The sequence below is a fragment of the Carex rostrata genome, chromosome 26, assembly GCF_964058835.1.
Source record: "Carex rostrata chromosome 26, lpCarRost1.2, whole genome shotgun sequence".
NCBI classification, from domain to species: Eukaryota; Viridiplantae; Streptophyta; class Magnoliopsida; order Poales; family Cyperaceae; genus Carex; species Carex rostrata.
The window spans coordinates 6,835,468-6,907,556 of NC_135943.1; the positions used below are offsets into that span (position 1 = coordinate 6,835,468).

Genomic DNA, 72,089 nt, shown 5'->3' on the forward strand with positions numbered 1-72,089 from the left:
AATATGATCTCTATATAAAAATGTACTTGCAAATTAAATTTTATATATTTTTATAATTTTTACATTTTTAGATAGATAAAAAAATCAATGTTTTTGATTGATCCATATAATTTTCAGAGTGAGTCTATGGTATTATGCATATTACGATTTGTTACCGTGCTACGGCTCTATATTCGAGTTTTCAAATCCTAACGGTCGATCCGAACCGTTCATCTTGTTCTCCATATTAATATGTGTTTGGAGACCAAATTTTACATTTTTTTGAAATTTTTTTACTATTTTTTAGATTTATTGAAAATAACTGTTTTTGGATGGTCCAGAATTTTCAGATTAAGTGATTTTCTAAATATCTAAAAAAATAGTAAAATAATTTCAAAAAATGTAAATTTTTTTTTAAACTCATTTTTTTATATAAATATGAGATGAGCTACAGTGAGTTGCGAAGTAAAATGCGTTTCTACTTCACGCCGTATTTTTTTTTAAAGTTAAAACGACTGATCTGAACCGTTAGATATTTAATCCATATTAAAATGTGCTTGGAGGCCAAATTTTACATTTTTTGGAATTTTTTTACTATTTATTAAGCATTTTTGAAAATTGTTGTTTTGCTGTGAACAGTAAAAACTTTCAAAATTGCTTAATAAATAGTAAACAAATTCAAAAAAATGTAAAATTTGGTCTCCAAGCACATTTCAATATGGAGAACAAGATGAACTGTTCGGATCGACGTTTTGAACTTTAAAATTGCAAAATATGATCGTGAAGTAAAATAGTCGCTTTACTTCACAACTCACCGTAGCCCATCTCTATAAATATATACATATACATATATATTATATATTATTATATATAATATACATATATATACATATAATATATATACATATAATATATATACATATAATATATATACATATAATATATATACATGTAGAGTAAGGACTTGACATTTATTCAAAAATTTCCAAGCTCTGACAACTTGTTGATCTTCTTCTCTTTATTTATGGTAGTAAAACAGTAGTTTAGAGCGATTTTTTTTAAAATAGTATTCCTTTAAATTATTTCAATTGAACAAGCCTTGTTTGAGTGGATTTTCGAAAACTAGCCTCCACCGATCCTAGGAATCGGTGGAGTAAAAAAATTCAATCTACGCTGGTCCTAGAGACCGGTGGAGCTAATTTTACACCAGCAGATAGTCTCGCCACATAAAATTTCTCATCTATACCTCCACCGGTCCCTAGGACCGGTGGAGCCTTGATTTCAAATTTTAAATCCCAAGTTATCTAGAGCAACATCCCATCTTCGAATACAAAAACATATGGAGACACCCAACAGATTTCAGCTTTTTTGTTTCCACATTACATCTAGACTATCTCTTGTTTACTTGACGACATGGCAACACAATAATTTAATTGGACAAATAATTAGCTTCCACATAAACAGAAGTGAATAGTGGTAGAAATAGACCCGTTATGTAGAGCATTTTAACGAACTGGCACCAACATTTGGAATTTGAAAGCAGCCTATATACAATGAATTAAATAAATTTTGAATAAAGAAAATAATTGGAACCACTCAAATATACCTTCCACGGCTCTTCACTGTTTTTAATTTTAAATCCTAAACCTACACCGGTCCTGTGGACCGGTGGAGACGTTTTTTAAAGCTACACCGATCCTGTGGATCGGTGGAGGTCTCGGTGTGGCCTTTGGTGCAGCATATCTGTGGCGGGGTAAATGTTGGCTCCACTGATTCTAGGGACCGGTGTAGGTTGGATTTTTTTGGTTCCACCGATTCTAGGGATCGGTGGAGGCTAGTTTTCGAAAATCAAATCAGAGAAGGCTTGTTCCATTGAAATAATTTAAAGGAATTCTATTTTTTTTTAAAAAATCGTTTAGAGCTATTAAAATATGTTCAAATCTCAAATTAGATCTCTGTCCATGCGCAAAGCACCCTAGACTGACCTCTGGTATAGTATCAAGTCCAAACTCCGCAGCCAAGCACTAGGCAAATGCCACTGGTACAGTGCAATGCACTAAAAACATCAAATTTGACCTCTGCTAGTAAATTAGCAAGTTTAGACTGATACAGGAACCAAATTACATATGTGTATATGTGTATATGTATATGTATATGTGTATATGTGTGTATGTGTATATGTGTATATGTGTATATGTTTATATGTGTATATGTGTATATGTATATATGTGTATATGTGTCTATGTATATATGTAGATATGTATATGATATGTGTTATATTTAGACTTGTGATATCCAACCGACAAATAAAATCAAAGTTCAAAAAAAAAAAATCAAAGTTTTAAAGAGTTACGACATCACTTCATAAATATATAGGACGGTCTTATTTTTTGGCATACACTCTAAACAAAAAAACTTTTTCTTCACAAAATTATTTAAATCAAATACTATGATCTCTTAAAAAAAAAAAAAAAAAAAAAGCGGACCGCCCGTGGGGGGGGGGGGGGGGGGGGGGGCGGTCTGCTAGAGGACTGACCCGCCCCTGCAGGGGGCGGTCCGCTTGGTTTTTGACCTGAAATGAATCTTATTTCTCAAAAAAAAAAACGAATCTTAAAGGGAATCCATCTAAATAGGTTTGAACTGAACAAACTGAAATAAAACTTTGATTCAGTTCAGTTCGGTTGCAATACTAAATTGGTTCAATTCTATTTTTGAAACCAAATTATAAATTTGGTTTATCTAATTCGGTTCGGTTTCAACTGGACTGAACCGATGAACACTCCTACTATATGGAGGATACGGATGACAGACCCATTTTTAATTTTTCAAATTTTCAAGTTTTGTCATATCCTCTCTGATTATCAAAATCATCCATTTTAAAAAAAATCGAATGTTTACATATCATCATACTATGCAAACTAGACATAATAACTCCACAGTAGTAAAACTTTTTTTTTTTTTTTGAAGAGCAAATCTTCGAGCCAGCTAACGATCCAACTTCGCCTACGGACTTTCAACTAAAAAAAATGATCCAACCGCTCTCCACTCCTATCCATTCAGTTTTGTTTTTTTCACTCTATGTAGATCTTATTTGCAACACATTATCTTCTTTCTCTCTCAGTATTATCACTTTGAGTGGAGAGGGGAATGAGAGAGAGGAGAGACCAAAACCAAGTGGAGCCAACAGTGTAGTATTATCGGAGCTTAGAACATAGAGTTTCATCTCGATTGTAATGTGACGGTGAGTAAATTTGGTTGCCATCAAAGTGCAGTGGCGATCGAAGAAGCGGATTCAATCGTCGAGCGAGAGGGAAGAGATTGGAGCCGAAAGTACTGTATCGTTGAAACTTGAAACTAGAGTTTCTATCTCGATTGGAGTGCAAAATTGAGTAGATCAAATCGTTGTTGGAGTGTAGCGGCAGTTGAATAAACAGATCTTAAATATTAAATTCTAAAATTAAATGTCAATATAAATATTTACTTTTATGTTATACATGGACTTAGAATCTAGCCACTAACCATTAAAAAAAATAACGGTATTATAATTTATTGAACATTTTTATACTGGATGCTACATGATTAACTAATCACAAAAAAATCATAGTATAGTATGATTTTAATTCTTTTAAAATGTAGATATGCTCAGTTTTAATTAAGATTTAAGTTAAACCAGATTTTAAAATGTTTGTCTCGTCTTTTCTAGTAAGAAAAATAAATCTAATTTTGAATAGATGTCAACACCACATTAATAATCTTTTGAATTTTTTTATAATAAAATAATTACAAAAAATATAAAACAAACTATACAACAGTGAATAACGATTGATGATAACATGTACATGCATTCATTACGCATCAATTGATTCTAAGAGAAATCGATTCCATACCGGATTATAATATGCCATAAAATTTATATGTAGGTTGCAAATTGATTATTGATTATAGAGTAGAATTAGCGTGTTCTTAAGCTCACTAAGGTGTTTGGTGAGCTCAACTCCAAAATCTATTAAATTAGCTTCAAACAATAGATCTAAATCGTTGAAACTGATTTACTTCACGAGTGATGAATTTACATGTAAAGTTTTTAAAATTTCAAATTAATTTTGTATAAAGAAGTGGTCAAAAAGTGTTAAAAAATGAATGCACTAAAATTAATTTATAAGCCTTCTAATTTTGACCGCTTGATTTATACTAAAATAATTCAAAATTTTGAAATTTTTGCATGTAAATTCATCACTTGTAAAATAGATGGATTTCAATGACTTAAATTTGTCGTTTGAAACCGATATAATATATTTTGGAGTTAAGCTCATCAAACACCTTGGTGAGCTTAAGAACACTCTAGTTTTAAGTCGTTTGAGAATATTTTTTTGATTTTATTTGAAATATTGCTAATTCAAAAAGTGCAAATCTGCTATTTTTATGTCTTTCGACGAAAAAATTGTGTTATTAAGGTAACTAACTATTTGAAATAGTCACCAATTTAACTTTTGATTGAAATACTTAAACAACAAAAAAAATAGCGGCTATTTTGATCTCCTCACATATTCAAATACGGAATAGGATACCAAATAACTCATTAACCTGAGGTTACGCACTACTATCCCTCACAAATTTTATTTATAAACCATAATTAAAAAAATTATGAAACTAGCATGATTAATTTTTTTTTACGAAAATCATAAGAACTGAAATGTCATTTCGGTCTGAAATTTTTTTTTTCAGGGCCAAAATGACAATTCGGTCCAAAAAAAAGAGACCGAAATGATATCTCAGTTCTTATAATTTTTGTAAAAAATAAAGAAATCAAGTTAGTTTGATAAAATCTATTTTTTTTATTTATAGTTTCTAAACACAACTAAAAATTAGTGAGTTATCGTAATAATACTAACCCAACACTATTTCGGAGAGAGAAACTTATTTGAATTGCATTCAAATAAAAGTAACAACACTAATTTCCCGATTAGTGTTATTCTCATGCATCCAAACATCCGAAATTTTTATTTTTACCATCTTAAAAAAAGTTACATCAAATAATCAATATTTAATCAAAATTTTATTTTTAACACGATTGTAATTTGAAATTACTGACACATTTCATACCAGATTATGATACACCATAAAATTTATAGGTAGGTTGCAAATTGATTATTGATTATAATATGCCATAAAATTTATACCAGATGGGGTTTGACAATATTTTTTAAATTTTATTCGAAAAATTGCTAATTCAAAAAGTGCAAATCTGCTATTTTTTTGTCTTTCGATGAAAAATTGTGTTATTAAGGTTAGCATGCTAACTAACTATTAATTTGAAATAGTCACTAATTCAACTTTGATTGAAATATATAGTTAAACAACAAAATTAGGGGCTATTTTGAACATCTACTCACAATATTAAAATACGGAATAGGATACCAAAAATATTCAAATATTATTTTATTATTTTATTTTTTATATGCTGTAGCTTCTACCATGCCTTTTTTTTTTTTTTTTTAAAAAAACACCTGAGTTTACTCGACACCATCCCTCACACATCTAAACACACCTACAAATTATTGAGTCAGCGTAATAATACTAACTCAACACTATTTCGGAGAGATAAACTTATTTGAATTGCATTCAAATAAAAATAGGAAACACTAATTTTCCGATTACTGCTATTCTCATGCATCCAAACATCCGAAATTTTTATTTTTATTACTTTAAAAAAAAGTTACACCAAATAATCACGATTTAATTAGAATTTCATTTTTGACACGATTGTAATTTGAAATTATGGACAAAAATTTGTTGTCTGCTATTTCAAGTTGAGGACACATTTCATTTTTTTTTTTACCCATAACTTTGATTTTCAGTGCTGATTGATCAACAAAATCATTAGATTGGGGCCCACATTTAATCAAAGCAACGGCTTTGATCAAGGGAAAAAAAATGAAATGTGTTCTCAACTTCAATTGTGGACATCCAATTTCAAATTGCGATCGTGTTAAAAATATAATTCTAATCAAATCGTAATTATTTGGTTTAACTTTTTTTTAAAGATAGTAAAAGTAAAAATTTCGGTCCAAACATAATATTTTCTACCCACTTTAAACGATTTTTAGGGCCTGTTCGGCGGAGGCTTGGGAATAGGAATAGGAATAGAAACGGGAAATTTTGAACTGAAAAATTACTGTTCCCGTGGGAAAAAAAAAATTCAGTCTGAGTGAATTTGTTTTTTCCCATGTGAACAGTAAATGCCGAACAGGCCCTTATGCTGGACATTTTCATGGAACTGAAACAAAATAATAAAAAAATAAAAAACTCAATTGCTTTTTCAGCAATTCTCCAATACACTAAAAAGTTTTAGATCGCTATTTATTTATTAATTATTATTAATTTGATCAGACCGTTATGATGAAATTTTTTTGGATAAGGATATTATTATAATTATATTATTTTTGGCGAGAATCAAGGTTAACTAAATAGGAGATATATTTTTGTCAATCTATTTATAAAATTTATTACGAAAATTATGCAACAATATATATTCAGTTTTCAATATCGTGTTTGATTTGTTTTTTTTGACAGTGTGGGCTCTCCTATAAATTAAATGGGCACTTGCGGTCTGAAGTCAGCTTCTTGGGTTGGGTTTGATCCACTACCTTAAAAAACCGTGCGTGATTCTTTTTTTCTAAATAAAATAAAGGTTATAATGGGATACCATCCATATTTTCTAGCCATTGTAATTACCAAAAAGTTATTAATTTAAACACAACACATCCCTAAAAAATACATTAACAAATATAACCAACTTTTATAATTACATTACACCAAAAAAGTATAAACTCATTACAATCATTTTTACTAACTAGAAAAATGAAAATACAACAAAAAAGAAGAAGAAGAAAACCTGAGAGTAGCGAGTATGATACAGAAATGTTGTTCTAAACGTACGATTTTTTCATAGTTGATCATTTGTTTTTTTGCTTTTTCGAACTATTCTAGTTATATATAAAAGGTATTCTGTGGTATAAATGCTACCAAGCATTATTATAAATCTTTCTTTTATGGGAACGACAAATATATACCTACAAAGAAAACATTAATTAGAGAACCAGCAGAGGTGTTAATCTCTCTCGCACAACCAATAAGATCCACCACCGCACCTCTTAAATTAATCATTGTTCTAAAGCCAACAAGCCAGCCAAAAAAAAAAGAGCCCCTCATGTAGTTTGATGTCTAATCACTGATGGGCTTTAATTTGTTATGCTTATTTTATCCAAATAATTTATATATGCATGTATACTTCTTAAAAATAACATAGATATCAAACTGTATATATAATTATTGTAAGACAACTGAAAATACAACAGCAGAACACACGCACGCACGCACGCGCACGCGCACGTGCGCGCGCACACACACACACATTGTCGGTGGGTTGTCTGCCCTATTGTCGGGGTGTGACAGAACCTTACATTTATAACAAAACAAAAGGAGCAATGTTTTTATTCCCTGCCGATAGCCAAGCCGAGATGGAGAACTATCCACGGAATATGTTGAAAATAAAACATATCCACAATGAAATTAAACCACTCTCTCCCATTCTCCCATGCTATCAGAACCCAAATTACAGAGGCAAATCCCACACCTACACCCAGTCCAATAGAAACAGAGAGCTCAATTATATCACTAGATGACTTTGAAGGCAAACCTTTATTGGACCCATCATTTGAAGGAGTTGTTGCACATTGCATTGATAAATGACTACCACACAATTTTGGGTTACCCAAATAAGATGCATTTGTAAAGGTTGATAATTGAGGGACTTGTGGTATTTCTCGAACCAAATTGTTGAACGAGAGATTTAGTGCAGAAAGAAAATGGAGAGAGGTGAGTTCCTGAGGAATGGGACCAGAAAGCTTGTTGCAAGAGAAATCCAGTGATTGAAGTTGCTGTAACTTAGCAAATTCAAGTGGAATTGAACTGGTCAGGGCATTATGTGAAAGGTTAAGCACATCAAGTGACTTGAGTTGCCCGATCTCTTCGGGTATTTCCCCTGAAAAGTTATTTTTTGATAGTTCAAGGGAACTGAATATGCTGAGTGTTTCCTTCATCCCCATTTCATATCCTTTCCATATGACTGTAATAGAGTTCTGATAATAGAATCCTGAATCCCCAAACTTAAATGTAGTAGAATTTGAACTACTCACCATAGCCTTCAGGTTTTGAAAACCAATTTTGGAGATAATGCCTCTGAAATGATTTGATGAAAGATCAAGAAGCTGTATTGTGGGGAAAAAAGAATTATTTGTTTTAGTTTTGGCATCTCTAATCGGAATTGTACCATATAACTGATTTGATCTTAAGACAAGTACTCTTAAATTTTCGATATTTCCTAGCCAAATGGGAAATCTATCCACTATTTGATTATTTCCGAGATCTAAGATCTCTAGAGTGTTACAGTTAACTAGTGACTGGGGTAAACTTCCATTTATTCTATTTCCACTCAAGTTTATTGTTCTCAGTTTGCATCCTTGACTAATATTTAGTGTCAGTGACCCACTTAATTTGTTACCTCTCAGGTTAAGCACTTCACGAAATTCAGCATCTTCTAGAAGGCAAGGTGGAATTCTACCAGATAAATTATTATATGAAAGATCAAGCACTGCTGGCATTGAAGAATCATATTCTAGCGATATTTGATTACAAATGGAAAGGGGGATTTCTCCCTGGAGGCCATTATTAGAGAGAGAAAGATAACTGTAGCTGGAAACAAAATATGCTGGCAATGAAAAATTAGTGGTTGAATGAGAAATCTACATAGACAATTCCTTGTGGTAAGAGAGGTACAGGTCCCGAAATCCTGTTGGAATGGATATCAAGATATTGCAATCTCAAGAGAGAGGTCAAATCTGCATCCCCCTCGAATTTAGTCAAGAAATTATGAGATAAATTTAGAAAATTAATACTTGTTTGACTACGTAACCAATTAGGTATAACATCATCGATTTGATTATTTGAGAGGTCTAGCTGGGCAATTTGTTTTTGATAACTCAAAAAAGAAGGGAACTTCTTTAAATTGCATGATGCCAACGATATATAAGAAATTTGGGGAAATGAAGCATAGAACAAACTGTTATGGTTTTTCCCTTCTATAATTGACAAATTGTTGTTTGAGAGACCCAAATCATAAAGCTTTTGATTGTGTTGAATGATATCTAAATTCAATGTACCATTGAAGTAATCAAGGTTCTGAAACTCGGAATCGGAATCGGATTTTTGACCGCCGAGTCAGAATCGGATGAATCGGCCGGAATCGGAAGAATCGGATCGGTAACTCGGGTTTTTTTGGCAGAACCCTTGTTTTGTAGCCAAAAAATAGGAAAAAATTGATAAAAATAATTTGTAAAAAAACTATGTTAATTAAGTGTTATATTCCAAAATTTTAAAACATTATTTAATTATTAAGTTGATTATTTCGTCTAATTAATTTTTTTATTAGATTAATGGACAATTAGATTTATCTGAGTAACATAAAATGAATCTAAAATTTAGAAATGTAAACGAATCAAATTCGTACATTAAAAATTGGAGGTTAAAAACATAAGATAAAATATAGCACCATAAATAAAGTGTAAATATTCGGTAAATCTAAAATTCGTTACAATCGTGAAACTAAGAAAGGAAATAAATAAAATCATGTAAATAAATAAATAATTGAATTCTAACTAAGAGTAATTAAATTAGGAATTATAAATTGATTTGGTAATTATATGTGTATATATATATATATACTACTTTAAATTTAATTACTCGGATCTAAAAATCAAATTATAAACACGTAATAATACCTGTACGACATTATAAATTGTTACAAATCTTCGATTCGAAATTTGGACGAAAACAGATTTTTAATAAATAAAATGAATACATATTAAGTTCTGGATTGCTTGGACCATTGGATTTAATCCCAACACGAATCTTGAACTCATCCTACACTTTGATTTTTGAATTGATGAAAGGAAGGGATTTAAACCCATTTGAATAAAAATTTCGGGTCCGGCACCGAATTCTCATCCTCTGAGATATCTCATATTTTGCGTGACTTGTTGAAAAATCAAAACCGTTCAAATAAGTTCTGCACAAATCTCGAAGCTCAAATAATACTGGCCCCATGCGCTATCCTTCTCTTTTTCCCTTCTCTCCCGTTCGCGCAAGAAACAGGAAGCGACTCCATGAAACTTCTCTCCAGCGATCTCAGCGATCTCCATGAAACTTCTCCTCAGCCGGTCTTCAGCCTTCTCCTCCAGGGACTCATCTCCTCCTACGGCAGAGCATAATCCAGGTTAGTTGGAAATCGGAATTTTTTGAAATGAAATCAGCTCAAATCGGCTCAACTCGGCTTGAATCGGTGTAACTCGGCCGGAAAATCGGAAAATCGGCCGATTCCGGCACTGTTCATCCGAGTTTTGCCGAAAAACTCGCACGGGCACGAGAATCGGGTAAAACTCGGCTCGGACGCCGCCGATTCCGAGTCGACTCGGCCGAGTCAACTCGGAATCGGCCGATTTTCGGAACCATGGAAGTAATTTGATTCAAGATGTAACATTTGGAGCTCGGGGGACTTGAACATAAAAGTTGGCAATTGTCCTTGAAGATTGTTGTCGTCAAGGTAAATATATCCCAAGGATGATGATCCATTTGAGAAGTCGGGTATAAATCCTGACAAATGGTTATTTGATAGATCAAGGTCTTCCAAAGAAGGGTGAGAAAACAAAGACATGGGTATCATACCAGCAAATCTATTTGACCCTAAATACAATGTTTCCAGTCTTCTAAGGTTTATTATTGAACGCGGAACATCTCCATAGAAGCTACAGTTTTCAAGAGCCAGTACCGATAAATATTGGAGATTTCCAATTGATTCTGGTAGTTGCCCAGGCAACATTGGGTTGTCTGATAATCGAAGATCTGTTAGATTTGTAAGGTGGAATATTTCATCGGGGATATTACCTCTTAATCCACAATATTCCATATATAGCTCCTGAAGGGTTGTGCCTATTTGTAAAACTGCCTTGCCCCACTCAGATTCGTTGAGTGAAATGTCAACCTCAATCAAATCGAGAACTTGGAGCTTGGTGAGGTTGCTGAGTAAGGTTATTAGGCCTGTACCATGAAGATATAAGTCATTGCTACCAAATTCAAGTTCGATAAGGTTTGTGAGAGCAGAAATGCTGATCGGAACTTGACCAACAAAGCCAGAATATGATAAGTCGAGATGGGTTACATTACCAAGTCGCTCAAACCCAATTTGTGGAAGGGTAATATTATAAAAGTAATTCCCAGAAAGATCGAGCTTCTGAAGAGAGGTGAGGTTGAACAAAGCCGGGTTGATTTCACCCGAGATGGATCTGTCATAAAGGTCGACTGTAGTCACCATACCAGTTTGCTTGTCGCATGTGATACCATCCCATTTGCAACAGTCGGTACTTGCATTCCATGAATGGAGTTGAGTGGTGTTGAAACCTTGTTTGAGTTGAATCAAGGCATCGCGTTGGTCAGGAAGGCAGTGGGCTTGTGCTAGAGTGGTGGTTTTGATGGAGAAGGAGAAGAGAACAAGTGATATGGAAAGGATTGCAAGAAGTGTCATTGCAGGAGAGAGAGAGAGAAAGCTAGATAATTTATGGCGGTACTTGATTAAAATAAAGTTGAGTATATCCATATATATAAGACCATGCGTAAGAGTTTTTTTTTTCTTTTTTAATAACAACTAAAAAAGCACCATGAATAATAATTAAAAAAAATAAGTGCAAAACTAATTAAACAAATGGTCGACTTTACTTAAACTGAAAAAATTAGAGAATATGGAGAGAATAGACAATATATATAGTCTTTGGTTTTGGAATATTAACCCATAAGCAAGTATCAAAATATAGACCATGACCATGCATAGACATAAACAAAAAGGGAAAATAAAATAACAAGTACCAGAAAAATTGAAGCAGATAAGACCAGGAGAGCCTAATTAAGGCATTTACTGTAACGTGGAAGAAGAGGCATGCTTGATGGGATAGAAATTAACTCAATTCCCATTCTGCATTTAATATTGAGAAACTAATGGCCTCAAAATTAATTTAGAGTAGCTGTGAGGGGCCTTTTTGTTAGAAAATGAAAGATAAGAATTGTTATGTAGAAATGACCTTATATATATATCAGCTCTGCCTATATTATACATGCCTGTTTACACAAAAATTATGCTATAGAGTTTGATAATAATCATATTATCCATTTTAAGAAAGCTCAAATAACCTATTCAGTTAATTAGATTTAAAAAATAAACCAAAAATCTACAAATAGAGATTCTTTACCTCTAGGAAAGCTCAAAATTTTAATTTTGTAATCACTTTACATGCACCTCACGGTTCACGACTAATTAAATTAATATATATGGCATTGTGCTAAATGTAATAAAAATATCCAAACATTTCATTCAGTCCGACACTATTTATATTCTAACTAGCTTTCAAAACATCATTAAGTAACGATGAACAAATTTCCTGAGATATGGCGCTCTTGTGCAACCAATGCTGTGTATAAAATTATTACCAATATATAGAAGTCAACACTACTAATGGGTTGTCTTGCATCATGCAACAAATATAGAGATTTGCATGAAAACACCACATGACTCCGATCCATTGGATAAACATGTTGGATCAGTACTAAGGGACGAATTTAATTAGCTCCATTTTTCGTTCTTTTAAATAATGGAAGTTGGGTAATCAAAAAAATTGATCACAACCAGCATAGAGATCGCATTCTTTTTAATCTAAATAATCATATAACTTCTAATAAAAAGAATATTGCTAAATTGCAGATTAACTAATTATTTATTAAAGAAATGTGAGTTAAAACTTGTTAGAACAATTATGCACAATACTATTGTCTTGTTTAAATATAAAATAGTATTCAAATTATAACAACAAGTTTATTTAATAGAATAGGAACTATAGTGCCTTGTAATTAATAGCCATAGGGAATAGTGCATTTCAACGGCTATTTTTTGTTTTTGTTTTCTTAATCTCTTCTTTCTCTGTCTTACAATAATTAACCTCTCTCTTAGTTGCATAAAGTGATAAATCTTGTTGATTAAATTTGAGTAAAACAATATAAAACTGTGAAGGAAGGTTTTCGTTAGAGCTACTCGTTTCAATGTTCACAAAGGATTCTGAACGTTTATTCCAAATTAAAAATGAAAACTGAAGCAGTTACGATGAAGAAAATAGAGAGGTAAGAGGATAATGTCTCATATACCTATCAAAGCTTTCATTATTTCATGTCAGTTACTCTCATTGTTGTTTGAAAAAAAAAAGAGTTATTGATGAATTCACTTTCCTGAATTTAAATTTAAGTTTATTTTCATATTTTCTGCATATAAAAGAAAACTAAAATATGCTCACCGGCAGAATATTTGAATATATTGAATAAGTAATGGGTCCACAATCTATTGTGAAAGAGAAATGAAATGGAAATGTAGTATGACATTACAATTGGGAAAAAAAATATGTGGACAAAACTGAGGATAGACTAATCAACAAGATGCAATTAAAGTGATGTTTATGTTGCCTTTTTATATGAGGCTGTTAGTTTCAAAGAAGACTTCTCCAGTCACCAGTCAAGTATTGAGAGACTAAGACATTCAATGTCACTTAATGTACCGTGTGGAAGAAGGGCATGGTTTGATCAGATGGAATGTGCTTGATCGGCTGGAACTTAACTCAATGAGTAAAAAGTTGGTCTTTAAGAGGGCAAATATTTTGTCATATGCGTAAATATATCTCACATAAACATGGTTTTTAAAATTTTACATTTGTCTAGCCTAGCTTCTTAAGATTGTACAACCTACTGGAAAGGGAATAGATGTTTTAGAAATGACATAGAAAAAAAAATAGAAATGCATTATAACAGGAAGGCATGGATCGATGACGTGGATTTTTCTTTTTATTTCTTTAATCACACACGGATTATATAGCAAAACCATGTAAAATTGTTCAAGCATCTCACACGCGTCCGTCCAAATATGCGCTCCAAAACATCCGAAATTTGCCTCCAACATTCATACATAGTTTTTAATAAAAATCATGTACAATTTGACCATATTTTTGGAAAAAAAATTTGGAATTTTTATTTTTGCTTTGAACATGGATTTAGTGGAAATTTTGAGCAAACGTGTATAATATGCAGTGTATGATTTGGGTTTCTATACTAGTGTTTTTAAATGTGAGCAGTGATGGAGTTACTGTCCTAGAGTAGATATTGCTCTATCATATAATTCATAAGATGGTTTATTAGATCAACTTGTTTCTTGAGTTTGACATTACTTATAGTATCTAGAATAATATTCCGAGATTGCGAGACACTATTTCATAATAAGTAATAAACTCTAAATATCCCTATTCTTTCTATACAAGCAAGGAACACTGTTTACAGATAAGATTAGTGTGAGGATTAAAGATTGATTGAGTCTCACAAATCAAGCTGATAGTATTCCAGTTTAATCTCACAGATGCATATCATGATGAATATGGTATTGGAATGACCTTATGAGAACATTGATAGGATTCTGTGTTTGGTGTCATCATATTGTCACATGATGTAAATATCTTATATCTGAGTTGTTTAGTTTTCGAATATACAGGATGTCATCTTGTGGTGTTATCTAACACTGTTCTACAAAGAATGGTTACGGAAAACTACTCGAGATGATATTCTTTATAAAGAGAAGTTTGCGAATATCAAAATGGCCATTACGCTAATTGCACTAAATTACGCTAATTATACTAAAATACATTCAATTACTCTAAAATATGCTAAATTACGCTAATTATGCTAGTTACGCTAAATTATACTAATTACTCTATTTACGTTAAATTATGGTAATTATACTAATTACGCTTAATTATGCTAAATTACTCTAAAATATGCTAAATAAATTAAATTATGCTAGCTATGCTAAGTTCGTTAAATTAAGCTAATTATACTAATTTACGCTTAATTATGCTAAATTATGCTGAATTATGCTAAATTACGCTAAATTATGCTAAATACGCTAAATTACGCTAAACTAAACAAATGTGCTATTTATTTTATTTTCTTGACGAACTTCTTTGTAATAAAAATTAATTTAGGGCTATCGGCGATTAAATTTCTATGGTCTTCAGCGAAAAATAACCATAAAATAAAATAATATATATCTAAAACATTTCATTATTCTAATTTCTAAAAAAAATCTCTGAAACCGCAAAATAATTTAGTGGTTTGGGAAATTTATTTTTTTGAAAAAAATCCAAACCGCAATATTATATTGCAATTTAGATATTTTAAAAAAGAAATTTCAATCTTGGATATAATTGAATATTTATATTTAAAGTTGGATATTAATAAAAATGTCGGGAGATTTCTACTCTCGAGGGCAGAGATAAGACCTATTTTTATGATAACAAAAAATATTTTAAAAAAATAAACATATAACATGAAATCATTCAATCTCAATTCTCAATTCATAATATGTACAGCGTTTGTAATTCAGCATATTCCTTTTGTCTCAAAATATATTATTAAAAAATTTAATAAAACTCTCATACAAAATGACATATTTTTATAAAAAAATCATAGTATAGTATGATTTTAATTCTTTTAAAATGTAGATATGCTCAGTTTTAATTAAGATTTAAGTTAAACCAGATTTTAAAATGTTTGTCTCGTCTTTACTAGTAAGAAAAATAAATCTAATTTTGAATAGATTTCAACACCACATTAATAATCTTTTGAATTTTTTAATCGAATAAAATAATTACAAAAAATATAAAACAAACTATACAACAGTGAATAACGATGGATGAGGACATGTACATTCATTACCGATTCCATACCGGATTATAATATGCCATAAAATTTATAGGTAGGTTGCAAATTGATTATTGATTATAGAGTAGAACTAGCGTGTTCTTAAGCTCACTAAGGTGTTTGGTGAGCTCAACTCCAAAATCTATTAAATTAGCTTCAAACAATAGATCTAAATCGTTGAAACTGATTTACTTTACGAGTGATGAATTTACATATAAAGTTTTTAAAATTTCAAATTAATTTTGTATAAAGTCAAGTGGTCAAAAAGTGTTAAAAATGAATGCACTAAAATTAATTTATAAGCCTTCTAATTTTGACCGCTTGATTTATACTAAAATAATTAAAAAATTTAAAATCTTTGCATGTAAATTCATCACTTGTGAAGTAGATGAATTTCAACGGCTTAAATTTGTCGTTTGAAACCGATATAATATATTTTAGAGTTAAGTTCACCAAACACCTTGGTGAGCTTAAGAACACTCTAGTTTTAAGTCGTTTGAGAATATTTTTTAGATTTTATTTGAAAAATTGCTAATTCAAAAGGTGCAAATCTGCTATTTTATGTCATCCGACGGAAAAATTGTGTTATTAAGGTAACTAACTATTTGAAATAGTCACGGATTTAACTTTTGATTGAAATAGTTAAACAACAAAAAATTAGCGGCTATTTTGAACATCTACTCACATATTCAAATACGGAATAAGATACCAAATAACTCATTAACCTGAGTTTACTCAGTACTATCCCTCACAAATTTTATTTATAAACCATAATTAAAAAAATTATGAAACTAGCATGATTAATTTTTTTTTACAAAAATCATAAGAACTAAAATGTCATTTTGGTCCGAATTTTTTTTTTTTTGGGGGGCCAAAATGGCAATTCGGTCCAAAAAAGAGAGACCGAAATGACATCTTAGTTCTTATGATTTTTGTAAAAAACAAAGCAATCAAATTAGTTTGGTAAAATCTATTTTTTTTTATTTATGGTTTCTAAAACAAACTTCATCCCTCACACATCTAAACACGCCTATAAATTAGTGAGTTATCGTAATAATACTAACCCAACACTATTTCGGAGAGACAAACTTATTTGAATTGCATTTAAATAAAAATAACAACACTAGTTTCCCGATTAGTGTTATTATCATGCATCCAAACATCCGAAATATTTATTTTTACCATCTTAAAAAAAGTTACATCAAATAATCAATATTTAATCAAAATTTTATTTTTAACACGATTGTAATTTGAAATTACTGACAAAAATTGTTGTCCACAATTTCAAGTTGAGGACACATTTCATTTTTTACTTTATCCAGAACTTTGATTTTCAATGCTCATTGATCAAGAAAATCATTAGATTGGACATAAAAAAGTTGGGGTCCACATTTTACCAAAGCAACGGCTTTGATGAAGGGAAAAAAAAAATGAAATGTGTTCTCGGTCAACTTCAAATTGCGGACACCCAATCTCAAATTGAGGCTATTTGGTTTTTCAGCAAAAATAGAATTATGATCAAATTGTGGATTATTTGGTTTAACTCTTTTTTTTTTAAAGATGATAAAAGTAAAAATTTCGGTCCAAACATACTATATTTTCTACCCACTTTAAACGATTTTTATGCTGAAATTTTTTCATGGAACCGAAGCAAAATAATAATAAAAAAAAACTCAATTGTTTTTTCAACAAATCCCCAATACACTAAAAAGTTTTAGATCGCTATTTTTTATTATTAATTTGATCACACAGTTATGATGAATTTTTTTATTCTAATTATATTATTTTTGGGGAGAATCGAGATTAACTAAATAGGAGATATATTTTTGTCAATCTATTTATAAAATTTATTACCAAAATTATGCAACAATTAATATATATTCAGCTTTCAATATCGTGTTTGATTTGGTTTTTGACACTGTGGGCTTTCCTATAAAACAGGCACTTGCGGTTTCGTCCACTATCTTAAAAAACCGTGCGTGATTCTTTTTTTTTGCTAAATAAAATAAGGTTATTAATTTAAACACAACACATCCCTAAAAAATACATTAACAAATATAACCAACTTTTATAATTACATTGCACCAATAAATTATAAACTCATTACAATCATTGTTACTAACTAGAAAAATGAAAATACAACAACAAAAAAAAAAAACCTGAGAGTAGCGAGTATGGTACAGAAATGTTGTTCTAAACGTACAATTTTTTCATAGTTGATCTTTTTTTCTTTTTCGAACTATTGTAGTTATAAATGGTATTCTGTGGCATAAATGCTAACAAGCATTATTATAAATCTTTCTTTTATGGGAACGACAAATATATACCTTCAAAGAAAAGCATTAATTAGAGAACCAGCAAAGGTGTTAATCTCTATCTCTCGCACAACCAATGAGATCCACCACCGCACCTCTTAAATTAATCATTGTTCTAAAGCCAACAAGCCAGCCGACAAAAAAAAAAAAAAAAAAAGCCCTCATGTAGTTTGATGTCTAATCGCTGAGGGGCTTTAATTTGTTATGCTTATTTTATCCAAATAATTTCTATATGCATACTTCTTAAAAAGAACATATATATATATCAAACATTGTCAGTGGGTTGTCTGCCCTATTATCGGAGTGTGACATACAAAACCTTACATTTATAACAAACAAAAGAAACAATGTTTTTATTCCCTGCCGATAGCCAACCGAGAATGGAGAACTATCCACATAATATGTTGAAAATAAAACATATCTACAATGAAATTAAACCACTCTCTCTCATTCTCCCATGATATCAGAACCCATATTACAGAGGCAAATCCCACACCTAAACCCAGTCCAATAGAAACAGAGAGCTCAATTATATCAGTAGATGACTTTGAAGACAAACTTTTATTGGACCCATCATTTGAAGGAGTTGTTGCACATTGCACTGATAAAGGACTACCACACAATCTTGGGTTACCCAAATAAGATGCATTCGGAAAGGTTGATAATTGAGGGACTTGCGGTATTTCCCCAACCAAATTGTTGAACGAGAGATTTAGTGCAGAAAGAAAATGGAGAGAGGTGAGTTCCTGAGGAATGGGACCAGAAAGCTTGTTGCAAGAGAGATCTAGTGATTGAAGTTGCTGTAACTTGGCAAATTCAAGTGGAATTGAACCGGTCAGGGCATTATGTGAAAGGTTAAGCACATCAAGTGACTTGAGTTGCCCGATCTCTTCGGGTATTTCCCCTGAAAAACTATTTTTTGATAGATCAAGGGAACTGAATATGCTGAGTGTTTCCTTCATCTCCATTTCTAGTCCTTTCCATATGACTGTAATAGAGTTCTGATAATAGTATGCTGAATCCCCAACCTTAAATGTAGTAGAATTTGAAGTACTCACCATAGCCTTCAGGTTTTGAAAAACAATTTTGGGGATAATGCCTCTGAAATGATTTGAAGAAAGATCAAGAACCTTTATTGTGGGGAAAAATGAATTATTTGTTTTAGTTTTGGCCTCTCTATTCGGAATTGTACCATATAACTGATTTGATCTTAAGACAAGTACTCTTAAATTTTCGAGATTTCCTAGCCAAATGGGAAATCTATCCACTATTTGATTATTTCCGAGATCTAAGATCTCTAGAGTGTTACAGTTAACTAGTGACTGGGGCAAACTTCCATTTATTTTATTTTCACTCAAGTCTATTGTTCTCAGTTTGCATCTTTGACTAATATTTAGTGGCAGTGACCCACTTAATTTGTTACCTCTCAGGTTAAGCACTTCACGAAATTCAGCATCTTCTAGAAGGCAAGGTGGCATTCTACCAGATAAATTATTATATGAAAGATCAAGCACTTGTGGAATTGAAGAACCATAAAATTCTGGCGATGTTTGATTACAAATGGAAAGGGGGATTTCTCCCTTGAGGCCATTATTAGAGACAGAAAGATATCTGTAGCTGGAAACAAAATATGTTGGCAATGAAAAGAAGTGGTTGGATGAGAAATCTACGTAGACAATTCCTTGTGGTAAGAGAGGTACAGGTCCTGAAATCCTGTTGGAATGGATATCAAGAAATTTCAATCCCGAGAGAGAGGTCAAATCTGCATCCCCCTCTATTTTAGTCAAGAAATTATGAGATAAATCTAGAAAAACAATACCTGTTTGACTATGTAACCAATTCGGTATAACACCATCGATTTGATTATTTGAGAGGTTTAGGCCGCCAATTTGTTTTTGATAACTCAAAAAAGAAGGGAACTTCTTTAAATTGCATGATGCCATCGATATATAATAAAATTGGGGAAATGAAGCATAGAACAAACTGTTATGATTTTTCCCTTCTACAATTGACAAATTGTTGTTTGAGAGATCCAAAACAGCAAGCTTCTGATTGTGTTGAATGATGTCTAAATTCAATGTACCATTGAAGTAATTTGACCCTAATTCCAAATCTTCCAGTCTTGTAAGGTTTATTATTGAACGCGGAAAATCTCCATAGAAGCTACAGTTAGATAGAGCCAGTAGCGATAAATATTGGAGATTTCCAATTGATTCTGGCAGTTGCCCAGACAACATCGGGTTGTCTGATAATTCAAGATCTGTTAGATTTGTATGGTGGAATATTTCATCCGGGATATTACCTCTTAATCCACAATCTGCCATGTATAGCACCTGAAGGGTTGTGCCTATTAAAATAAAGTTGAGTATACCCATGCATATATATAAGACCAGGAGGCAGGAGAGACTAAGCATTTACTGTCGAGGTAACGTGGAAGAAGAGGCATGCTTGATGTGATGGGATAGAAATTAACAAAATTCCATTCTGCATTTAATATTGAGAAACTAATGGCCTCAAAATTAATTTAGAGTAGCTATGAGGGGCTTTTTTGTGAGAAATAAAATTTGCCTTTAAGATGGCTAATATTTTGTCACCTGTGTAGATATAATGTACGCATATAATTACCTAGTATAGAGAAAACAATTTTTTTTTAATGTATATAATCATAACTTCCTAGAAATAGAATTTTGCTGAATTGCTGAATAATCGATTATGGATTAAAGACGTATGTTAAAACTTGTTAGATCGAATCAGCACATGACTATTAACTCTTCGTTGTATAAAGTTTTCAAAAAAAAATATAGAGTAAGGCATTTAATGTCAAAGGTAGTGTGGAAAAAGGGGTATGGTTTGAACAGAGTAAACGTGCTTCATGACCAGGTAGAAATTTGATTGTTAGTGGGAGATCTACTAAGAAATATATTGATGATAAAAAAGTTTTTACAAAGTCATTGCATAGCCTAATTGGACTTCATGTCAGCAATGTTGTTCACATATCTAATTACAATTTACATCATATTTAATGTCAAAGGTAGTGTGAAAAATGGGGTATGGTTTGAACAGATTAAACGTGCTTGATAAGGTAGAAATTTGTTTGTTAGTGGGAGATCCACTAAGAAATATATTGATGATAAAATTTTTTTTTACAAAGTCATTGCATAGCCCAATTGGATTTCAGCAATGTTGGTCACCTATCTAATTACAATTTACATCATATTAAAATGAGAAAAGCTCCAGTATTAAAATTAGAAAGGCCTCTATAATGTTCAAGCCTCCACACTTTCTTGCTTTAACCATCCAGTTATGAACATCAATTACCGTTGCATTTATTAACATATACTCTTGGTTGAACAGCACTTGACTATTAACTCTGGTTGTATAAAGTTTAGCAAAATAAAAATAGAGTAAGGCATTTAATGTCAAAGGTAGAAATTAAACGTGCTTGACCAGCTAGAAATTAACTCAATGAGAACAAAACTAATGCAAAATACAGGGTAAAGAATTTATCTCGGATATTAGGAATTGAAACTAATGCAAAATACAGGGTAAAGAATTTATCTCGGATATTAGGAATTGAAACTAATGCAAAATACAGGGTAAAGAATTTATCTCGGATATTAGAAATTTCAATTCCCATTCCTTATTTAAATATATAAAGTTATAGCTAACTTTGAGGGGTTTGTTTCTGAAAATAGAATTGACCCTTTAGAAGGCATATGTTTTGTCATTTGTATCTGTGTAGATATCTCACATAAACTTGGCTTTCAAAATTTTAATTTTTAATCACTTTAAATGCAACTCCCGGTTCACGACTAATTAAATTAATAGATATGACATTTTGCTAAATGCAATAAAAATATCCAAACATTTCATTCAGTCCGACACTAATTATATTCTAACTAGCTTTCAAAACATCATTAAGTAACAATGAACAAATTTCCTGAGATATGGCGCTCTTGTGCAACTAATGCTGTGTATAAAATTATTACTAATAGAAGTCAACACTACTAATGGGTTGTCTTGCATTATGCAACAAATATAGAGATTTGCATGAAAACACCACATGACTCCGATCCATTGGATAAACATGTTGGATCAGTACTAAGGGACGAATTTAGCTCCATTTTTCTTATGTTCTTTTAAATGGAAGTTGGGTAGTCAAAAAAATTGATGACAACCAGCATAGAGATCGCATTCTTTTTAATCTAAATAATCATATAACTTCTAATAAAAAGAATATTGCTAAATTGCAGATTAAATAATTACTTATTAAAGAAATGTGAGTTAAAAACTTAATTGTTAGAACAATTATGCACAATACTATTGTCTTGTTAAAATATAAAATAGTATTCAAATTATAACAGCAAGTTTATTTAATAGTATAGGAAATAGTGTCTTGTAATTAATAGCCATAGAGAATAGTACATTTCAAAGGCTATTTTTCTTTTTCTTAATATCTTATTTCTCTATTTTACAATAATTAACATATCTCTTAGGTGCATAAAGTGATAAATCTTGTTGATTAAATTTGAGTAAAACAATATAAAACTATGAAGGAAGGTTTTCGGCTAGAGCTACTCGTTTCAGTGTTCACAAAGGATTCTGAACGTTTATTCCATATTAAAAGTGAAAACTGAAGCAGTTATGATGAAGAAAATAGAGAGGTAAGAGGATCATGTCTCAAATACCTATCACAGTTTTCATTATTTCATGTCAGCTCCTCTCTTTGTTGTTTGGAAAAAAAAAATATGGACAAAACTGAGGAGAGACTAATCAGCAGGATGTAATTAAAGTGTATGTTGCCTTTTTATATGAGACTGTTAGTTCCAAAAATATGTGAACAAAACTGAGAAGAGACTAATCAGCAAGATGCAATTAAAGTGATGCTATGTTGCATTCTTATATGAGACTATTAGTTCCAAAAATATGTGGACAAAACTGAGAAGAGACTAATCAGCAAGATGCAATTAAAGTAATGTTTATATTGCATTCTTATATGAGACTGTTAGTTCCAAAAATATGTGGACAAAAATGAGGAGAGACTAATCAGCAAGATGCAATTAAAGTAATGTTTATGTTGCATTCTTATATGAGACTATTAGTTCCAAAAATATGTGGACAAAACTGAGGAGAGACTAATCAGCAAGATGCAATTAAAGTGATGTTATGTTGCCTTTTTATATGAGACTGTTAGTTCCAAAAATATGTGGACAAAACTGAGAAGAGACTAATCAGCAAGATGCAAGTTTGTTGCAGCTTTGTACGGACATTCTGAATGAGATTGCTGAAAAATCTTACTAACTGAACTTGGTACTTAGCCCATAATAGTTTATGGGGCTTTTAATACATAGCCCCATTAGATATAGAGTTAGGCTATGGTATTGTGCATATAGCATATTGATATGTAATGGGGATTAATACTGATTGATAGTTCTACTAATATTTTCCAAAAAAAAAAGGATATGTAATGCGGATTATTATTTTTTTGTTTCTAAACAGTTTAACTAACCTGATCTCTATATAAAAATGAAAAATGTACTTGGAAATTAAATTTTATATTTTTCAGAATTTTTACATTTTTAGATAGATTAAAAAAAATCATTGTTTTTGAATGATCCATATAATTTTCAAGTCCGGTGATTTTCTATCTATTTAAAAAAATAATATATTTTTTTTATAAAGTAGAAAATTTAGTATACAAGTATATATGGAGATCATATTTAACGGTTCAGATCGACCATTAAAACTTTTGAAATAAAGATATGAATCCGTACCACGGCTAATATGTATTATGTCTATTACCAACAAAAAAAAAAATAGATCCACAAAATATTAGTTCGGACTAAAATTTGGTATTTTTTTTTGTCCCTCATTCTTGCCCTTTTTTTTTGGAGATCGATATATCATTTTCAGTTCCATGATATAATTTTGTACACATTTCCCCATTTTTCATCATCTTGCACTGATTAAAAGCTAGTAACTCATATTCCCACATACCACTTTTGGCATTGGAACAAACAGATTTGTAGAGTCATTTCGTATTGACATTGCCAGTAGATTTTTTTTTTTTTCATTTGAAATAAAACAACATCAAATATTCTGAATGAAATATGTAACTAAACATATGCATTCAGCAAGGCAAAATAAATAAATAATAATAATAATAATAATAATAATAATAATAATAATAAATTTTGGAGTGCAAAATGAATGAATCGAATTAGAATGCACGTGGCCGAACACATTTCGACACATGGGTTTAAGTCTGCTTTATCATCCGGTACTTTAAATTAAAAATAACTAGAGGTATGCCTCGCTTTGCTTCGGCAAATACAATTAGAGTTGTATGAGCTTGATATTAGAAAACGGAAAAAAAAGTACATATCATGCAAGTGAGCTTACATATAGTAAAGTTTCTCGCACGTAATATACATTACAAATCCAAATATATATAATATATACATGCATTTTTTTTATTTCTCTATTTTAATCAACCTAAATTATTAAAAAAAGTATACAAATATAAATGCCATTGCATATAAATTTTGTTGATAACCCGGTGATAATATAAATTTTAAATATTTTTAATAATTTCAAGAAGCAAGTATTCTAACAAATTCATCCTTTAATGACTGTTTGATGCTGCCGCTCTCCCTGCCATCGGGTCAGTTCTCCTCCATCCCTGGAACATTAGATGTAGAGAAAGAGAGCGAGGCTCACGGATCAAATAAAAGATCACCAACTTTGTGAACAATCATACTCCTCTAGCAATGTCCCTGCACAACCAACAAAACCTGTTATTGTTATTCACAAACAAATATTACAAAATGCATTTTAGTAGTTGTAAAATCCAATTTCATAGCATAGATCGAGCCTATTGCATGCAACACCAAGTGTGTATTAGTCTTGGTATGCACTTCGCTTTACTGGTACTTCGTAGCAGACGAATGAATACAAAAATCTGGTACTGATTTCCAATTGGTACACCGTATTAGGATGGTAAAAGTTGGTTGGCATCAAACAGCTGGTTCCAACTGTTAAAAAAAACTAACCCACTTCTCTACTCTTATATATAATGCGACTAAAATTAGTAAAACAAAAAACAAAAATTGCAATCAAGCAAACAACTACAATTAGTAAAATAAAAATAACAGAGTTGAGGTTTAATCAAATCAAGCCTTATTTAAATTAAGTATTATTTAGACCAAATTTTGTGCTTAATGACCATATAGCAAAACCTTTTCAAAACTGAACCAGTACAATACTGAGCAGCCAATGTGGATTGAATGCTGAGGAGGGTGTTTTCCTAAAATTCAAAAAATGAATCATTTTATTTCTCAAATAATCCCCCACTTATTGAAGAAAATAACAAATCCTGTAATCTTCTTCTCTTTTTCAAATCACGTAATTTTACAATTATGCATCAAAGCTAATATAACTATCCAGTACTTTACAATCTCCATAATAAACCCCTGAATCCCTCTTGAATAAATTAGGTTTAAGATGTGAAAATGAACACAATTCCCATTAGTAAACCCCTATCATTAATGATTTCCCAAGTACGACCCACAGAGAAAAAAAAAAAACAAAGGAAAAGAGAGCAATAAAAGAGATTTCACGACATATAAAATAGATCAAGCAAGTCAATCTCCTTTCTCCCAAGAGCAATAGATGCTCAAAACAAACTTAAAGAGGAAAAAAAGAAAAAATATAGTTCAGTTAAAGAGTTCTTTTTACTGATTTTTTCCTGATCAATGTAGAACCAACATTAGTTATACTATATAAATGTACGTAAATATTCCTCTAAATGAGGATAAAGCTAGATTTTGTTTCAACTGAGCACAAATCTCACCACCTACAAACATATTATATTGAGAATTCATGAGAAACGTTTTTCATCCAAGTTATGCCAAGTAAATGATAGGTTTGATATTACTACTATGTTGGATAAGTTCTCTTGTATTTTATGAAAAGCGGATATTATTTTTTGTGACTTTTCACATGTAAAAATGATGTAAGTGTAAAATTAGAATTTAACATTTTAAAAGAGTAGTATAGTAGTAAAATTGAAGTAGAAAAACTATTGAGATTTGTAAAAATGAATTGACTAATGCAATAGGATCCCTAAATATCCTATGAATAAACAATTAAATCAAATTATAGCAAATACATTTTCGTATAGGTTGTAGCAAGAAAATACTGATGAGGTTTGCAACCAAATAGTCAGGAATTGATGTGCCAGTAAACACGTAACTAAAATACAAATGATATGTCTATGTCATTATAAAAGATATGTATGTTCCAGTAAACGTGCAATTAAAATACAAATGATATGTCTATGTCACTGTGAAAGATCTGTATCTGCCAGTAAACACGTAATCAAACACAAACAACTACTCGACTGTTGAGATTAAAAAGTGGTTCAGAAATATAAAGGACTTGTATGTGTTATTATGATTGTATTATGCATTACTTTGAAATTGTAAAAAATACGGAATGTAAGTTTTGTTCCAGTCCCTTCCAAGATTAGTATCTACAAAGTCATGGCTAGCTGGAATTGTGTCTTTTAGCTCCAGGTCGGTCATCTCTTTAGATCCATTATGCAGTTCTTCATATGATTAGAAACTATACGCTTTGAAATAGGTAAAAAAGCATAAGCAGAGCAAGCACGGAGGATCCGAAAGCAATGTAGAACATAAAAGCAAGAGTGATTTTGAAATCAAGATACTCAAAATGATTTCAGTGCGATATGATAAATGATAATATATAGAGAAGATGGGAGAAATCAGTCAAGAATAAACACTGAAGAAATAGCATGATGGAATCCAAAGGTAATGCACGAATTTTCTTATCTAATTCAAAATCAACTGGACAAAAATAGCAAATATATGTAACCTCTAAAACCATCATCATGTCATTATCATTATTGTCATTATTTCTGGTAATTACATGTGACTCCTTTCTTTCCAATAAACTCTGCAACTAAGAAGACAAATAAAAGTGAAATGCTTTTCAAAAATGCCCTCTTGGATTTCTGTTAACTACATGCATGTGAAGCTTCAAAGTTCAAACTATGGTAGTCAGGTGTCATTGGAAATAACGGTACAATGTCACCGATGATCACTGACTACAGATTTGGGTTTAATTGAATTTAATGAAGCATAGGAAATTTACCTCTTTTCACGATCCTGACATACCAATCAGTTGCAAGTCCCGAACAGATCGGTATAAGCCAAACAATACAATAGGTTTCTGTGCAAAGAGAAAATTTGAAAGAAAAAAGGTCACAGCTGTAAATTATAACGTGTTGGGATAAAAATGGATTGGATATTATTTGATTCGTATCTGAAAAATAAAAATGGACATGGATATAATCTGGTCACTTTTCAATCCATATCCAATCAGTTTTCACCGAATAATATAACATTGCTTCTCTAACATACATATCATAAACAAATAAAATCAGTTTTCTACCAGATTTCACAGGTCTGTTATCTACTGAAGTAAACCATAGAGCAAAATTCCAGATCAAACCATTACCACACTGTTATAAGATGCAATCAACATGCCACAAATATCTGAGACAACTTTATGATGGAATTTGTAGAATAAAATTTTATAAATTTAAATAGCATATCAAGTACATAAACAGTTAGGCCTTCATTGACCAATATCTTTATTTTTTATCTAATGGTGGCGTCAGATGGTGTGGCCTTTCACACAGTAAGGACTAAACAAAACCGTTCCATGAAGTCTAACCCACTGCAAAGATGTTGTCAATCTCACTTGAAATCCTCCAGTTGAGGCAATCCCTGAGCTGTCAATTTCAATAGAAGACAAAATCCATAAATGAAATTCAATTGTCTTATAAAGAAAAGTAGAAATAATTATCGAGTGTTTGTTCCCTATAGCCACTACTAGAATCCTCAATATTAGCAACGGTAGGATTTCGATTGTAGCAACGGCGTGCCCTTGCTACAAGCCCAAAAAACGCTATTAGCAAGCGCTGCGCTTGCAATAACTACCGTTGGTTAAAGCCTCCTTGCTAATAGTCAGTTTCAGATTTGTTGCAAGGGCTACCCTTGTTAATATTATTCTCTAGAGTATTCACCCAACTGAGTATTAGCAAGGTTATGTTTTGTGGGTCCCACTGAGTATAAGCAAGGATATGTAGCGTAGGCCCCACAGAGTATTAGCAAGGGTATCATTGATGGGCCCCACGTATTATTTGCAAGGATGTCCCACGTGGGTCCCACCTAACTATTTGCAAGGATAATTAATATGGGTCCCACCTGATTATTTGCAAGAATATCATTGATACTTTTTGCATGCTCCAATTCTATAATCCTCTCTCGTTGTACCAACCCAATACCAACCCGGTACCAACCCAATAAGCTATTACATTTCCATTAAACCAGATTTACATAAACACATTGAAATATAGAGATAACATTTAATAAGCATTAATCAACATATATAGTACAATTATCATACATTGTACCAAAATACCAAAAAATATTACAACAAAAGTACTAAAATGAACTTCTAAATATATCCAAAATATATCCATCACCATAATTTACAGTCAATAAATTAGTTGCATAATTCTAAAATATGTCATTAGCGCCAATCATCAGACACAACATTTAAGCACATTCAAGATAGCTTTCGCAATCCAGTACCTAATTAAATAAACAATCAAAATATTAAATAATGAGTATTTAAGAAATCCATAAATAGAAGTCACAGAGCAAGTATATACCTTTGCAATTTGCTTAACATTAATAACATACTTTGCATCTTCTGTATTTGAATTAGTTATTTTGGTACATCTTGCAACCTGCACCAATGATAAAACAATTGTCTAAAAATATAGAACATATGACTCTTTTATGAAGGTGCAAGAAAATTTAAAAGTTTAATTGAAGAGGTTACTCCTCTTGCACCATTTGTTTGTCAGAAACTAAGTCCCATTGACTCGATTGAAGAGACTTAAATTCGATCAGAGAATAATGCAGCAACAGATGGGAGGTTGAGCAAAACCAAATGGATGTGCCGGTTTATTGGTATGATGTGGATGATTTGGAAGCAACGGAATGCCTTGGTATTCAGGGGCAAAATGGTACCAGCATACCAGGTGGCAGAAACCATAGAAAGAGAGGTTTCCATGTGGTTCAAATTTTTTAGTTAAAATTCAGGGTCTTTTCTGAATAATGTAATTTATAGATTGAATGGGCATTTGGTACCGGTATTGGATCCTTAACGGGTTGGGGAATGGGACTGGTACAGTGAGACCTTGCAAGCAGTAATTAATTTTTGATTAAAATGACATTCTATTATATTAAAAATTACATAAAGTAGGTTGCAATTCAAGAGAGGATGAGCATGTGTGTATAACTACATACCAGCCAATAGTAACCCTTGATCTTCGGTTAATTTTGCACCGAAACTCCTAAAACCTCCTTGATATGTATATATATGAGATGCTTGTACCTTATCTAAACTGAATCATAAACAATTCTGATATCACTGATTTATCTCGGCGATTCTGGCCATATCCCTACAATAGAACTATATATTGATTAAGTTTTTCTTTTTCACACAACATGCTGCCAAAAGAAAAGAATACTGAGTCAACAAATATGATAGCAATGTCAAGATTTGAGTCAACAGATCTGGTACTGATTCAAAGGGTGTAGTTAAAGAAATTGTTGAACTTATAAGTGTAAATATTGGAGAAAATATTGTGGAATGCTAGGGTGCATCAAGTGAACTGTCATTGGAGCCTACAGCTCTAGTATCTATTTTTATCAACCCGTAAGTAATCTATTTTATCAATGAATTTAAGGTTCTAATCAGTACAGAACCCCTCCCTCTATCCCAAATTGAACATTTGAATTCCAATCAAATGAAGAGAGACAAACCTGGTATACTTTGCTTCAGGACAGATCGAAACAAGGGCATGACCATCGTCAGAGAAAGAAACACACATACGAGCGGGATCACCATTAGAACCGTGGGTCTCTACCACAAATTTCACAACTACACGCACTCCATTTATCGCGTGATATTCCTACAGCAACAGCCTAAATTCATGTCTCTAAATTTTAACATTATTTATCTTATTCCCTTTGGACTATTTTCTGGTAATTTGGTGCACTGCACAGGATTTCAGAGAACACGTGTAGAAAAAACTGCACATAATCCTTCCTAGTATAAAGTAAATAAATATGCAGTTTCAGGCATGTGCAGTTTTACCACTTTAAGCAATCATAAAGGTCATGAAGGCTATTTCTACATTTTCATTGAGGAACATTTAGTTGGATAATGTAGATAAAAAATAATACTAAGTTGTAATCAAATAAACCAATGGTAGCATCAACACAGCATCCTTTTAATTAAATAAACCAATGGTTGAATACCTGTTTCGTGTTCTCTCTTGCACAACAAAACTCTAATCTTAACGCTAGGCCCCAAGAACAGCTCCATTGTATTCCTTGCAATCTGAAAATTGGATGCATATTCATATTAAATAAGTACCATTATAGAGTGGTCAAATAGGCACGTCAAAGCACACGGTGCAAAAATTGAGCTCAGAAATGATAATTGTGAACAATTGAAGAAACCTAGGCATATACAATTCACAATTGAAGAAACCCTAGCTCAGATCCCAAATTTCGACCTAATTAATGGATAATCACAGTTGAAGAAACCTATTGCTTGAAATGATGAAAAGAATAACCTGAGAGAAGTCTGCCCTAGCAAAGAAGTAAATCGATCTAATCTTCCTCTAGATCTGAATCGCACCAGAGAAAAGAGCGTACGGCTGGGTTCGCGGAGCGGCAACGGAGGTGGCGGAGCAGCTAGCTCGAGTTTTAGTGGTGGAGTAGCGGCGGAGGGCTTGACTAGGGTTTAGGGTGTGACGAGGTGGTGGTTAGGGGTGAGGGTGCGACGGAGGAGGTGGTGGAGTAGCGGCGAAGGAGGAGACAGGTGATTCACACGCTTGGAAGAGGTGAATGGCGGAGGAAAGGGGGAACGGGTAGTTTTCTTTGTTTCTGAGAGAGGGCATCGCTGGTTTTTTTGTTCTAAGAGGAAAGGTGAGCGGCGCCTAGGTTAGAAAAGTGAGATTTGTCGATCTCTCTCTGTTAGATGAATCTAGTGATGTTTTGGAGGGAATTGAAAATAGAAAGTGAGAGAAAATGAAGTGTGCGAATTCTCTGAGTTATCTCATATTTTGTGTGATCGACGTGTCCAGTGCTTATTCGGCAATAGCACGGGGGGCCAGTGTTATTTGAGCTGTGAGATTCGTGTAGAATGTATTGAACGGTTGAGCTTTTCCAACAAGTCATGTAAAATGTGAGATATCATAGAGGATGTGAATTCGAAAATGAATGGGTTAGGTTTGGGAAAATGAAAACTTTGATATTTTGGTAGTCGGCAGAGAGAGAGAGATAATTTAATTTTTGGCAGAGGGTGAAATAAAAAAATTTGAATTAAAGAGAAACTACAGATTTAGCAAAATAATTCGTTTAATTAGATTGAATTTTATTTAACAAAAATATCTTTCGCAAAAATTTAAGATAAAAGTGAAAATTTTGACATCTAAAATTAGTTTTATTATGTTGAATTTGTGTATATATAAGTTTAATTGATACAACAAATAATATAAAAAAAATATTAAATTTGTTTTTACAGCTTGTGTGGTCAAATCATACTTATAATTGTCAATTTTGAAGAATTTTATTATTATTTACCCTTTTGGTATTTCTAAACATTTGCGGACTGCTCATTTTCGCACAAGCAATTGACGATCGATCTTTGGTGAAATGATTTTAAATTAGTTTTGAAATAATCTAGAGAAAACATTGAACGTAACTATCACAAAATATCTCAAGTCTGATTGTGTCTGAGCTTCGATCCAACGTGAAGTGTTTATAACCCTTCGATGTTTTAATATCCCGTCGACTCGATGGATAGGTAAATAAAAATATTTTTTCATCAAACTTTTGTAGCAAGAAAATAACTGGAAAGATCTTTAATTTAAACGGTTTCGATCGACCAACAAACGACGTACTTATGTACGTCTTCACCGACTCGCAAAATTAGAGCTTATGACTTATATCTTATATGCATGAACATGATACAAAAACTCTTGTTTTATAAGTTAATGAAGACATGCGGAAATATATCGTTTGTTGGTTGATCGGAACTGTTGAAATTAAAGAGTATTGTATTTATTTTATTATAGCGAAGTTTGATGAAATTTTATTTTTATTTACCTATCCATCGAGTTGACGGAATATTGCATCATCGAATGGCTATAAACACTTCACGTTAGATCGAAGTTTAGACATAACCAAACTAGAGAAATTTTGTGTTCTTTATATTCAGAGTGTTCTCCTGATCATTTTAAAACACATTTGGATTCATTTCATTACAAATCAACCGTTGATTGATAACGTAAAATTGAACGGTCCAAAATTATTAGCTCAATTTTAAGAGGCAAACAATGATGAAATTATATAAAATTAACATTCATAAGTATTATTTGGCCATATACGATGTAAAAAAGTAGAAAATATTTATTTTGAATTTTTTTCATATTAATTGATGTACAATTATTATTTAAATTGTAGATTTGTAAATTATAGCCGTATGATGGGGGTTGAATGGTCTTGATTTCAAAGGAGGTGTCCATTTTAGATGTTGTGGAGGAAAATCTATATTCTCTGAGGTAACATAATATTTCTGTTTAAATCTGCCCTAGCTGAAAAGGCAGATCCCTTCAATATTCGTGCCAAAACTGATCAGACGTCTCCAATCTAAAATGGAGAAATTATGATACCTAAGGTGACATGAATTTGTGGGTAAGTGCATAATGCGATACAGAGAGAGGTCTTCTCTGGGACTTGGGACTTGGTGTTTTTTTTTCAAAACCAAACCAGACTTCGTGGAGGCAAAAGTTACCAAATTTTCATTTCCCTCAAATTTTTTGACATCTTCCCCCCACCTCTTTTGACTGCCGCCAAACCATCTTCCCGCCTGAGATTTTTCATTCCCTCCTAATTGGATTCCCCGCTCCAAATCCAAACACTATCGCTCTTTCTAGCTGCTGTCTCCCTATCTCTTTCTCACTAGCCGAACCCAAATTAGATCCGGTGTCTCCCCTCCATGCGACCACCGCCGACGCTTGCCGACCTCTCGTGACACATCCTAGGCTTTCCTGGTGTCTCTCTCTCCTTTACAATTCTTCAATTTTTAGGTGTATTATTAAGGTACGAATTCTTTTGTGTTGTTGGCCGGTCAAAAAATGAGTAAAAGATGGAGTCTGAGACAGAGCATAATACTTGATTTGAACTCTCGATTAATGAATCTGGGTTAAGTGGAGCACAATCTTTTCTTTTTGTATGTATACTGACAACACTATAACAGGGATGCATGCCTTTAAAGTGTTCGACAAAATGCCTGAACCAAAAAGAAATTGAAGAAATTGAAGTTAGTAATAAAAAAAGTCTACCTTCACTCGTGCAGCTGCACGGCTTTAAAAAAAAGGCTACCTTCTGTTATATATTATTTATAATAACATTAATTGAATAATTAGTGTGCTAGTTGACACGTTCAACATTTTCCACAGATGGTCTCAATTAACTTTCATGTTAGCACTTTAAATGTCCGTGTTTCCATCTTGCCAGAATTGTAATTTTTAGCATAAAATGGGCATGTTTGGGACCACTGTAACTGGTTTCTGTTCTGAATTGGACAAAAATAAAGTAAAGAAATTGCCCCCTTCCCCTCAGTTATGCCTAACAGATGTACCATAAAAGGTGTATACCCCAACTGTTGACAGCTTTAATTTGAATAAGTGTTTTGACAAAGCATATGTTGTTGAAATTATGTGTAGAGCAGCACAGCTGAGGGTTGGTGCAGATGGAGGTGCAAATCGGGTCTATGACGATATACCCCAACTGTTCCCAGATCAGGACCCGTTGGAAGTTCGACTCAGGTTTCTCCTCTCTTTTTTGTTTTTTATGCATAACTATGTAGAGCTTAGCAATATCTGTAGTTGCCATGTCTATAGCAGTTCCAATTAGCCTTGTTAAATCCTTAACTTAAAGCAATAGGCCAATAAAGAAACTTAAATAGTAACATTATAGAATCAAATTTGATCTTGTTTGGTTCAATTGGTAATATTGACCAATAAATTGATATTTAATCTTTGCAAGTAAATAGGGTTGGTTCGTAGTAACCCGCACCCCACCGACCCTACCAACGCCCACTTTTAAAAATTAAAATTATAAACTCAAATCGCAAGATTGCCCGTCGTGAGGAGAGGCTTGCCCAGGTATTTACAATACTTTCTTAATTGACTTGTCTAGGCAAACTGAAAATAGTTCACGTGTTTGCTTGCATTTTATATGCCATCACAAGTCATAACCTTGACCTAAATCTGACTTGTCTAGGCAAACTGAAAAAATAAATCTCACTAACACAGGGTAATTTTGGAAGCCTACCAGTAAATAAAGGAACGTCAGCATTTGCAATAGTAAAAATTTCTGTTAGTATTAGTGTTTTGCTTAGTAAATTAAGTGTTGTTCATGAATTTTGAGCAATGGTACAGACCGTTACCCGTCTCTTTTATGTTCTGGTATGCTGTTTTGTTTTTTTCAAGGGCATTTCTGTAATTTTCCAGCATTCTGCACAATTCTGCATTATTCTGCAACATTCCAGGGCCTTTTCTGTAAATTTCCAGTATTCTATACATCTCTGGGTGAATTCTGGTAAATAACAGAGTCTGTAGTGCAAAATTTCAAGTCTGACAGTATTCAGGGACTGAAATGTGACAGAAAATAAAATAGTTTTAGAAAACAGTCCCTGGATAAGGACCTTTTCGTGACAGGATGAAAACAATTGTAGAATAAGTCCTTTCTAATGGGAATGTCATGAAGATAATAGTTTCAAAATGAAGAAAAGTTTAGCAATATAATTTTAAAACGCAATTTGAATTGAAGAAAATATTATTTTAAAGAGTATTTTTTAAAGAGAAAAAAACAACAATTATACTTAGTAGGGCCTATAGTTTAAAGCATTTTTTTTTGTATGCTTGAGTAGGATACAATGGTAGTAACACAGATTCTGACAAGGTGTAGGAAAATGACAAGCAATAACCAGGTGCAAATTAAGGGCTTGCAAAATAATTATAAGCCCTACTAAGTTAGAATGCAAGCAGTGACACCTTTCTCTTTCATGGATTATTTTCTCCACAAGTTCAGCGACGGAAATGGCCCCAAGGAGTTTCTGATTTTACAGTCAACTGATCTCATCTTGACCATGATTAGAGGTATTATTTTTTAATTTTAACATTCGTTATATAGGATCATGAATTAGTGTAGAGCCCAGTATAGATTCATACTAATGGTAAATTTTTATGTAGCTAATACTGTGCTTGCTATTGGAATCAGTTTTGGTTGTATTATCGAGGCAACATGTTAATTTTAATTAAGCATTACAATGAACAATTATAAATTAGATGCTTAACAGGAAAAGCACATGAGCTCGTGCGAATACCATTTATGAATACAAAAAAAAATTATGAAGAGGTTTTGGGTCGAAATTTGCACCGAATTCAATTTTAGGAGTTGATTTTCTGGAGTTCAAGCTGTCAGAGATAGCTGCCACAGCTGTACTTTACAATGTTAGAAGAATTCCAATCCATTGATGGCCAGATATTAATATCATTTTCGCCATGATAACTTAGATAAGGCTTTAATATACGTGCTTGTGCACACGCCTCCGTCATTATGTTAGTTATGTCCATCAAACAAAAAAAGAAACATCAACAGGACCTTTTTCCCATATCAAATGTTTCTTTATGTTTTCTTTACAAATGTGCTTTTGAGCATATAGTCTCTTAGCTAAAATACTTGAATTCAAGTATAGTTTTATTTGTGACTTTGAATTTATGCTAATTTTTTCATTTAGATTATATCTCATGTGTAAAAAAAATATGCAGGAGGACATATGAGACATTTCAGTAACTTGACAACACAAGTGCAGACAAAATTTGTGATTTGTGGTATATAAGAAGGATTGTAATATTTAACTACTATTTACCTACTGTAACTGTATCACTTTTTTCGGATCAAATTGTGCTATTTAAATGGGACTATGAAAATCATGTTCAATTCAAAATTTATGATATATTAAATTGTCAGAATTAGAGAAAAAGTTGTTGCTGCTTAATTACATTTCATTGTGATTAAATAGTATTAATTAAAAATAATAAGAAATATTTTCTAATTATTAAACAACAATTAAGGCATTAGATTGGAAATGTTTATTGAAAAAAGATAATCGTTAAACACCAATTGTCTCTTATATTATTATTTTTTATAGTGGAAATGAATATTAAAAAAAACAGTATTATTTTCTCTCTTATAAGAAGTTAATTAGTGTATGTGTTTGATATATTTTAATAATTTTTTTAAAAATATCATTAAACTTTGTTGGTTTTGATGTAAATATGTATTATCATTTTTTATTCCAAAAAAAAATATTAAAATTCTTGTTGTAATCGCTTATAATTATATTAAGCGTTCAAAGGGAGAGATTATATATTCACCAATAAATTTACATGAACCTTTCGTATGAAATTATTGTAGTCACTTATAAATTTGTATTATAATTTTCCTTCTCTAAAAGAAATAATTAAAGTTTTTGTTGTTGTGGTTTATATTTATATTCACCATTCAACTATTAAAGTCTCTATGTCTAGAAATTAAATAATAAAATATAATAAATAACATCCTAAAGCCTTTTGCAACCATGGCTCTTGCAAATAATAAGGTCTTTTTGAATATAATAATATAAAAAACTACACTAAAAATATTTGCAACGGTGTCGCTTGCAAATAGTAACGGACTTCACAATAAAATAATATAAACATAATCTTTAAAATTATTTGCAACGGTAGCCCTTGCAACTAGTGTGTGGGGCCCGTTTAGGACTCATGTTTGGGGTGGGTCTTATTATTTGCAAGGGGGAATATGAGACATTAGCAAGGGCCAATAGGAGTCATTAGCAAGCATGATTATTTGCAAGAGCCTGCCGTTGCAACTATATTAATTTAATCAGAAAAAATCAAAACTCAATTTCTATTGCAAGGGCCCTTCTTACGCTTGCTAATACCACTTAATACCATTGCTATTATTGGGAATTCTAGTAGTGAGCCAAGTAATAGAATATAGCAGACACTGATCATTGGAAAGTATGAGAAACTATTGGTTATTTGGCCAGTACAGTAAATATATTGATCTCAATTATGAAAAGAACCCAGTTATGTATACATGCAACGCGACATAGTACCAACATGCACCCCTAGTTAGAAAAGGGTGGATATTATGCACCTTCCGCTGAGACTGAGCAAATAGTACACGCGAGAGTATTAATTTCACATGCTCAAATGCTTCTTCTGGTGTCATGTTTTTGTACTCTTAACTGCAGTATTTTTAAAATTTCAGTTTAATATAGATTATAGTTGATATATATATTTTTTTTAAAACGAGCAGCCTAGTATATCCAATCAATTATTGATAACAAGCCAAAAATAGCATCTTATTTATTATTTTATTTGTTTTTTTGTACAACCTTTGTAATTCTAAATTGCAGGGTTAATCCAAAACCCACAAAAGGCATTAAAATCAGTCAAGTAGTTGGTCAGATGCGAAAAGAAATAAAAACAGATTGTATGCTCATTTTGTTGACTAAAACAAATTAAGCAATAAATCAATTGACAAGGAAAAAAAGAAAAGAAAAGGAAAGACAGTAATATACCTCGTTGAAGTCAGAGACAAACATACAGACAGCAAGAGACACAAAAAAAAAAAAAAAAAAAATTGAAGCTTTGCTGCTGACCAACCTGGCATTAAACGACCAAACAAAGTACAAATTTAGTTATAAGGTTCCAATTTTTCTGAGAAAAGAAGACAAACCCTAATTCTTAAATCGGTTAGGCAGTCGAAAAATCAACAAAACCACAATGGAGTGACAAGAGAGAGAATTAGCAACAAAGAACACTACCTTATCCAAGAGAGAGAGAAAGACAGAGAGGAAAAGCAGTGTCGCACGGCGTGCAGGAGAGTTTTAAGTGGTGTTGCGTATAATACAGTGGAGACAAAGGAGAAGGATTTCTTCGAAGAGTTGAGTGATTTCTGCGAAGAGAGGCGGAGAAGAAGGCTTTGCGGATAAAGAGGACGGAGAATTAGTGAGGGGCGGAATGCTCAGAGTCAGAGGTTTAGGCGAAGAGAGATGAAAGAAATGAAAACACGTGTTAACAGGAGAGATTCAGATCTATTGGAGTCCATTAGATATCAATCAAATGGATGAGAATGAGCCAGCACACAATGAACCGTGTAAAACCCTTCCCACATTATATATACTAGTATCATGTCCGTGCGTTGCAACGGATTATATTATAAGAGAACATTAAAAATATCTCATACAAAATAACATATTTTCATTAATTTTTTTTTTTGACAAAATGACAATAACATTTTTAAATGGCATATTAAATAGGGAGACGCGCGTGTTATTTTGATAGCAATAATTAGATCATTGAGAACATAATTTTTTTTTTTCTAAATACGATTTTATCTTTCTTAAATGTTTTTTTTTTACTTCTAATTTAATACTGTTATAAATTAGGATATTAAATAGATCAACTAATTCTCTTTTAAGCAGTGTAACACAAATGGAACTTCTAATATATTTTATAGGATCGCCTTGTATGATATGTATTTCACCACTAAGATTTATTATTCTTCTTTATTTATTTTATAGTTATGATTATGTATAGAAAGAATCATATATTAAATTTATCTAGACAAAGAAATAACTTATTAGCGATAAATATTGAATTATAAATAATAGATAGATATAGATATGTGAAGTTACAAATTAAAGCTTAAGTTGCAAAGGCACTATCAAAATCGATGAACTAAAAGATTAAACAAAGTCATGGTTAATGCTAAATTAAAATTGACTTTGTAAATTTGAATATTTTTTTACCTTATTTCAAATTTATGTCAAGATTAATTTTCAGATTGCTTGTTTCTTGAGATTTCATTTCATAACAAATACTAAATGTAGATACATTAATGACTTAACTTTAATCAAATTAGTTTAACTGGTAAAAAAATTCACTCTCATGACAAATAAGGAACAAATGAAATAAGGAAACATAATTATATCGCTAAATTGGAGAGGGAGAAATAAGAAATGAATGAAATAAGGAAACAAATTATATTGCTAAATTTCAGATTTATTTAATTCTAATTGTAACACATAGTGTGATGGCATGTGTGGCGAGTATGTTTTTAGTTAAATTTAGACTTCTACACATGATTCAGATGTATTTAATCAAAAGAAGACATATTACGTAATTGGAGGGTTGGGATTAAATCTGAAATTTCAACTTTCAATCGTAGCTGTTGGCAGATCAAACACCCAACGTGCTTAATAATAGAATATGTGTGTGTGTATTTTTCAAATTACAATCACTCTATTAAATCATTTCACATATTGGTAGCACAAAGTCGTTTGTTGCACTTTCAAAGAAAGGACCCGCTATCAGCATCATAGGCCTTCATTCACGCTAACTACTCGGTCAGCAAGAGATAATAAAAGATAACAACATAAATTAATACCTGATTTCATTGAACCTCTATGTGCTCGCTAACAAGTATAATATAGATAAAACTGATATTTTGGTTTATTTAACTTTCTTTTTCAACTATTAATTAAAGCCCAAGAAAAATATACATATATAGGAAACCTAACTATACACTTCAATTTTTCAAAAGAATTAATAAAAAATAAAGTACCAAGAAAGAACATGAAATAAACTAACAAAGGTAATCAATTATCTTAAAGAAATATTTGGTTTTATGTTGAAATTATATGATTTGAAAGTAATTAGAGGAATATATAAGAATTCATAAGAGAATATTAGTTTTGTTCATACAATAAGAATATATATATGGATTTGTTTATGTTTTAGAAATTAATAAATTCAATTTACGGGAAAGGAATTTATTTTTCTTTTTCTTAGAAAAATAGATGGAACCACATCAATAGTACGGTTCTAGTCAGTGCAAGTTTTTGGATCACAGATTTGTCTGAAAATTGTTGAACAAGTAGCAAGATAGAAGGCCTGCGATGCTGATCATAGTGGGCCCTTGTTTTAAATCGACAACACAATTTTTTGCTACTTCGTCAGTGGGAAGATTTAACATAACAGTTATGGCTTCATGCAACATATGAAACTTCCAACCATATATGCAGCACTATTATGATTCTATAGTCTGTGTGTTGCATGAAGCGAAAACTGCTATGTTAAAATCTTTACCTCAAAATAATAAAACACTGATATAGAGCGATTGTAATTGATAAGTAGATCAAGAAACAACGAAAAGAATCATGCTCATATAAGGCACACAAAAAATGTGTGTAGAAGAATAATTGAATATGTAGAATAAGTAATGTGTCCACAATAGATTGTGAAAGATAAATGAAAGGGAATGCAATAATGATCTTGTTAGAGAAAAATAGTAAGGAAACTGATTAAGGGTAATTGCGATTGAATATATAGCAACTATATGTGGACAGATTGATGAAAGACTTGACTAATTAGAATGCAATTATTAAACTAATGTATTTATTGCCATCTTGAATAATCAGTGGATGCAATAATCAAGAGTGAATTGGAAGGAAAATATTTATTGCCATTTTGAATAATCAACGGGATGCAATAATCAAGAGTGAATTGGAAGGAAAATATTTATTGCCATTTTGAATAATCAACGGGATGCAATAACCAAGAGTGAATTGGAAGAAAAATATTTATTGCCATTTTGAATAATCAACGAGATGCAAAAATTATTATATATACTTGCCAGTTTACACAAAAATTATGTAAAAGTATTTCATAAAAATCATAATATCTATTTTAACAAAGCTCGTATTACCTATTCATTTATATTAGAAATGAAAAATAAACGAATTCTGCAAATTGAGATTTAATTGTTTACCTCTAGTAGAATTCTTAGAACGGAACAGTCAAATCAAATAAATTTTGTTTACCCTCTAGTAAGGAAACTGATTAAGGGTAATTGTAATTAATTGCGACTATATGTGGACAGATTGATGAAAGGCTTGACTAATCATAATGCAATAATTAAAATGATGTATTTATTGCTATCTTGAATAATCAGCGGGGTGCAACAATCAAGAGTGAATTATTGGAAGGAAAATATTTATTGCCATTTTGAATTGTCAACGCGATATTGCAATAACTAAGATTTATTATCCTTCTTTATTTATTTTATATAGTTATGATTATGTATAAGAAGAATCATATATTAAATTTATCTAGACAAAGAAATAACTTAGCAGCGATAAATATTGAATTATAAATAACAGATAGATATAAATATGTGAAGTTACAAATTAAAGCCTAAGTTGCAAAAGGCACTATCAAAATCTATGAACTAAAATATTAAACTAAGTCATGGTTAATGCTAAATTAAAATTGACTTTGTAAATTTGAATATTTTTTGACCTTATTTCAAATTTATGTCAAGATTAATTTTCAAATTGCTTGTTTCTTGTGATTTTATTTATAACAAATACTAAATACAGATATATTAATGACTTAACTTTAATCAAATTAGTTTAACTGGTAAAAAAATTCACTCTCATGACAAATAAGGAATAAATCAAATAAGGAAATATAATTATATTGCTAAATTGGAGAGAGAAATAAGGAAACAAATAATATTGCTAAATTTCATATTTATTTAATTTTAATTGTAATATATAGTGTGACGGCATGTGTGGTGAGTATGTTTTTAGTTAAATTTAGACTTCTACATATGATTCAGATGTATTTAATCAAAAGAAGACGTATTACGTAATTGGAGGGCTGAGATTAAATCTGAAATTTCAACTTTCAATCGTAGCCGTTGGCGGATCGGACACCCAACATGCTTAATAATAGAATGGAGATAATAAAATAAAATGTTCTCACCGTATATATTTAGTCATTACTATTGACCTCTTGTAGTCATGTTAGGACTGGCAAAAAAATTCGTACTTCGTGATTCGATTCGGGTTTGATTTGGGTTTGATTCGAGTTTAATTCGATTTGAAATGGATTCGAATTGAAACAAATCAAACCAGGTTCCGTTCGAAATTAATTCAAACCAAACTCAAATCTAGCATGGTTCGATTGAAATAGGTTCGGTTACTATTATGGTTCGAATCTCATAATAACATCGACCGTCCATTTACCTGATGAAATTAAAATCTAAGATAGAGAGTCATAATTTAACTTAGCCGACACCCCCTCGCTCTCAAATCTCAATAACCTAGTTCTCTTTCCACCTCTCCCTAACTCACTCTCCCTCTAGCTCTAAAATCTAGCCGACGCTCTCGGCGACTGGCTGTCTCTCCGGCTGTCACTCCTCTCTCCGGCCTAGATGATTGTCGCTCCTCTCTCTTCGATCGTCTCTCATAGTTCATACTAGGAAAGCCGTCTCTGATGTATTTTTTCATGAATAATTTTTCAACTTAAAAACACTCATTTCATAGTTCATACCGATAAAAGGAAGCCATGTGAATTTTGTCCCTCGAGAAAAAATTAATGTATAAACTACCGGTATAACTAGGGCTGCTAAAAAATAATTTAGTTCATGATTCGATTCGGGTTCGATTCGAAAAATGTGTAGTTCGCAATTAATTCGATTCGAAATGGGTTCGGTTCGAAACGAATCAAACCAGGTTCGGTTCGAAATTAATTCAAATCAAACTCAAACTTAGGATAAGTTCGGTTCGGTTCGATTCGTTGCCACCCCTAAGTCATGTGTTTGAAATCTGCACATAAATTTGTTAAATATTTAAAATGTAAAATATTAGTATTATTTTTATTTATTTTTTGGAAAAAGGATAGGACGGGCAAAATGTTCAAATAAGACGAACACTCTACATATGCGGCCCAGAAAGATTTTCCCTCAGCAGCCTGCTTATTGGGCCCCAGCCAACAGAATTCGTATCCTCTGTAGTAACACTGTTGTGTAAAACAAAATGATTCGGACCGGTTTTCTTTAACCTGAAACGAATTTTAAAGAGAATCCATCTAAATAGGTACGGATTGAGTTTGATATGACTCAGAATAAATCTGAACGGTAAAGTTATAACTCAACTGTGTGGTGCTACGGAGGATACGGATCCCAGTTGACAGATTCATTTTTAATTTCAAATTTTGAAGTTTCGTCGTATTAATAGGATTTCAGAGAATTTGTATTAATCTTGTCTATTTCAGTATAATAACATGACGGCTATTTATAGACTTGACTATAATTAATTATAAACAACTCCACTAAGCATTTCATACCTACCACCATTATAATGCTAATCAACTTCTATAATTCGCAATCATTATTATCTCTAATATAATATATTTGATCCTCTATTACATATCCTCTTTGATTATCAAAATCATTGATTTTAAAAAAATCAAACGTTTTGCATATCATCATACTGTGCAAACTAGACATGACAACCTCACAGTAGTAAAACTTTTGCTCTTTTTAAAGAGCAAATTAAACAACTAATTAAACAATCCAACCTCACCTACAAGCTTTCAACCCAAAAAAATAAATAATAAAACGATCCAACCTCTCTCCACTCCCATCCATTCAATTTTGTTTTTTTTTCACTCTATGTAGATCTTATTTCCAACACAGCATCTTCTTTCTCTCTCAGTATTATCTCTTTGAGCGGAGAGGAGAATGAGAGAGAAAAGAGATCGAAACCGAGTGGAGCTGAGAGTGTAGTATTACTGAAGCTCGAAGCATAGAGTTGCATCTCGATTGGAATGCGACGGTGAGTAAATGCAATTGTCGTTAGAGCGCAGTGGCAATCGGAGAAGCGAATCCAGTCGTCGAACGAGAGGGAAGAGATCAAAGCTAAAAGTACAGTATCGTTGGAGCTTAATAGAGGATCAAATATATTGTATTGGAGATAATAGTGGGTGCAAATTATAGGAGTTAATTAGCATTGTAATGGTGGTAGGTAGGAGATGCTTAGTTCTTGGAATAGACACGAGCCTAATTCTAGCTTAACAAAACTCTGATACCAAAATGGATTTCATAAAAGAGGGAATTTATATTGATATTGTGTATTTGAGTACAATGACATGACACATATTTATAAAATTAATTAAAATACAATCATAAACAATTCCACTAAGCATCTCCTACCTACCACCATTACAATACTAATCAACTCCTATAATTCGCACCCACTATTATCTCCAATATAATATATTTGATCCTCTATTAGAGTTCGAAGCTAAGAGTATGTATCTCGATCGGAGTGTGAAGTTAAGTAGATTTAATTGTCGTCGAAGCGTAGCGGCAGTTAAATAAACAGATCCAATCGTGAAACAAGATAAATATTAAAGTCTAAAATTAAGTGTCAATATAAATATTTACTTTTATGTTATACGTGGACTTAGAATCTAGCCAATAACAATAAAAAAAAAAATCACGTTACGTAATATAATTTATTGAACATTTTTTTATACTGGACGCTACATGATTAACTAATCACAAAAAATCATAGTATAGTGTGATTTTTAATTCTTTTAAAATATGTTCAGTTTTAAAATTAAGATTTAAGTTAAACCAGATTTTAAAATGCTTGTCTCGCCTTTTACTAGTAAGAAAAATAAATCTAATTTTGAATAGATTTCAACACCACATTAATAATCTTTTGAATTTTTTTATCGAATAAAAAATTACAAAAAATACAAAAAAAATATACAACAGTGAAGAACGATGGATGAGGACATGTACATGCATTCATTACGCATCAATTGATTCTAATAATATTGTAAAATTATTGTATTAGATATCTTTATTCGGTACATTTAATATCTATTGTCTATAAATACTACATTTTACATAAAATATGTGATAACTATGGTCAGGACCCACTGGCACCAAACTCACCGGAAAGGTACATGTAATATGTGATAGTTAAAACAAAGTCACTTTAATTTTCAATAAATATTACTCACCTAATTTACATCAAAATTTAATGTAGAACCAACTGGTAGTTAGTTAATTTGAGTGACTACTGGTAGTATCGAATCAGATGAAGCATCAGAATTGATTCAATTTCTTATAATTCAGGTGCAATTATGTTTATATTTGAGAGTATTTTTTAAAATGTACGATAAATAAAAAAAAATAGTTGATCATTTAAAAGTGAACACATATTTTGATAGTCATTGCAATTGTCATTTGTGAACCAAATATGATAATAACACATTATCTAGAATAGTATTCTTTGGCATTACATTCTCTGAAATTCTTCTATTTTCTGGAATAGTCTATAGCGCAAACCAAACGCTCCTTAAGAGAAATCGATTCCATACCGGATTATAATATGCCATAAAATTTATAGGTAGGTTGCAAATTGATTATTGATTATAATATCTCTAAAACTATTAGTTTTTAATCTGATGTGGTAGTTTCTAATTTAGTTTTAGAAATGTTAAAGAGTTTTTCATTTAGAAACTATACGGTAAAGTTTATTATTAAGAAATTGTTTATAAACTCCATTCTGATCAAATAATTGGCTCAAATTATTCTTTTTTTTAATTTGTTGCTTACATGACTTAATATAAATTATAAAATAAATTTCAGGGATGTGAGAGTTAATATTTTTGAAGTTTCTGAAACTAATTTTAGAGTTTCTATTAAGCCACGTCAAAAACAAACTAAAGGGGAGAAACAATTTGAGCCAATCATTTTGCCAGCATAGAATTTATAAATAGTTTCTTAATAAGAAACTTTACTGCATAGTTTTTAAACAAGAAACTCTCCCACATCTCTGAAGCTGAATAAGAAACTGCCACATCTTATTAGAAACTCTAATAATATTAGGGATATAGATGCTCTTAGAAACTTTAGAGACCTTAATTTCTAAAAAGTAATTAACAATTATTTAGAAACTCAGTTGAGTTTCAAATGCTTTAATATGCTATAAAATTTATACTGAATGGTGTTTGAGAATATTTTTTAGATTTTATTCGAAATATTGCCAATTCAGAAAGTGCAAATCTGCTATTTTTGTGTCTTTCGATGAAAAATTGTGTTATTAAGGTTAGCATGCTAATGGCTAACTAACTATTTGAAATAGTCACTAATTTAACTTTTGATTAAAATAGTTAAACAACAAAAAATAGCGGCTATTTTGAACATCTACTCACATATTCAAATACGGAATAGGATATCAAATAACTCATTAATCTGATGAGAATTTTTATTTTGACCACCTTAAAAAAAGTTACAAACAAATAATCACAATTTGATCAAAATTTCATTTTTGATACGATCATAATTTGAAATTACAAACAAAAATTAGTTGTTCGCAATTTCAGGTTGAGAACACATTTCATTTTTCCTTTTACCCAAAACTTTGATTTTCAGCTCTAATTGACTAAAAAAATCATTGGATTGGAAAGAAAAAAAATGAGGCCCACATTTTATCAAAGCAACAGCTTTGATCAAGGAAAAAAAAAATGAAATGTGTTATCAACTTCAAATTGCGGCCATGTCAAAAAATAAAATTCTAATCAAATCTTTGTTATTTGATTTAACATTTTTTTAAAGATAGTAAGAGTAAAAAATTTCGGTCCAAACATAGTATATTTTCTGCCCACTTTAAACGATTTTTATGCTGGAAATTTTCATGGAACCGAAACAAAATAAAGAAAACTCAATTGTTTTTTCAGAAGTCTTCAATACACTAAAAAGTTGTAGATCGCTATTTATTTATTAATTATTATTAATTTGATCAGACCGTTATGATGAAAAAAAATTGGATAAGGATATTATTATAATTAAGGAGAGATCCACTTACTTTTTTTTGTGACACCGGATTACACCTTACATTTTTAAAGTCCAAATAGTCGATTCAAACTGTTTAATATGATGGATATATTAAAATGTGCTTGCGGATCAAATTTTACATTTTTCTAAATTTTTTTTACTATTTATTAAAATAGGTACAAAATTCAATAGTATGAAAATAACGATTTTGTAAAATGTTTAATAAATAGTAAAAAAAAATGTAAAATTTGATCTGCAAACGCAGTTTAATATATCCATTGCATTGAACGGTTTGAATTGATACTATAGACTTTGAAAACTTTGAAAATATAAAGTGTAATTCGTTGTCATCAAAAAAGGGTGTAAGTGGATTCCTCCTCATTATAATTATATATTATTTTTGGGGAGAATCGAGGTTAACTAAATATGAGATATATTTTTGTCAATCTATTTATAAAATTTATTACCAAAAATATGCAACAATTAATATATATTCAGCTTTCAATATCGTTCATGGTTTATCGAATCATCAAACTTAATTTGAATATTGTTTCTGCATAAATATATTTTCATGTATTTAGTTAACAGATTCAACGATATATTTGTGCACATTATATATATTTAAAATCTAAAATCTAAAATCTGATTCGGTTTGGATCTTTGATCTTTATCGAACCCGATCCGATTTGTGAAATCCAGTCCGAATTTGATTTCCCGCGTCTCCTCCGAGATTTCATTTCTGGTATCACCGAACATAGAAACATAGAATAAAAGAAATACATATTAAAAGAAGAAACACATGCATTTTTTTTTTATTACAAAATAATCTTGAAGTCTTCCTTGAACCAATCTCTCTCTCTTCTCTCTCTGCGTAGAGTAGAAGTATAGCTCCTTGAGTTGTGAGCACGTTCTAACGAAGAGGCCTTAGGCGCTCCCATTTCCCCTTCTTTCAACCTCTCTCTTTCTCTCTCATTTCTAATCACCTTTGGTGCATTCCATGGAAAAATGGTACTGTCGCATTGCCTTGTTCTTGTCAGGTATTCAATGCAATTTCTAACTTGGTTTTCAATCTGAGTTCCTCTTTGGTGTCATCTCTTTCTTTGATTTAGAACGCGCTTGTTCGTTTTTTGGGAGTTACTAGTTTGGAGATTAGTTCAACTTCATGCTCAATTTAGATCTTTCTTATTTAAGAGGACTTTTCAAAATTTGGCAATAAAATTTCGCACATCTGTTGCTTGACATTTTGCCTCTTCCACCAAAGTGTCACTAGGTTCAATTGTACAACTTATTGGCATTTAGTTTGAGAATTCCTGCCACAATTTAAAAAAATAAAAACCAAAGAAGTTCTTCCAATTCACCATATTACTAGCCTTTTATCCAGACATCTCACTGCATTTTAAGATAGGAAGATTTGAATGAAAACCGGCATTCAAATTCCATTACAGCCTCCAATTTCTCTCATAGTACAAACTCAGCACAAACAGTGCTCCAGGCCTTTGGTCTAATCACCACCTCCTCAGCACAACCAGAGAAAACTTGACAACACTTAAATCATGGCCTCGACACCCACCAACTCACCACCTTCACCCAATTCAACAGCACTGACCCCACCACCACCTGACTCAACAACACTGATCCCTCCACCCGACTCTACAACCAACACTGCACCACCACCCCTGCTAACACTCACCCCCCCTGCCCCTTCCACCTCCACCCCTCCACCAGCAGCAGCCAATTCACCCCCTCCACCGGCAGCAGCCAATTCACCCCCTCCCCCTGACACTACCACATCATCTGCACCACCCCCTGCCACATCCCCTCCTGTCACTGCGGCTCCACCACCGACCGTACCAGCTCCTCCTCCCCCAATCACCAACATTCCACCTCCCAATGAAGGAAACTCGAGCCCTCCACCTGCAGCACCTGTTATGTCACCTCCACCACCAACAGATAGTACCCCCCCTGCAACTAACAGCACGGCCCCATCACCACCTAATGCCACTGCTCCAACGTCGCCTCCACCAGCTGCACTAAAATCCCCACCTCCTGAGAAAAACAACACAGCAGCACCACCTACTTCTTCAGGGACCACAACCCCGTCGCCACCGGTCTCTTCAACGACACCAACTCTTACTCCTCCAGGAACTTCAGCGTCAACCCCACCTCCGCCCCAATTGCCGGCTTCTAGTACAAGCCCATCCCCTCCTAGTGGTGGCATCAGCAGTGGGGCCGCAGTAGGGATTGCTTTGGGAATGACTGTTCTGTTGCTTGGATTAGTGGGCATAATTTGTTACAGGAGGAAAAGAAGGCCCATCATGGAGGGGTACCAGCCGCAGGTTTACCAGCAGGGTTTTGGGATGCCCTCAGGTCAGTATAGTACTAATCAGATGTCAGGTAATTCTCAAACTACAGCCACAGTTTTTTTTTTGTTGGCTTTGTGAAACTTAAGCTTTAGAAAACCAGCGGTCCAGCAGTCATCATATCTGTCGGGTTAATTCAAGTTAGGAATCCACATGTACCAGCCTATAATAATGAACTGGTACTTGGGTTGCCGTATTCTGAACTGAGTTGTTATATACTAATTCAATTCATTTTTGTCAGTACAAGGGAAAAAATGCCCTTGAAACCTCTATAAATTGTTGAAAACTAGACCAGTAAAAGTTCGTAAATTCAGTTGGAACTGCCAATATTTTGAGCTGAAAAATGGCAAAATTACCATTAATCAAACAGCAACACCAACACAGCAATTTTAATATTTATATAGAGACACCATTTCTGTTGGCATCTCCACACCGAGGAATGGCAGTAAACTATAGCGGGAGCCCATCGGCAAGCTACAACTACAACTCTGGCCCGAACAACAACTCTGGGCCGAACTACAATAACAACAACTCTGGGCCTAACTACAATAACAACAACTCTGGGCCGAACTACAATAACAACAACTCTGGGCCGAACTACAATTCTAGCAACTACAACAGCTCTGGCAACTTCAGCTCGGCTACCAAAAGGACCGGCAGTAAGATGCATGATATGAGCATCGTCAGCTCCCAAGCGTGCTTTTCATATGAAGAGCTATATGAAATAACAGGTGGTTTTGCGCCAGAAAAAATCTTAGGTGAAGGTGGGTTTGGTTGTGTGTACAAAGGGACATTGTCAGATGGGAAAGATGTGGCGGTTAAACAGCTAAAAGGAGGCGGGGGCCAGGGAGAGAGGGAATTCCAGGCTGAGGTTGAGATCATAAGCCGGGTCCACCATAGGCACTTGGTGTCCCTTGTTGGGTACTGCATTTCCGAGGATCATAGACTGTTGGTGTATGATTTTGTGTCAAATGGTACACTGCATTATCATCTCTTCGGTAAGACTTGTGTTCATATATGCCTCATTATTTTCCAGAATTTGCTTTGGACATTCTTTGATTCACTATTCACGTGTAGCAAAAGGAAAACCATGTATGGAATGGTCAACTAGAGTTAAGGTGGCAGCTGGTTCGGCCCGTGGATTAGCTTATTTACATGAGGATTGTAATTTCTCTCTCTCTCTCTTTCTCTCTCTCAATTATTTGCATATATACGATCCAAATTATTTCTTAGTACATGCATTTGCTGTCATGGTTTTTATTTTATTTTTATACTCTAGTCTCCCTTCTGAATCTATCTTGCTTATTGTTATGTAGGTCATCCAAGAATTATTCATAGAGATATCAAATCATCCAATATACTCATAGATGACAACTTTGAAGCACAGGTCAATATCAATAATCATTCAAAGATTTTTCTTTCAAATTGAATTTTTCGTTGTCTAAGTCCTTTTGACCATGTAGCTGTCTGATCATATTTTAATAAAATAAATTGCTAATAAAAGTGTGGCATGTCTTAGGTTGCTGACTTTGGGCTTGCAAGGCCAGCAGAAAATGATGTCACTCATGTATCTACCCGTGTCATGGGAACATTTGGGTATGTTACCATCTCTGAAATTGTTAACTTTCCAAACCTAACCTGATCACTTCTTTTTAACATCATAACCTGCATACTGAACAATAGTGAATTAGTAAAGAATAGGAGCAACTATTTTTGGCATCTGCAATCTTACCTTATTCAATTCTCTCTTTTGGTCATTTTTTTAAATGGGTTCATAAAATGATTAAAAGACAAAATCATCCCTAATTGAATTCTATTTGTTTATCTTTTGTGTCTCCCCCAGGACTTATTAGATGACAAAAAGCACTGCTTTACTTTTGGCTGAAATAATATTGTTTGTCATTCTCATACTTGCTGCTATCAATCCTCTTATTTTCTATTTTTTTTTTTTTTTTGGCAATTTATAGATACTTGGCACCTGAATATGCCTCGACAGGAAAACTGACAGAGAGGTCTGATGTATTCTCATTTGGAGTAGTGCTTTTAGAGCTCATTACTGGTCGAAAACCTGTTGATGGAAACCGGCCTCTTGGGGAAGAGAGTCTTGTTGAGTGGGTAAGCTCTCTCTCTATATATATATTTTTTCTTAATTTGTTTCCTTCTCTTTGAAGATGGTAGCCAAACCCAAATCCTCAGTTTGGTACCAATCCTGTGCAGCACAGTGAAGATAGTACAACAGGGTATCACCTTGATCAAACTGCCAAATGGTTCTTTTCAGTTATCACAAAATGAAATGCACCATTGTCCTATTTTCAGTAGAAGTTGTCAGTTGGAGTTATTTTTTGTGCTTATAATTAATTTCTTTGTAGGCGAGGCCACACTTGACAGAAGCATTAGAGTCGGGAGATTTCAAGGAATTGGTAGATCCAAGGCTAGGAACAAACTATATAGAGACTGAAATGTTTCGCATGGTTGAAACAGCTGCTGCTTGTATTCGCCATTCGGCCTCACGAAGACCCAAAATGAGCCAAGTATTAATTTTTTTTTCATTTGAAAAGCCCTACATTTCCTCAACCTATGTCTTATAATAAAGCGTCACGCTAGATGCCATGTCGATCTTTCATAAATTTGAAACATGTTTTACAATTTCACCCACAAAGTTATGTATATTATTTCAATTTTGTATTTTTTTTTTTTTTAGGTGGTGAGAGCTCTTGACATTCTGACGGATGAGGTGGACATAAGCAATGGGGTGCAACCAGGGAAGAGCCAGATGTTTAATGTGGCAAATACGGCTGATATAAAACTCTTCCAAAAGATGGCTTTTGGAAGCCAGGACTTTAGCTCTGACTCCTACCACAGCCGCACCAATTCCAATCTGAGCACCCGCAACTTTTAGTCATCACTATGATTATTTTCTTCTCTTATCTTGCTCGGGAACTATTTTTGAGATAGTTATGCCTTTCAACAGTCCACCCATTCTGGTTTAGGAACAATGTTAAAGCTGTATCCAAAGTATATTTGAGAATACAAAGTAATACGGAGAAGAGAAACCTATACTAGTGTTGAATCTGGTATAAACACCATGGATACCCTTTTTATTTTCAATTTTGTGTAGTTAGTATAATTTAATTGTATAAATGTGAAGCTGCAACGTTGTAATAATTTTTCATCCTTACAGAAGTTTTGTTTAACTTTGGATTGCTGTATTTATGATTAACTGTTTCATATATAGTCGTGTCTATCAAATATGCTTAATTCACATTCAAAGTTCCTTCTTTCGTTCTATTGTTACTGTAGTTTAATCATTTATATTCTTTATTTGGATTCACAGCTGAATATTTTGGGTTGTATTCATATAATTTGATGAGATTATCCGTGTGCTGTTACTATTGGTACTGCAACTTGTTCACTAGAAACTAAATTTTATTTAGTAAAACATACTTATCAAGTACCATAAAAGTTTAGTGTTGGAATTCGTAAAGACGCGTTGATTTTTTTTTTTAAGATATTTGTATCAATACTTAGGATTTCAGATCATTTTTGAGAAAATTAAATAATACCAAACAGATTGAGCTAATGTCTGGTAAAGCACCTGAAGCATTAATTGCAAAGAATGCACACTCAGGGAGGTGCCTTACAAGCAAATTCACATTCTCTGAGATATCTCATATTTTGCGTGACTTTTTGGAAAATCTCAACCGTTCAAATATGTTCTGCACGAATCTCAAAGCTCAACTAATACTGCCCCCTGTGCTATCCCCGAGTAGGCACCAGACACGTCGGTCACACAAAATATGAGATACCTCAGAGGATACACACTTCTTACAAGCACCCTCTAGTATTTTATCTGTATCTGTGTTCTCTTGATAATTAAAAGCTATAAAATGATTTTAGGCATATTGCGCTTTCTTCTCTTAAGTCGAAGGAATGGGTGAATTGACTCTCATTTTTTATTTTTTTGTGTATTTATGTATAATTTTCTATATAATTTAAAGTAAAATGTAATGATATTGTAAAATAAGTAAAGCTGGGGTGTAATGTGCTTACTAAGAGAATTTGGTGAGCACAACTCTAAAAGTATATCAGATCGATTTTAAACGTCGAATCTAAACTGTTGAAATTCATGTACTTCATGAGTGATGTATGTACATACAAAATTTTGAAAGTTTCGAGTTTATTTGCTACAAGGTCAAACAGTCAAAGAAATAATAAAAATTGAATATATACAAAACAACTTACTTGTAGCTTATAAAAGGTTCATTTCTTTGACCGCTTGACCTTGTAGCAAATAAACTCGAAACTTTCAAAATTTTACATTTATATGCATCACTCATGAAGTACATGGATTTCAACGGTTTGAATTCGATATTTGAAGTCGATCCGATATACTTTTGGAGTTGTCCTCACCAAACCCTCTTGGTGAGCATATCACACCTCCATTCCCCGTAGAAATTTTATATGATTGATTCCAAATGTGTGTGACCCTCATAGTTTGAAAGTCTGGCTCCGCCCTGAATTTTGTGTGATGAACTTCCATCAACAAAGAGACACTACATACATGGCTAGGACTTGGGAAGCTATATATACAATTAGGAACCGCACGATCAAAGATGACGTACGCTTCCTACTGTATAAGAACATTGTCGCCAGGGGCGGACCCAGAGTAGAACAGGGGGGAGCCGCCCCTCTGGATTTTGAGTTTTAGTGGTGATCTATCTGTACCGACCAAGTACCCAATTAATTATAAGTCAAAGCATTGAAAAATATAAGTCAAAACATTTTTTTTTTATCGAGTACCCAATTAGTTAATGGATTTAAATCCGATAAATTATTTAAATCCGATTTGATATTTTTTTACCGCTGACGAAAATCTTGGGTTCGCCTTTGATTGTCGCTCCCTCAATTTCTTACACTCAAAATAAAACAATTAATGATCCTTTGTGCTATTTAATGTGTTGATATTAATTACATCCTTCTGTAGCTCTCAAATATCTTGTTGCTTATTTTTACGTTACAGATAACAGAAAAATTAAGCTGAAAAATTAATGTGGGAAGTTTCCTCTATAACCGTGTGCATGTTTTTATTATTCACTTGTTAGAAATTTGCTCTTTGCAAATACTTGCTAACAAATTACAACTACTCTAAATAATCACCATTAGCCCAAAAGCTCCCAAACCAAAAGACACCTCTCTCCAACATTTCCCTCCATACTTCCTCATCTCCTAGACATGCATTTCTCTCACCGAAAACAAATTTCATGTCTTCAGCTATCCATGCATTCATTTCATCATTGCCTTCTTCTGATCCAAGAAACAAAACATTACCAGACTTGCGGATTGCAGGAGGTTCGCTTCTTTGAATTGGATCATCGAATTCCATCCAAAAGCATTCATTATCGTCTCTCTTGACGACAACAACACTATCATTATTATCTCCAGCTTTGCGCTTTCTCAATCTCAATCTCTTGTGGAGTTTCTTGAGTATAATTCTTTTGGATTTCACTGCTAGTTTATGGGGCAATCTAATAAAGAGAAATATTGTAACTTGGAGCACAATACAGGGGCAGCAACAACATATCACGACACAATCGACGGTTAGTAGACCGCCTTGTTTGGCAATTTCTGTCATCTGTTTGAGAGATGAGAAGGAGAAAGAGGGATAGGGAGGGACAGGTGAAGATCTAGAGAGAAAGGAAAGGAAGTGACAGAGAAAGAAAGAGGCATTGCAGCAAGGAAAAGCTTGAGGAGAGGGAGGCTTGTCTGAGTAGGTGACTTGGGAGGATTAATGGCATGTCTTCGAGGATTTGCTTTGTTTGGTTCGTTAAGCCAAACAGTCACGATACTCGTTGTCAATATACACAAACGCTTCATCACCCCCAAAATGAGTACCCAAATTGTTGCTGATGAAATATCTGATGTCATCATAGTCCATATAATGGTTCTCGCTTGGTAAATAAATACAGTTTGTGCTGAAGTTTTTTTAAATACCATAATAAAAAAATAAAATAAACCAAAACACTCTAGATTTGGGGATTTTCATATTTCTCCGGGCCATACAGCAAATTTGTGGCCCATTTATGGAGGGTCGCAGATTGGCTTAGAGGTCCACAAAACTTAAATATATTCAATATTATAGTGCATTTTTTGTGGTTTTAGGAGACTTCTAAGCCAATCTGCAGCTCCTCATAAATGGACCACATATTTTCTGTGCGGCCCCGGTAAATATGGAAATTCACATATCTATAATTTTTTTTTTTTTTGTGCTACAAATAAAAATTTCGGCAGTTTGTGGCCTACTTTTTCATGAATATGTATAAACTAATTACACAGAAAAATCATGGCTAATGAAGATATTTAATTTGTTGTTTCTGTCGATTTATCCTTACATATAAATTACCAAAATTTTTATTAATACCCAAAAATAATATGAAATTACTAGATCTACCCATTTTTCGGTGGAATTTGAAAATTATCCCTTCCGGTGACTAAATAACTCGACTAAGACCACCTTTCAAGTGATTTAGTCACCAGAACCAAGAAAAATATCCGGTTACTAAATAACTGGAAAGTGGCCCTATGTTTGTTTGGCTTAGTAACCGGTTTTGTTTGTTTGGCTTTCTTTTCTTTCTTTTTTTACAAAACAGAAAAAAAATTAATTTTTAATTTTTTGTATTGAAATATTATAAATGTTGAAAATATTTCTTTGAAAATAGATGGAATGCAATATAATTTGATTTATTAGAAATACTGCAACAAATAATCCAGATCAATATTTTTCAGATCAGATTTTTCACGGCTGTAAGAAAAATTAATATATTTATTTATGTGTTATTGGAAAAAAAAATATGCTTTGAATGTGAGTTATTGATCGCAGTTCAAAAGTCACTTCTAGGTAGTACAGAAAATATTGTGATCCATCTAGTACATTTAATTTCTAAAAAGTTGTATTTATTTTGAGAATTTTTTTTTAATATCAATCACTAAATAACTTAAAGTTTTTGTTTTTTCAAAAATAGATACAACTTTTCAGAAATTAAATGTACTAGAAGGGTGACAATATTTCTTGTATTTATCTAGAAATGACTTTTGAACCGGGATCAATAACTCAGAATCTAAGCATTTTAATTTTTTTTCCAATAACACATAAAGAAATATATTAATTTTTCTTACAGCCGCGAAAAATCCGGCCTGAAAAATGTTGATCCGAATGATTTGTTGCAGTCTTTCTAATAAATCAAATTATATTGTATTTCATCTATTTTCAAAGAAACATATTCAACATTTCTAATATTTCAATACAAAAAATAAAAAAATAAAAAAATTTCTATTTTGTAAAAAAAACAAAAAAAAGAAGCCAAACAAACAAAACCGATTACTAAGCCAAACAAACATAGGGTCACTTTCCGGTTATTTAGTAACCGGGTATTTTTCTTGGTTCCGTTGACTAAATCACCGGAAAGGTGGTCTTAGTCCGGTTATTTAGTCACCAGAAGGGACAATTTTATTCCACCGAAAAAGTGGATGGATCTAGTAATTTGATATTATTTTTGGGTATTAATAAAAAGGGATCGACTAACTATCCCCCAGTTCATTTCCCTCATTCATCCCCCAATCATTAACTACCTGAGGGACCACTAACTAACTGAGGGGACCACTAACTACTTGAAAGGACCACCTAATATTTGATATATGTAACAACTGTCATGTGCAAATATGGGTACCTATACGCACAAGTGTTAATATATAATATATCAAGTATTCATATCTAAGATATCAAGTTTTTTGAAAAAAAAAATGGACATATCATCACACCCATTTTTTACATATTTTTAGAGGTGGGTTTTTTTTTTCTTCGTTCAATATTGCCAATATTTCTGACGATATGTGATAAATTTTGTAAATCTAAAACCACGAACGTCTTCTACGCAATTTTCTCTTTCAAATAAGATCCATGATGACATACTTTCGGGTTGTTCGTCGCACAAGTATTCATACTTTGTCATGCAAGTATTCATAGCTCGTCGTGCAAATATTCATACATCAACAAGCAAGTATTCATACCTCATATTGCAAGTATTCATATCTAAGATACCAATTATTTTTATAAAAATGGACATATCAACTTCGTTTTTTTCTCTCTCATCACACACCAATCTTTTATACATTTTTAGAGGTGAGTTTTTTTTTCTCTCTAATCTCACTCATATTTCTAACAATTTGTGAGAAATTATGTGAATCTCAAACCACGAACGTCTTCTACGTAATGTTTAAAACTAGAGAGACCGCTTAATATTTGATAGATTTTACAAGTGATTCACACAAATATAGATACTTATACGCGCAAGTATTAATATATAATATATCAAATTTCATACCTAACAAATTCTATGAATTTTTTTTTTCATATGACACTGAATGATGTCTGAAAGTATTAATATTAAATATTGTAAGTATTCATACTTCATAGTGCAAATGTAAATAGTTCATATATCATGTGTTTAAATCTAACATATTCTATCAAAAAATTTCCATATAATATTGGATGACGTTTATAACTAATAATATCAAGTATTCATACATCGTTATACAAGTGTGAATAGTTCATTTATAAGGTATTTGTATCTAACATATTATATCATTTTTTTTCTTCTTTATGACATTGGATGACGTTTGAAAGTATTAATATGTAATATTACAAGTATTTATATCTCGTCACGTATGTGTAAATAGTTTATATGTCAAGTATTTGTACTAAACATATTATATCAAATTTTTATTTTTATTTGCATATGACACTGGATGATGTATGAATTATTAGCTGCATACCACCATGAATTATTCTGCATACTAGGGCTACACAAAAAGTTTGTAGTTGGTGATTTAATTTGAGTTTGATTCGAAAAAAGTTCGCAATTAATTCGGTTTGAAATTAGATCGTTCTAAAATTAATCAAATCAGTTTGGTTTGAAATTAGTTCGAATTCGAACTCGAACTGGGTTAAGTTCGATTCGAAACTCTTCTTTTCAGTTATAAACCCTGCTTCAATTTCAAACCAGTTCGGTTCGAATCGATTCGAATCAAACTCGAACAATTATTTCCAATTCGAAATTCATATTCGAATCAAACTAGTTCGATTCAAAATTAGTTCGAACTCGAACTCAAACTATTCGGTTTAATTCGTTTGCAGCCCTATTGCATACCATCATGAATTATTAGTACCAGTTAATACTTATACCATTAATTCATGCGTGCAGCAAGGTACTCAAAATGTATCTGAATAAAAGCTAGCTTTTTCATATAATTAACAACTCGAATCTCTAAATCAAACAGAGGCGAATGAGCATCTTCGAAATTGAATCTCTAAATTCTGTAAGTCTATAAAATTTTGAATCTCCGAAATCTGATTTTTCTCGTTCTAATACAAAATCCTCCTTTGTAGCAGATGCGCATCTCCGATAGGAATTTATTTAAATCCAAATCGCAAACAGAAGTTGATTCGAGGATATAATCCCTTTAAATCTTGAAAATAGAAAACCTAAAAGTAAAGAGATTCATTAAATTAAAAAGATACAACACGGGATTACAAATAGTTCATCCAGGATTCAATTTAAAATAAATCACATGATTCATCATGATTTTCTAATCCGAGATTCACAAATCTCACCAAGAGATTATAGATAATACGGATATCACAAATCAAATAGAGGAGCAACCCAAAGGGGATATTAAGGAGCCAGTGAAGAGAGATGAGAAGCAGGTCTTGTGATTACTAATTAAAGTTGTCCTCTTTAATTGGATTGCTGGAAGTATCAGATGGAAGATTTTCCATGGAGCAAGAGAGAAAGTGCTGGATCAGCGAGAGAGATTATGGCCTGAGTGTTATGTGAGAGAGTCGATCTTCTTTCAAAATTACTGAGACTTCGACAGTTAAACAGTTAACTGAGTTATGAGAGAATGGGGGACAAATGGGGGAAATGAGATAGGGGATAAAAATCTTTATTCTAATAAAAATTTGGTATAAATTATCTCATAATTTATGGTCTTACGCAATACAACAATTAATTGTTCTTTACGAGATCAAACTTATTTAATTTTGGATGGACTTACGCAATTAATTATCGTTTTATGATTCCTTAATTATTTTTATATACGGGATGATTGCTTGATTTGACCAGAGATATAAGAATTATTGACTTGATAAAAAAAACAACATATTTATAATTTATCTGACCTGATTGATACGCTAGGGTATTGGCAGGCATGATTGCAAAATCAATATTAATGGAAGCATTTCGTGACGGAGACTTCACTAATAAAATAAGTTACTTGGGACACAAAACATAAGATCATTTATTGTTCGCTCTTATTCTAATTTTTTTTTATTTAATAAGTTTGAAAATTAAATAAAATCCATGGATATGTTGTTGGAAAAATAAAAAGTTCTAGCTTCGTCAGAATTTCATGTAATTTGAATATAGTTTGTCGATGCATCCTTATAATGTTGGGTTTTAAAATTAAGTTAGGAGTAGGGCTGCACAAAAAGTTCGTAATTCGTGATTCGATTTGAGTTTGATTCGAAAAAAGTTTGGAATTAATTTGATTCGAAATTAGTTCGTTCTGAAACAAATCAAACCAGTTCGGCTTGAATCTTATTCAAATCAAACTCAAACTAGGTATAATTTGTTCAAAATTAATTCGCAGACTATTTAGGTTCGAATCTTAAATAATGCAACTAATGGATTCAACCATCAATTTTTTAATAATGCAAGAACCAAATTAATATTAGAGCTCAAGATTGTTAATATAATGATAACTTATAATGAAAAAATATTTCATCAGCGTAACAAATTAACAATGGAATAAGTTCTATTTGATTAGATTCATGCCGTGATTTTAATTAATCCAGCAACATAAAATGTAAGAGAATCTTAAGTTGGCTCATAACCCATCAGTGTGAATTCGTAAAAGATAAAAGGAAATTGTGTTAATTTTGTTCCGCAAGAAGAAAACTAATGCATAAACTAGCGGTATAACTAGGGCTGTCAAAAAAAAATTGTAGTTACTTTGATTCAAAAAATTTGTAGTTCGCAATTAATTCGATTCAAAATTAGTTCGTTCTGAAACAAATTAAATCAATTTAATTCGAATCTTATTTAAATTCAAACTCAAACTAGAGTAAATTCGATTCATTCCAATTCGTTTGCAGCTAGCCCTAGTTAGGTGACTCAGTTTTTGACAACAATTGAGGAGATATTCCCTTCCAATTGTAATGATATTTTATTTGCTAAGATAATAAGCAACAATTGATATATATTTCTAATAACTCCTAACAAGATATCTCAATTTTTGACAACAATATTTAACAACCTCATCATTAATTCTCCTACATATATTCCTATTCAACAACTTAACGACATCATTTAAAATATTCTATTTAGGATCATGTCAAGCAAACCTTAGCAAACATGTTTCCCATTTCTTAGTGGGCCCATCATTTCAGAATATTTAAGCCTAGGCGGCAACTAAATATTTTATTATGTACTTAATTATGATTAATCTACAATTACAATGTGTTTAATTATATTGAGAAGCATGAGTTAATAAATAATAGGTTAGGTGAAAAAGAAATATTCAGCTTAGTTGTTAAATGAGGAGTGCAAGCACCAATTAAGTTCTATATATACATATATAGTAGTGCACCATGCTGTCACCGGAACAGAATAAGTAAAAAAGGTTGTACAAATTTTATAGAATAATTTATACATAGTTCTGGTTCATAATTAATTTTGTATAGAAGGCTGTTGACAAGCAAGGGCCGAGATTTTTTTTTTATGACAAAGATTAATTAATTAGTAAATCTGTAATTTTAATTCCCTCGTTATTCTACCAATGGTATGGTATAATCTTTATACGTAGATATGTAACACAGAAAATTTTATATAGTATTTTTTTTTTCAAAATATAAAACAAAATACTTTTTTTTCTAAAATTCTTCAAAAAATATCTCTGTGGACCTCACTTTTTTTCTCTCTTCATCCCTTCCATTGCTTCTATTTTACTCCTCTTAAAGAATGTTAGGAAGGGACAATTTTAAGAACCTTAAAATGTTTGGTAGCAGCTTTTTTTGTTATCGTTTCATACTCTATAGATTAACAATATTATTATGTTTTAAAAAAACTTAAATTAACAGGTGCAATTTTATTTTATTTTAATTTATTTCTTTTGCTTGTTTGAAGTTTCAATTTGCATTTATTCATTGGTATTAATGTTTTTTGTTACATTGATAAAAAATATTGTTACGTTTAAAAGTTCTAATTAATGGATACAATATTGATTGGTTTCTTAAAATTATATATATTTTGTATGTTGAATGTTCCAATTTACGATGAATTTTTTTTAACATGTAACTATGTAAGATTAAAATGAGAATTAAATTTACTATGTAGGTATTGTATATATCATAAATTAAATCCAAACATAGATTAATGCTCAATACAGTCTACACATGTTCATCACAAATTTGCTGGGAAAATCATCGCAGACAAATGTCGATTAATTCAAGTTGAATTTGAATTTAACGATAGTAAATAAAGTATACTTGATGGGGGACTTACTATAATAAAATCAATTTATTTTTGTTTAGTTTTGCTCATTGTAGGTAGATGATTATGTTAAAAAAAAAAAAAAAACAATTTATGGTCAATACATCATCGATTGCTCTTCCATTTGTCCATTTCAAATATAATTGAACGGTTACATAATTTTCATTTTGATGGTGGAGCAAACAATCATGATGATGATGATGATGTACCAAACTTTATATTTACATGTACCATAGACAATTATATTATTTATAAAAAGAAATGGGACATTTTGGAGATTTAATCATGAAGATAACCAAATTTTCCCACGTTGTTAAGATATAAAAATAAAATCCCAAATCACAATTTAAAATCCAGATAATAAATTTATTATTATAACATAAATTTGCTTCCAACATTATTTCTTATTGTATGATTTTTCCACGTTTGTTTATAACCTTTATGGTTTTTTTTTTAATAAACTAACCTAAAATTAAAAAAAATAGTTAAATGTGAGTAGATGTGACAAATGCAATTAAATGTGACCAAACCATAATTTTATCAATACAACAAGAACCATTAATACCAATGAATTAATGCAAATTGAAACTTCAAACAAACAAAAGAAATAAATAAATTTAAAAAAAAACTATAAACAGATAAAAATTGCATCCATTATTTTTTTTTTCAAACATAATAATATTGTTAAGCTATAGAAGGGCACTATGTACAATTTTGCATGTAACACAGCTTCTGCTCTTGTATTTTCAAGTCATTGTAATAAGATCTCCAAAAGTTGTAGATCCATGACGATTGAAAGCTCCAACACAGGCTTTATTTATACTGATCAGAATAGATTCAAATTCCAACAAGCGAGAATGAGAATTCTCTTTCTCGTCGATCTGATGATCGGAACGTGGATGAGATCAGAGAGGTATTTTTGGCATCTTCAGGAGAAACTTGGGGCAGCAGATTAGAGAAGTTGCTATACAAGAAAAATTGTAATTAATTTTGAGATTTACAAGGATTACATTGTTGGTTTTTTTTTTTGGGTTTTATTTAGCTTATTTCAAAAGCCAATTTTTTTTTTTTTTTAAAAGTCAAATTTTGTATACAACTCTTGCAAACTATATTTCAATCATCAATGGCAGAGAAAATTGAAAATGACGGATAGAACATAGTAAATAAGGTGAAAAATTATAACCTTTCCCAATATATTTCCAAATCAATTATCTTCTTTAAAATTAACCTCAATCCCAATCATCTTTTTTCAACTTTATTATATTATAATGAATTAAACTCTTGTTAATTGTTATACTTGTCTTCCGATCAGACCTTTAGTCAAGTTGCTAGCCATAGTAACTGGAGATATTTCGAGGGCCCAAAATTTATAAAGGGCCCGGCCCAGATTTGACTCCTTAACTAAATGGACTAAAATTATGACCAAAATGTTCTTCACACTGAAAAGAAAGATTTATCCCCTTCGGACGGATCTTCACATTTAAAATATATTACCATTCGTGTGATAAATACCCAAGGAACATGTTTGAGTTCCGTAATCCATAGTGTAAGCATGGATCATATTGCACAACAACAATTATTTTCAAGTTGAAGGCATCTCAAATTGGATAAAAAAAAATAAAATTAGGAGCAACATATTCCTCCATTTTAATCATGCAATATGAACCTGAAATGTTTTAAATCCATAATTATCTCAAGTAAACAAGTATAATTATTGTGTGCTCATGAGCAATAGATAGATTAAAGTCAGTCATTGCCAATAACAAAAGAATAAAATAGGGTAATAGGCATCAAGGTAAAAATTGAACAAGCCATCACAGGCTCAAGAAAAACACTAAAAAGAAAGAGAAAATTTCTTGTCTGGCCTTATGACCCCCACAAGGTCTCTCTTCATAAAACTTATTTGTATTCATGCACAAAAGAAAAATAAGTAAATAGTAGCACCAAGCTATAGCACATATTAATGTAAATTGGTGCTATATTATCAGACCATGAAGGAGAAATAAACGAGTTAGAAATCGATGGGTTCACGCAAGATCTTCTCCATTTGCTTCACTCTGGTCTTAATTGACATGTCATACAACACCGTCTCACCAAGCTCCACCACCACTCCTCCTAGTATGCTTGGGTCAATCTTCCAAACAAAAACATCAAATGTAAGAGCAATTACTCAAAACTCTCAGATGGTTGAGAATAAGAAGAGCAACAATTTAAATTTTCTGGGTACCAATTTTTTTTATTAATTTGTAGTTCTCCAGTTTTTTTGGAGATTTTACACAAGTACCAATTGTTGCATAAAGGATGTACCTTTCGTTCAATCTTGAGAGTTTTGCCCGGGTATTTTTCCGCAAATACCTGCTTCAACTCTTTCTCCTCTTCTGCTGGAAGAGGCTGTTTAACAAGTAGACAGCTCAATTATTCATATAGGCTTGCTAATCCTAATCCAAATCCCTTCTATGAAATATTAAGTCGGAAAGAATTAATCTGTTTATTTAAGTAATGCAACAACAACAATTATGGAAGGCCAGATAACAAAAATGAAAAAGCAAGAAAGATCAATTTCTGCAAATCATATTTCACAGAAGACCAAACATTTCTCATAAAAGCAATGGTATTTCGTACTTATTAGGTTTTGACTTCCCTCCCCAACCCACCACCAAACAACATTCTGGATACTATTGACCAAAAAGCAGTTTACCCATTATACCAGATCACTAGAAATAGAGACCTATGTATTAAGGGCTTCTGGATCTAGGTAGACACATGGAGGATACAAAGCAAACATGCCACAGATTACACAACAAATCTTGGGAAGTATATAGGTTTACTATGAAAAAAAATGAGGTTATTTAGTTAACTTTTCCATAATTTCACCCTTTTTAAATAGTTGAATCCAAATCTACAAATAATAATAGCAAATTATGATAGATTTTGCCTATTTTATTTGCAAATAGGCAAAAATAAAAAATAAAAGGAAGTGATTCGTACAATGACAGAGGTGACGACGACTTTGAGCTCTCCTCTGTGAATCATACTCAATTCAACATATCTCTTGGCAATGCGCTCTAGGTTCCTCAGCCTCCCATTGCTAGCCAACACCGCTTTATTTATTTTTTATAAAAAAAAAACCCAAAAGTGTCATCAATAAATGAGGAACAAAACCAACTGATAACATAAAACACGCATGACATGGCTTGACTGGCTGCCAATCCGAAAGTGAAGTACCCCGGATAATAAAGTAGAATTGTGCAAAGAGCAAAAGAAAATATCAGTAACATACCCAAAAAATTCTTGGTGACGTCAGAAAAGCCAGCCTCACCAAAGATTTCCATGATGGCCTTAACTCTGGTTTCTTTGGGGACGGATAAATCCTTCGTGAACTGAGAAAATATGGCACACTTCTTTGATGCCTGAACTACATCAAGAATCTCTGATTCAACCTTTTCAATTGATTTCGACTTTGCGGCTGCCAGGTAAAGGGCAGAAGCATAATTTCCCGACCCACCATAGAGAGCCTTTGGAAGCTACAATAGAAGTTGTACAAAATTTAGATGGCAAAATAATTTTAAGAACTTTTCATCTTTGTAAGGTGCAAGCATTTTACTTCTGCAGCACATGAACTGGACCTGTTTACTGGTACAGACCCAAAAATGAGATCCCTTTCTCAAGGAAATTGAAGCATACAAAAACAAAGAAGAGGAAATATTTGCCCCTTATTCATCTACAGATCCCCAAACTAACCAGTACTTGTTGGAGCAGACAAGTTAAGTGAGGTTGAGATGCATATATAACAAAATTATAGAAAAAGGAATAAGGTACAATAAAGTGTGTGCTGTGTAAAATAACTAAAATGCAATTATATAAATGCAATCAATATGGCTGAGTGATTCTTTGCAATACCTTAGGCTTAGGTTCAGCGCCATTTGACTTAACCTCAGAGGCAAAGGTTCTTGAACCCTATAATTCAGATAAGTTAAAGTGAGGTTGAGACACATATATAACAAAATTATAGAAAAAGGAATAAGGTAGAATAAAGTGTGTGCTGTGTAAAATAACTAAAATGCAATTATATAAATGCAATCAATATGGTTGAGTGATTCTTTGCAATACCTTAGGCTTAGGTTCAGCGCCACTTGACTTAACCTCAGAGGCAAAGGTTCTTGAACCCTACAAAACAGATACAGAATGCCATATATAAGGGTGCTTCTTTTGCTAAAAAGAAAAAAATATGTGTTGATCCCAATTGCAAACAAACTGGAAAATTAGCATTCCCTAGAAGAGAAAATAAAAATAATTATTCCATTTCCCTATAAGAGAAATAAGAAATCAATCTTTTCTTTTCTAACAAAACAAAGGAAATTTTTTTATGCTAATAACAACTTCCATCTGAATCTAGATGGAATGATCACAAATTCACAACAAACCAAGCGCTCAAATAAAATTAAAAAAAAAACTCTGCTTATGAACATGAAATTTATGTTCAGTTGGGCTGCAACTACATTTATTTGAGGCATTCCTACTTCTATACCCATCTTCTGACAATATACTTAAAATTGAACAAAATGTCACACGGATAAAAAAAAAAATCTAATATTTCACGGGAAATCAGGACTCCATACGTCAAAACTAGCTACAATCGAGATCAAAGGCGATGAAGAGAGGCAACTTATCTATACCGAAGTAAACAAAATATTTGAACATGATAGTGATTTACCTCAGCAACAGCGAGATTCGGGTTTGCGAGGGATCGAAGCGGGACGATCGATTCGGGGTTGATGATGTGGCGCAAAAGAGGGAGACTGGATCCGAGGCGTCTCGACAAAGCCATTGTTGAAGAAACCCTAGATTCGATCTAGCTTGGGAATAGTAGGCGAGACGATGAACTGGAGATGACGCCGGCTCATTACCCAGTTCTACTTCTACGGATGCTATCGGATTGCATTTGATCGGATCTACAAATAGAACCCGATAACGGTCCATTGGACTATCAGGAAACTATGGACCAGATTTTATGGGCTCGGTAGACTATGGACCAAATTGCAAAATGATGCAAATTGAGATTGGGCTAAACATGAATTAATGAAAGCAATAATCAAATTTGTACTTATTTTGTACAATAATGAACTACATATGAAAGGGAGGTAGCATAATTGGCTAGAAAAAAGTTTTAGAATTGTTGTACTCAAAGGTTGAGAGTTTGATTTTCCCTCACGACGAATGTGTATCCTCTCCAGTATTGTAGAGGATCATCCTCACTTTACGGTTTGATATTAAATCTCAACCCGATTTGGAATTCGAGTCGCAATAGGAGGCAGTATTTTTGTGCTTTGAGATTCGTGCCAAGTTAAAAAGAACGGTTCAGATCTAGTAATTATAAAAGATTTTCTTATTAGGTATTGGAGATGATGTGAATTCCCTCACGACTTCGCAGCTTCTGCAAAGATTTTCAAAAAAAAAAAAAAATGAACTACATATATTCTAGAACTATATATATTGTTAGGCCAGCATATATTCTAGAACTACATCTTGATTGGTTTAAGAGTGAACAAACATACTTATAAATTAACCTGCTAAAATTATAAACATTTATCAGATCTTTGCTATATTTATATTTACTCTTAATTTCAATTTATTAGGACTTAAATAATTTATGTTTTCTTGCGAAAAGAAAATTAAAATATTAATTACGTACCGGGCTTTTGGCTGGTACTTCAAAAAAAAAAATATTCATTTTCGACCAAAATATTTTAATTTTGTTTATAGCCGGTCCAAATTAGATGTAAGTGACACATTCAAAATAACTAACAAATCACCTACTTCTCCAAATATGAAAGAAGAGGAAAATAAAAAAAAAATAATGAAATAGATTCCTTAATATGTAAGAGTCGTAGTAGGTAAACGCCCTACGTCCCTACAGGAAAAGCAAGCTAAGGCTGCTGCTTTATATGCTCTCCTTCTTAATTGGTTCTTTCTGACTCGTTAAATTTGAACTATAATAATTGTACATTCTCATGTGGCTAAAAAAGCAATTAAAAGGTTGCGCTCCCTCAAAGCATCTTTAAATTTCCTTAACCCAAAAGCACCACACTCACATCACAATATCACATGCATGCTCTCTCTCAACAAAATTTTATATGCCATCCTCTAATATAATTCGGTTTCTGTTCTGAAAAAAGGATCGATATATGTTAACAATATTAATTAATTTTGTATCACGTTATTTTAATCTTAATTCGGGTGCGACTTAAATTTTAAGGTATGAAATCATGTTTTAATTTATAAGTTTCTCCATCTTTTGAATACATATTACATAACAAAACCTAATTCCATCATGCCTTGCTTTCTACCTTTTCCACGTTGGTTCTCCACCCAAAAACACCAACAGCTAGTCCACCTCTCTCTAAAAAGGTTTTATTTACGCCTTTTCTCTTGTAGTCTTGTGACTATATAAACTTCCACAACACAACATCCCCCCTCTCCTAAAATAAGCACACACAATATTTGCTGAAGAACATCTTTTCTCAGTTACTTCCTCCGAAGTACATCTCAGCGAGGTAATTCCTGTTCTTAGCAACTAGTTTTTTAATTTATTCTTATTAGGGAATTCTTTCTCGAGCACTTAGTAGATGTTCCAAACCCGTATTTTAGAGCTTCTTAGAGTGTACTTGTATATTATTGCATATCATCATCGTAAGCCTATTCCTTTGTTGTCTTATAAACTTAGTGACATGGCCGGTCCATCCAAGAATCTCCAAAGACTCTTCCAAGAACCATCACCAACTCGGGCGGCTGATGAAGTCGTTCAGAGGTGTGTTCTCGGTTCAGTTTTGCCTTCCTCCCAGAATCCTCCTATCCGACATGGTGAGGGAAAAAGTTTTATGATGGCTTCTCCCCGGGAAGACCGTCTCTTATATGGTCAAATGAGGGAACCCCGTGAGAAAGCCGACTCTGAGAGCGATAGTGAGGCTACAACCTCGGGTCATATTAACCAGTCCGAGGAGGAGGATGAGGAGAACTCGGAAGAAATCACGGGGTTCGATGAGGAGCAAGAAGTAGATGAGGAGGTGGAAGAGGTTGAACCACCTAAGAAGAAAGCTAAGGGGCTTCTTCTGGTAAGACCTCCAAGCCTCCAAAAAAGAAAAAAGAAGGAGCTTGATCCCGTTGACCCTCGCCCAGGCCACCCCGAGGACAGTGATTTTCAGGAGTCAGCGAGGTTAATTTCCAAGGCGGACGTCCGAAACCCTGGCTTTCTGGAATCTTTTTATTTAGCTCTGGTCCCAGAAGAGCACAGGGACGAGTTTCCCCGGGAAAAGATCCGTCTGCGGGCTCCCGAACCGGAAGATAGAGCTCACGACTCCAAAAAAGGAGTGACCATTTACTGGAAGATGCCACACTGCGGCTTCAAGTTAAAATTGTCTCCTTTTGTGCGAGAGATACTGAAGAATTTGGAGGTCGCCCCCGCGCAACTTCCTCCCGCAGCCTGGAGCTACATCTCTAGTTTTGAGGAGATGTTCACTCAATTCTCAGATCATTTCAGTGGTCTTAAGCCTACCTATCCTGTGTTTTTCAGGTTTTTCAGATCAATGTGCCTGAATAGCTGTTACTCTGGGATACGAAAGGCTGTTTCTAGTCCCTTTCTCTTTGACATTTCGCGGGCGTCAAAATGGAGCAAGTTCGATGGGTGGAATCACGCCTGGGTATATTTTGAGAACCCAGGAGATTTTGAATGTTGGAGGGATGTCCGGGTTGAATGGAAAGTCTTAGTGAAGGAGCCCAAGAAATCGAAAAAAGAAAATATCGAAGAGTCCGTTCCATTGCCCCCTGTTGACCAATACAAAATAAAACTTGTTGAAGAGTTCGTGAAAAGTTAGTTCCCAACATCTATAACCAACCAACTCATATTATGTATATTATTTACATTGTTTTCGTAATATTTTCTTGCCTTACTAATTAATCTTTTATGATTTGCAGAGTTTGACAGTATGCGCCCTGCCTTTGACAGCACCTCCGAGCTTCCATTGCCTTTGGACCCAAAGAAGCTCGTTCTCGCAGGGGGAGTGAAGAAAGCATCCGGAGCTACTCCTAAGACCCCGGCCTTGCCTAAGGCTGCTTCTGCCCCCTGGCAAAAAGAAAAAAGAAAGGCTCCTCTTGCGATACCCGCCAAGAAGGCCAGCACTGCCGACAAGCAAATGGGAGTGCTGCCTAATCCTCATCTCTCTCTTCAAAAAAGGCGAAAAACTACAAGTGCAGGTGGGATCGCAATAAAGGAACCTACCCCCAAGGATCTAGTTATCTCGAGTACTCCTTCCTCCGTTCAACCAGAAGCAGAGTCTACCCCGGGTTCCAGGGTCATTGTGCCGGTTCCTTCGCATACCGACGCTCAAGCCCACCACCCAATAGACACTTCTGAGCCTCCCTTAGAGGACTTCGAGAAATATCTCAAGGAGGTCATCCCCGAGCAGGAAAGGGAACTCGGGACTGTGTGGAGGACCCATCTCCCCGAAAATTACCCGGACAGTCTCGGGATCCACCTCCCCGGCTTTACAGGCATGCAGAAGGATCTCGCGCCCTCCGTTTCTGATCGTTCTCGATATGCACGAGAGGCCTTCCGAGTGACCTCCACTGCAGAGGAAAGGAAGTTGATTGAGGAGGATCCTCAGGGCGCGTTGGACGCCCTAGTTTACTACCTGCATCATTCAGGGGTTATATCGGGGGCCCTAAAAGACAAATATGAGAAGGAAAGTCTCCGGCTTGAGGCCACTAGCCCCATTGTTCCTCAGTCTAAGGCGGCCATCATCGAGAGGGATTTCTTCAAATCTCAAATGGAAGCCAAGAATCGTATTGCCAATTTGAGGGGCCTGAAGATTGAAGGTTATCGCAAGGACATGACAAGGATGAAAGGAACAATTCAGCAGCAACAGGCCGCACTTGTAGGGACAGAGGCCGAGTTGGCTGAAGCAAAGGTTAGGGTTGCCGAGGTGGAGAAGGAGTTGGCTGCTTGTACTAGACAATTGGAGAAGCAAAAAGAAGAGAACGAGCAGCAGAAAGAAGAATTACCCCGGGCGACTATTGTGAATTTTCTGGCGAGCAACGCTTTCACTGAAGCTGCCACTATATCTTGCAAGAACCTGATGAAGGCATCCATTTATAAAGAGCTGAAGAAGCTAAGCAAGATATATCCCTTTGATCCTCAATATTGCGGGTTTGTGGAAATCCCGGACAACAAGAACATTGCAGTACCTCTTCCAGGGTATACCTGGGATACCGAGAAGGATAGGCTACGCACTCCTAAGGGTAAGAAGGTTCATCTTCCCGTCAAGTTAGAGAGCACTACTCCCGAGGTGATTCCCTTCAGGTGGGAATCATACATGCTATGGCCTGTGGACGTGAACGACCCTTTCGCGGGATGGATACCCGAACAAGCGGGAGAAGAAGAAGATGAAGAGGAAATCGATGGCAATCCCGCAGAGGAAGACCTTAATCCGCAGGCTGAAGATGATCCTAACCCGCCAATCGAGGAAGACCCTGTTAACCCTCCTGGAGAGACTGAAGTTCCTACAGCCGAACCCGAGGCGGAAACTATCCCAAGTGCTGCTGAGGAAGAGCCGGTCGTAAATGCTGAGGATAGAGTCGAGGAGAGAACTTCTCCTACTCCTCCTTCTTATTCTCCTCTTAAGGCGGATTGACATGTAAGACTTAGTCTTTCTAAGCTTTATTCGCAAATTGTTATTATATGTTAATCTCGTAAGTAATTATTTTAATTTTGTCGGGTAGCCGAGGTGGCCATCTGTTCACAAGAAGCGGCGAGATGAGAAAAGCTGACGTTGTTGTTGATCTCTCTCTCTCTCTCTTTATGTTAGCAAATTTGATGCCTCCGGGATGTAGGGGTAATAACAGAAATGCATGTATGTATTTGTTTGGCCCCCTTGTTGTGGGGGTGTGACTGAAATATTGTTTTGAGTTATGCTTTTTGGTCCCCAA

The 72,089-nt window shown here is 32.9% G+C and overlaps 4 protein-coding genes, 3 long non-coding RNA genes and 1 pseudogene across 15 annotated transcripts; 2 read left to right on the top strand and 6 right to left on the bottom strand.

Annotated features, from left to right (window-relative positions):
• Positions 1 to 7,287: 7,287 nt before the first annotated feature.
• LOC144544522 (receptor-like protein 7) lies at positions 7,288 to 20,541 on the bottom strand. Its single transcript, XM_078293042.1, has 2 exons — positions 18,508 to 20,541; positions 7,288 to 7,437 (listed from the first exon to the last, which is right to left on the bottom strand). The coding sequence occupies exon 1, from the start codon at positions 20,510 to 20,512 to the stop codon at positions 18,542 to 18,544; it is 1,971 nt and encodes a 656-aa protein (XP_078149168.1). The 5' UTR covers positions 20,513 to 20,541; the 3' UTR covers positions 7,288 to 7,437; positions 18,508 to 18,541.
• On the bottom strand, positions 7,378 to 11,736 carry LOC144544281 (receptor-like protein 7; annotated as a pseudogene).
• A 4,112-nt stretch (positions 20,542 to 24,653) lies between the features above and the next one.
• LOC144544236 (uncharacterized) lies at positions 24,654 to 38,620 on the bottom strand. Of its 4 annotated transcripts, none has more exons than XR_013508183.1 (4): positions 38,019 to 38,620; positions 27,952 to 28,005; positions 27,363 to 27,440; positions 24,654 to 27,164 (listed from the first exon to the last, which is right to left on the bottom strand). It is a non-coding gene; the product is annotated as an uncharacterized LOC144544236 (long non-coding RNA). The 4 variants fall into 4 exon arrangements; XR_013508181.1 differs by lacking the exon at positions 27,952 to 28,005 and adding an exon at positions 37,592 to 37,682; XR_013508182.1 differs by lacking the exons at positions 27,952 to 28,005; positions 38,019 to 38,620 and having other exon boundaries at positions 24,654 to 24,870; positions 24,909 to 27,164; positions 27,363 to 27,928.
• Positions 28,628 to 31,316, bottom strand: LOC144544486 (uncharacterized). 3 transcript variants are annotated; one of them, XR_013508233.1, is made up of 6 exons: positions 30,931 to 31,316; positions 30,611 to 30,692; positions 30,113 to 30,261; positions 29,594 to 29,691; positions 28,951 to 29,028; positions 28,628 to 28,870 (listed from the first exon to the last, which is right to left on the bottom strand). It is a non-coding gene; the product is annotated as an uncharacterized LOC144544486 (long non-coding RNA). The 3 variants fall into 3 exon arrangements; XR_013508231.1 differs by having other exon boundaries at positions 29,594 to 29,748; XR_013508232.1 differs by having other exon boundaries at positions 29,594 to 29,759.
• On the top strand, positions 33,097 to 36,406 carry LOC144544451 (uncharacterized). 2 transcript variants are annotated; one of them, XR_013508225.1, is made up of 3 exons: positions 33,097 to 33,463; positions 34,090 to 35,526; positions 36,199 to 36,406. It is a non-coding gene; the product is annotated as an uncharacterized LOC144544451 (long non-coding RNA). The 2 variants fall into 2 exon arrangements; XR_013508226.1 differs by having other exon boundaries at positions 34,095 to 35,526.
• Positions 38,621 to 48,094: 9,474 nt separating the features above from the next.
• Positions 48,095 to 52,775, top strand: LOC144544237 (uncharacterized). 2 transcript variants are annotated; one of them, XM_078292673.1, is made up of 8 exons: positions 48,095 to 49,537; positions 49,908 to 50,501; positions 50,581 to 50,667; positions 50,820 to 50,890; positions 51,023 to 51,099; positions 51,471 to 51,618; positions 51,873 to 52,034; positions 52,205 to 52,775. In XM_078292673.1, the coding sequence occupies exons 1-8, from the start codon at positions 48,697 to 48,699 to the stop codon at positions 52,400 to 52,402; spliced, it is 2,178 nt and encodes a 725-aa protein (XP_078148799.1). In that variant the 5' UTR covers positions 48,095 to 48,696; the 3' UTR covers positions 52,403 to 52,775. The 2 variants fall into 2 exon arrangements, with proteins under 2 accessions (XP_078148799.1, XP_078148800.1); XM_078292674.1 differs by having other exon boundaries at positions 48,555 to 49,510; positions 52,205 to 52,554.
• A 1,830-nt stretch (positions 52,776 to 54,605) lies between these two features.
• Positions 54,606 to 55,449, bottom strand: LOC144544546 (uncharacterized). Its single transcript, XM_078293070.1, has one exon. The coding sequence runs from the start codon at positions 55,133 to 55,135 to the stop codon at positions 54,644 to 54,646; it is 492 nt and encodes a 163-aa protein (XP_078149196.1). The 5' UTR covers positions 55,136 to 55,449; the 3' UTR covers positions 54,606 to 54,643.
• An 8,412-nt stretch (positions 55,450 to 63,861) lies between these two features.
• Positions 63,862 to 67,053, bottom strand: ATP5 (delta subunit of Mt ATP synthase). Of its 2 annotated transcripts, XM_078292675.1 has the most exons (7): positions 66,823 to 67,018; positions 66,219 to 66,275; positions 66,009 to 66,065; positions 65,389 to 65,632; positions 65,097 to 65,209; positions 64,416 to 64,499; positions 63,862 to 64,242 (listed from the first exon to the last, which is right to left on the bottom strand). In XM_078292675.1, exons 1-7 carry the CDS (start codon positions 66,934 to 66,936, stop codon positions 64,120 to 64,122), a joined length of 792 nt encoding a protein of 263 aa, XP_078148801.1. In that variant the 5' UTR covers positions 66,937 to 67,018; the 3' UTR covers positions 63,862 to 64,119. The 2 variants fall into 2 exon arrangements, with proteins under 2 accessions (XP_078148801.1, XP_078148802.1); XM_078292676.1 differs by lacking the exon at positions 66,009 to 66,065 and having other exon boundaries at positions 66,823 to 67,053.
• Between the last annotated feature and the right edge of the window lie 5,036 nt (positions 67,054 to 72,089).

Coding starts and splice junctions, on each gene's coding strand:
- LOC144544522 (XM_078293042.1), bottom strand. CDS start 20,512: ATGGCAGATTGTGGATTAAGAGGTAATATCCCGGATGAAATATTCCAC.
- ATP5 (XM_078292675.1), bottom strand. CDS start 66,936: ATGGCTTTGTCGAGACGCCTCGGATCCAGTCTCCCTCTTTTGCGCCAC. Junction 66,276..66,822: donor CGAATCTCGCTGTTGCTGAG/GTAAATCACTAT, acceptor TCTGTTTTGTAG/GGTTCAAGAACCTTTGCCTC. Junction 66,066..66,218: donor GCGCTGAACCTAAGCCTAAG/GTATTGCAAAGA, acceptor TCTGAATTATAG/GGTTCAAGAACCTTTGCCTC.
- LOC144544237 (XM_078292673.1), top strand. CDS start 48,697: ATGGCCTCGACACCCACCAACTCACCACCTTCACCCAATTCAACAGCA. Junction 49,538..49,907: donor TAGTACTAATCAGATGTCAG/GTAATTCTCAAA, acceptor ATATTTATATAG/AGACACCATTTCTGTTGGCA. Junction 51,619..51,872: donor AAGAGAGTCTTGTTGAGTGG/GTAAGCTCTCTC, acceptor ATTTCTTTGTAG/GCGAGGCCACACTTGACAGA.
- LOC144544546 (XM_078293070.1), bottom strand. CDS start 55,135: ATGACAGAAATTGCCAAACAAGGCGGTCTACTAACCGTCGATTGTGTC.